Source organism: Gymnoscopelus braueri, assembly GCF_963280865.1.
Source record: "Gymnoscopelus braueri genome assembly, chromosome: 15".
Taxonomy (NCBI): domain Eukaryota; kingdom Metazoa; phylum Chordata; class Actinopteri; order Myctophiformes; family Myctophidae; genus Gymnoscopelus; species Gymnoscopelus braueri.
Window position 1 is genome coordinate 24,902,063 of NC_137620.1, and position 62,028 is coordinate 24,964,090.

The following is a 62,028-nucleotide window of genomic DNA, read 5'->3' on the forward strand; positions in this document are numbered from 1 at the left end:
TATTCAAATCCCATCTTAATAAAGTGCATTAGTTCAGTATAAGGTGCTTAATCTTTTGAGTGCCAGAGGAAACCCATCTTCCTTTAAACCTCACCCACCCTCTCCCCCGCTCAAGTGATCAATTGGTGCAGCAGGGAGCCCTTTTTTTTCGGTTCTGAGGGAGTCGAAAGAGTGGGAGGCACAGAGATTCAACGTCCTCCCACCCCGCCACCTCCCTTGCACTCCTCTCCCTGTCCCCCACACAGCCCGCCCCACCCCGCCCCCCCGCCCGGTTCCCCCAGCAGTGCACATTCGTTATCATGTTTTGTCTGATTAAAAGACAAGAAGGCCTCAGGTAGCTATTGCTGCTGCGCTGCGTCACATCAGTAATCCTCCACCATCTCCATCTCATTCAGGCTCAGACACTCGCCTGTGTTATGGAATGAGTACCCTGCAGGGAGAGAGGGAGGACAAAGAGGAGGGAGAGGAGACAGAACAAAGCGAGTGGGGAGGAGTAGGAAGATGAGAGCGTGGAGGTAAAAACGTCAGGTTACACACAAACGGGTAGAAACATATCAGAACCGTCTATATTTCCCAAATGGAAATGCATGTATTTTAAGTCAGTCTAAACAGAAGCAGGGATAAAACACATCCCGATTAGCCATGAAAAAATAACGAGCAGAGGGGAGATATCAAAAGCAGAGGCATGAAATCCCACCAATCCCCCCCTAGCAAATCAAACCCTGTACCCAACTATCTGTGATTGTCTCTGATCTGTGGCATCATAAACCTGTGATGCAGCAGATGAATGAAAGCAAACGATGATGAATGGTTCCATCATGTGCTGATGGGAGAGGCCTCCTACCTAAGATGCTGGGGTCAGAGTGCAGCATCATGGGCTGTTTCTTCTTCAGCTTTCCTCCCTGGTTGTCATAGAGACCAGCCTTGCCCATCTGTGCGGCCTGGAACATGGACTGCAGGGTGTTTGGGTTCATGCCCCGCATAGAGTCCTGGAGAACACAGAGAGGAGACAGGGGGGTGGAAAGGGTCAAAATAAATGGGAAAACAATAGGAAGAGTTTTTAACCACTAAAGCACTATTTCATAGTTTGTTGCACAAACTATAAAATAGACCAAAATAGGGCTGGCAATTCGAGCAGATTATATTTTTCTAGTTCTGTACCATACAGTAGTCACTTATACTATCAATTCAACAATGCAATTTCTAGTGGGTACCATCCAGTTAACAATGCAATATCTAGTGGGTACCAGCATCCATTCAACAATGCACTATCCAGTGAGTATTCTAATTGCCTCAGAGTCAAGTTACACAGTAGACAGGAAGTTGAGGATTTACCTGCAGTGGGAAGTTCATGTTTAGTCCAGCCACTTCCTTTGATAGCTGAATTCACAAGAAACATTGAAGAAATTAATGATTTCTAATGATTACATGGACACAATGCCATCTCAGAGGATGTTGTAGGCCATGAGATACAATCAAAGCCCACGTGCTCACACACATTTGTAATCAGCTGCTGTTGTTGATTAGTCATCGATAAGATTTTAGTTGACCACAGTTTATCAGCTTTAAATATATTGTTGGTGACTGTAGTCACTCACAATATATGGAGCAAATAAACATTATGTTGATATCCTTGCCGTCGGGCAGAAAGAAACTAGATTAATGTGTAAAGTAGCAAACATAGCCAATCTACAAGCTCACAACGGGTTGCGATGTGAGCTTGTAGATCTGCTTGAGAACCACTGTGTTATCCCAATCTGATTAGTGGCCATAATCCTAAGCATATGACTTGATGTAGGTTTTCTTGTATGTCTGGTTTTCCTTCACATGTACGTGTGGCCTAAGCCCCACCTGCTGCTGCTGTCTCTGTTGGTTGGCTTTCTGTTTGGCACGTCGCTCCAGGAACTGTTTGGCGAACTCTTTGGCTTCCACTGTGTCCCCTAGGTAGGACCGGATAAAGTCCAGCACTGCATAGGGAGACTCCACCTCCTTCAGGTACGCCACGATAGTGGCAACTTCACACACACAAAAAGTTTGAGTCAATAACAATAGTACAAGGAGAGTAACGACATGAGTCACGACAGGAAAACACACAGAGAGGGGAAAGGCTTTAAGTAATGACAGGACGTGGGTTGTACCAGATAAGCTAGCCTCCTGAGAGGAAGTGAAACAAATCTACTAGCGGGAGTTACGTTTTTGAGGATAGGATTAGGGACATCCAATTTAAATAATGGAGAACGGTTTTCTTTAAAGGACACCAGTTACTGAAGACATTTCACCTTGGATGATAACCAGTTCCTTTATAAATAAAGACTTTCTTCACATGCCACAAATCCTGAACCTAGTGAATTTACCCCCCTTTACAGAGCTGAAGAAGACAAAAGCCTGATTTATACATTGTTGCCCGCTGACACGTCGGTGGTGCAAGCTTGTAGCCTGGTTATTTTCAGTGTGCAATATTGGTGCACTACCAAATATAAATCAGTCATTAAGGGCTTGATATACTTCATTGCGCATGCTGTTGCACACCAGATAAGCAATTTTCCGTGTGCGGCACCAGCACACGCGTCTAAATCTAGCTTTAAGAGCTGTCCTACCGTCCAGAGAGGAAGAGGAGTTGTTGGCGGAGGTGTTGAGGGCGTGCAGCATCTGTTCACACCAGGTGGTGAAGCCATCCTGAGGCTTCATGCCCTGTAGCAGCTTCAACAGCTTCTCCTCCTCCTCTGTGCGCTTACGACGCATCATGTACTGTTCGCTGGACACACACACACACATGAAGTTAGTTATTTCTGCACATTACCTGTCAAGTCAAAGTGCACTTTCAGAGTTTGGATTTTGCTTCACGTCACTCCAGACAATTACATTGAGATTAGGAGGATCGACTGATCGCCAGCCCTCTAACGCTGAAGACACTCCAGACCTGATTCATAAGACTGTATTGTCTAGATTAATTAATGTTGGCTGTGTTGGTGTGCGATATGTTTTCTAATGATTACATGGACACAATGCCATCTCAGAGGATGTTGTAGGCCATGAGATACACAGGTCCCACATCAATAAATACTGGTGTGGGGCCCATCTTCTGCCCTATTCTAACTCTTTCTGTAACGGCGAGTTGATTCTGATTCTATCTGCCCCTTGTATAGAACTTGCTGCCCCGACTCCACAAATAAAAGATACTATGGAATAAAAAAAACAAGTTGTTCATCAAATATTTAGAAACCAAAGGCATTCAAGTTTAACAAAACAGTTACCTGAGAGAGGGGCTGCTGCGACTGTTCTTCATGCCCATGTTATTGTTGCTGTTACCGCGCATGGTGACCTGGTTCTTCACCGCCTCGTCCCACATGCCCATGCCCCCGGATGAGCCCCCGCTGCCACTCTTACCCTCCAGGCCCCCAGGCCCTCCCCACATGCCCACACCGTCCGCCCACTGGCTCCCCATGGAGGAACCCCCCATCGACATGCCAGCGTGCTGCAGAGAGAGAACAGAGACATCAGGACAGTTACAATAGTGTTCCAAACAACTGGACATGAACACATGTTAAGGAGGAGAAGGAAAGAAGGGGGAAAAAGCCAGAAGCTTATGTCATTCATTCATGTAAATGCCATATCGGGGGCTCTGATCATTAGCGGGATTAGTCCGTTTCCAAATCCGCCAAACATAATAGGCATTACCATAAAGAAAATTACAACAGCGTGAACTGTTACGATGTCTCCATTTTCCTCGCTTCATAATAAAGTTCAAAACAGCATAACAGACAGGGTCTCATGAAACAAAGACTATGATTGATCACATGAAATAGTGACAGTTTTAAGTTTGTTGGTGATTTGCCTCAACTTGTTTCTATACAGAGTACAGTATTCAAGTGGTTTTGGGCCACAACAATGGAGAGAACAATGTCCTCCATCAGTAGGTTACTCACGCGCTCTCTCTGCTGCTGTGCTCTCTGCTGCTGCTTTAGGAGCCTCTCGGCCTCCTGCATCTCCAGCAGGGCCAGAGCCGGGGGCTTTCCTGACTTGGGGATGCCGGAAGAAGGAGACCCGCTCCAGCCTGAGCCACTGGCTCCGGGCCCCTGCTGTTGGGGGGCCTGCTGGAGCAACTTCATGATCAAATCCTGCTGCTGACGACACTAAAAGAAAGGATCACACAACTTAATTAATTATGAAGAACCAAAATATAAGCCTTTTCTTGTTTTTTTGTCTCAATCAGGGTTTTCTTCTCTCCCCGGTTCATTTTTCTTCTTCTTTTATTAGGTATGATTGATTTGCATATTTAGGTTTGATTTATCAATCGAAAAAGTAGTCAACAGAATAATCGCTAAGAACATAACAGACAGTTGCAGCCTTAAAGAGATAGTTCACCCCCAAAATGACTTTTTTTCTATCGATTAGTCACCCCATGGAGACTTGAATTTATGGTGATTTTTTGTTTGATTTTTTGTTTTTTGTCGCATTCCTAAGCCAATAATTTGATGACCGGTAGTGGTTTCGGTAGGAGACACAAAGAGTCTCCTTTGTATCAAAAAAAATATCCATGAATTCAAGTCTCCATGGGGTGACAAAATCGAGTTTTAGGGGTGAACTATAGCTTTAAACAGAATGCAGGCTGACAAGCCGACATGACTCCTAAAGGTTCTTTCCTCCTCTCACCTGCTTGCGTCTGAACAGCTCCTCGTCATCCCTTCTCTTCTGCTCCTCCAGCAGCCTCCTCTTCTCCTCCCTCCGCTTACGCTGCTCCTCTTCCTCACGCTTCGCCCTGAGTTCAGCGTCTCGTCTTTCTTGCTGGAGCTGGAAGAGGTCAGGGCAGTGTCAAGTGGGGTCCAGGTCACGGACAGACAGCGGGGTAAAAATTTTCTTCTGACGTCCAAACACGAGTTCTAAGAACCCTCCTCAGAGATGTACTCGACTAGGGCAGGGCAATATATCGGATATTGTCTGGGATTTTTAATACCGTAATATCGTGATATGGCACAAGTGTTGCCATTTCCTGGTTTTAATCATTTAAGCCCGATTTCATACTTTCAAACATAGTTGTAGTATAATAGTATAATAGTGAAAATAGCCAATCTACAAGCTCACAACGTTGTGAGTTTGTACTCCCCGACTATTTTCACTGCTTTGGAAATGAAAAAATAAATACATCATTTTATCCTCAGAATACGATATTATCGTTACAATATCGACAGTGGTATTTAGGAAAAGATATCGTGATATACCCGGGGACAACTAACTGCATTTTCTACAGTATTAGCTTCTTTACATATTGTTTATCCTTGATTACATTTTCAAGTCATCCAACTCACACCCTTTATTCAATTTCTTGGCAGTGCAGCCAAATATGTACACTAAGTCACAAAATACCAAGTTAACCTCATGACAGACAAACAAAAAGTATGTGTTTAGCTTTGATTCAACCATCTAAGTAAAATATACTTTGTTTCTGATACCATCAATGAGCACTAGTGCTCTAATGACTTATTTATTTCTCTCCATGTACAATAGACCATGTACTGAATATGTAAATGACATCTGAAAATGTACAAATGTGTAGCAGGAACGCATAACATTCTAAATGTGTTCGCATGTGTTAGCATTCGGCCTCCAGGGGGCGACTGAGCTCACCTTTTGAAGCTGTTCGAGAGTTGGACCCTGAGTAGACGAATTCATTGTTAAGTCCCAAAGATTGGCTTCACCGCCTACAGCAGAAAAGAAAAGGGCGGGGTTGTCACTATTTGTCAGGGACAATAGTGTGTGTGTGTGTGTGTGTGTGTGTGTGTGTGTGTGTGCGTGTGTGTGTACATATTTGTGTACGCATTACTATACTTGTGAGGGCCAAATGTCCCCACAAGTATAGTAGAAGTTATGAAATGAACATCGTTGAGGATAATCTTCCCAGTCCTCAGAAGAGAAATGGTTGTTTTATGGTTTAAAACATTTTTTTAGATTAAGGCTTAGGAAAGGGTTCAAGTTGGGATTAGGGTCAGGATTAGGAATTTAGAGGTTATGTTTAGGAGTGGGGATGGAGTTAATACTTAGTTGTGAGCTGGTGTCATTGCATCGAAAATAGCGACTCTACAACTCTGCGGGACGTTGTGAGCTTGTAGATATTTTCGATGTTAGGGTTAATAATGGCAAAGAATTGTAAAAAAGTTACACAAATGTGTGTGCGTGTTACGGCCAATGCTGTACCTGATGGCTGTGAAGCTGAGGTATGCATGTCCCACATGGACCCTGTATCTGGCACTGACATCGACCTGTTCATCGAAGGCATTATACCCTGCTCACTGCACCTGAAACGCACCATCACAACCAAATGACTTCACATCAAAAAACCACGACCAATATCAACACACGCCAAATTACACTGCACAGTACAGAGGGTTTCAGGCTGTAAATGGCAACACTGCTGAATCTACAGGCTGTGGATCAAAACTATACATGTGCACTATACAATACTGTACAAGAACGGATTCAGATCAGATAGACAGCTGTTAAGTTGTTAACCAGCCAGCATGAAAAATGTCCTTAAAGGAGGAGTTCACCCAAAAAATTACTTATTTTCTATCAATTACACACCCCATGAAGCCTTGATTTCATGGATTTATTTTTTGTTTTTGTGGCATTCCTAAGACAATAATTTGATGACCGTGTGTATTTCCGGTAGGAGACACAAATAATCTACTTTGTGTCTCCTACCGGATACATTAGCCGGTAGGACACGGGAATCAAATTATTGGCTTAGGAATGCGACAAAAACAAAAAAGAATCCATGGATTCAAGACTTCATAGGGTGTGCAATTGATAGAAAATAAGTAATTTTTTGGGTGAACTCCTCCTTTAAGCCTTTTTGCTTCAATTGTATTTTTTATTTGCTAGTGGTGTTGAGCTGACAGGATGTTGACAAAGGTTGTCATAAGTCTCCTTGCTAGAATCATCCATAAACTGAAGAGGATGGCCGTGCACGCACCCACACACGCACGCACGCACACACACCTGTTAATGAGCTGGAATAGCTGCTGCTGTTGGAGCTGCTGATAGATGGCGGCAGCTGCTTGCTCCTGTTGCTTCTGCTTGAGGCGATCCTGGTCACCCTGCAGAGAGGAGGACAGACACAGAGCCACATGGTTCAATACACAGTCAGACACACAGGACTTCATTCCATTTAAACAGCAACGTGAAAGAGCAGGGTGGTTAGCAAATGCTTTGGCTTTAGTAGTACTTAAAACCAAGTCTCTGTCCACATTTCCACTGGTACGGTTTTGGTCCGCAGATTATCCCTGTTCAATAAATGTCCATGTCAAGTATTGTTCTTGAACATCTGAACATGAACACTAAATGCACTGAGAAAAAAAATACTAATCCACCCCCCCCCACACGTTGGCTGAGCTCCGACTCACAGTTCCAGCGGAGCGGTCCCGGGCGGGCGGTGGGCACGGTGGCTGTCTCATCAGCAGGGGCGGCGGAGAGGGCCCCGGGGCGAAGGGCACGCGGCCCCACATCTTGATGACATCGCCCAGGGGCTGGAAGCCCTCATCACAGCCCCTCTTCACCAGTAGGGTCATGGTGAAGTAGCCTGCCTGGAACCACTCGCACATCTCCACTGTGGTGAACGGACCTGGAGCACGGGGAGGAAGAGACACTTTTAGTGTTCCAATGTTGGGTATGTCAAAATAGGCAAACATTCTGCCAAAAAGGAAAAAAAGAAAATCAAGTTAAAAAGTGCCCCGTCTTAGCTCAGCAGTAGAAATTTCTGCTGGCGCGGGAGACCCAGGTTCAAACCCCAGGTTGAGAGCTTTATTTGAATCTAAATGTGTGTGTGTGTGTGTGTGGGAATACCCTGGATCTCCCCCTGGGGGTCCTTGTAGAACCACTTCATGGCGGCCTCATGTGACAGGGGCAGTGCAGCAGCTGTATTCCTGCTCTCCTGCTGATGCTGAAGGGCCTGGGTGAAGCACTCCTCCTCCAGAGAGGTGTCCTGCAGTGACGCCACCATCTTCTCTGCCTCCTGCACGGCACACAGGGGGACAATGTATTCAGTTGCTGGGAAAATGTTTCTACTATATATATATATATAACATTTTTAAAATGATTTTTTTAAATATATTTAAGATATATTTTGGAATCGCCGTTTCTGCTAAGCAGTGAGCTAGATAGGCTTAAACTAATTTGATCTATAGTAGGAATTATTTACACCACTGCAAAGACGAAATGGAGAAATGGGGAGGCGAGACTCCGCATTATTTTCTTAACATTTTCAGCGCTTCCAATGCATAAGACTGATAGGTGGTAGCGTTTGAAAATTGTGAGAGCCAACAGTGTGTCTGGGAGAGACTATACTTCAACTAATAGCAAAAAGATGATGGAGAATATATATATATGCTCCTCCTACCTGCTGGAGGTGCTTCATGCCCTCATCATCCTCGGTGTCTCCTCCGGATAGAGGGAGGAGCGGAGCAGCAGAGGAAGGAGGAGGTGGCGGCAGGCTGGAGGAGGTGGTGTTGTTGGGGCTCGACCGGGCCTTGGAGTAGCCTACTGGACCCATATCTGACACAACATAAACAATCCTTAGGAAAACAAGGCAAAGTACTTTGGGCAGGAGTCCCTCACTTGAGACAGAGAGGGAACATATGGAGCTGACTGAACATAGATTAGATAGAACACAGATTTACAGCAATGTCAGAATAGAGGAATTGAAGTTTTGTTTGGGCAGCCATAGCTGAATGGGTAGAGAAACACACTGTCTGGGAAACACACAGTCCCGGGTTCGCATCCCGGCCCCGGCTATGTGTCGAAGTGCCCCTGAACAAGACACTTAACCCCTAGAAAAGTGGTTCCCAAACTTTTAAGCTTGAGGCCCAAAAGTGAAATTTGATGTCTCCCAGGGACCCAAACTAGTGAAAACAGCCAATCTAAAACGTGTTGTGAGCTTGTAGATCTGCTATTTTCACTACTTCTTAAAAGCATTTTTTAACCTCTAATTAATGGATTAAAAAAATATATAATTATTTATCTAGAGCACATTATGCACCATTTGATAGGACACAGCAGAAGATCCTATTTGGTTCAATTCAGTTGCTTGACTAAGTTAATAATTATACATTTTATTTTAGATTCTCAGGGTATTCAAATGCACTTCGTATGAATAAAAAAATATTGCTTTGATTCATCCGTAAAATAAATGCATTTCCTTATATTGAACACTAGAGGGAATATTGCATCTATTACATCACACAAAACTATGTGGGAAGGAGCCTTTAAGGGATATTTCACTTTCAAACATGTTTGGAGTCCTTTTAACGTCTACTCAGGCTTTTGTGAGCACCAATTTACGTTGCTTGATTCAGTATTTAGATATTTGATATTAATTTTATCTGACCCTTCCTATACAAACCCATTGTAACTTCAAACTCCATTTTAACCATGAATAATTCATCAAAAATACCCATCCATGGTTCTGGTGACTGATATTGTCCTTCTAATGCGTGAGGGGGAATATCAAATATCTAAATACTGAATCAAGCAGCTTAAAAACTGTCTGGGGTGCTCACAAAAGCCTGAATAGACGTTAAAATGACAGACATGTTTGAAAGTGAAATATCCCATTAACTCTTTGACTGCCCCGGACGGGAATTCCCGTCCGATGGCTCTATGGCTATCATGGCCAATGACGGAAAGACGAAAATATGAAGAAAAAAAAAATATTATTATTATTATCTTTTTTTTTGTTGATTTTTTCTGAATTTTTTGGTATTTTTTTGGGGGGGTTTATCTCAAAGGAACTAGGAGATAACGCTATCCAAAAAATTGCTGCTCCATTCACTTCAATGTTAAAAAACAAACAGAGGAAAAATGCACCTTTTTCCTGGCAATGGGACAACACATTCTGAAATAAGTCTGGCAGTGAAAGAGTTAAGGGCGGTCTCTATATGCCAGGTTTAAGCTCACAGAACAGGGACCTTAATCACCCAGAATTGGAAATGGTGCATGCACTGTACCTTCACTTGGCATGCTGCTGGCCTTGGCAGGGTGGCTGTTGGTCAGCTGGGGGTTGTCGACCACCATGCCAGCGGTGCTGGGCTGGGTCTCTGTGGCCATGAAAGGAGCAGAGAGGGCCGGAGGAGCGGAGGAAGAGAAGGAAGAGAAGGAGGGGGGAGATGCTGCCTTTGCCTCGCGATCACCCACACCAGAGGCAGCTTCTTCACGCTCTGTCGGGGGGAGGAATGAAACATGGTGGAGACCATAAACAAACTGGTGTCCAATTTGCTAATTTCCCCCTCCATGCTTGCTCTTGTTTTGAGCGTTGCTTGCGATGTTGGATATAAAATGGAGAAAAAAAACAATCTTATCTGGATTGCACGACTATTCTAAATATTAGGCCAATGCACATCTTCAGGGGGTGATTTGGGTATATATAATAACGTAATAGGGATTCTTGTTTTAATATTCTCTGGTGGTGATGATCATGTTCTTTCTGTGGTAGTCCCATCATTCTGAATCAGAACCATTTTATTGCTAATATGTATGTTAGACATACAGGGACAGTTTTTTTTTGTCAATGTGCGAGAACATGAAACAGTGCAATATAAATTTAAAGACGAACGTGCAAACCGCATATGGTACAGTCAGTGCGACAAATATGCTGTGTAGTCTCCATGGAGAAATGCTTGGACTCTTTTCTTGTGCCGCTTAAACCTCCATGTTCTCCTTCATTATTTGTAATTTGTTTACAAAACTTTGTATCCTATTATGTGCATTTGTATATTTTGTGTAACATTGTTGTTCTTCTTGTATTTTTTGTTCTGTATGCTGTGCAGCACTTTGGTCAACCTCTGTGCTTTATAAATACAATTGACTTGACTTAATTAATATACAGTACTGGTACAACAGTACAATATATGGGTGCTGGTTATTTTGGTTTATGGTTTAAGGTATCGAATCAGTTTAGGATACGTGATATGGAAAACAATCACAAAACGTGTATGAAAACCCAATCTCCGTCACAAACAAATAGAGGCGTTCTGAAAGACGACGATGTGTCTTTTCTCACCCGTGTCTTTGTCTCCTCCTCCATTATAACTTCTCTCTGCGTCAGCATAGCTCTCCTCCTCTTCCTCCTCCTCGATCCCCTGGAAGTCCAGCTCCTCCTCCAGGATCATATCTTGGCCACCCTTCTGAAAGGGGGGGAAAAGGGACACAAGTAGTGGAGAAAGACAACCATTAAGATGGATATTCATGAAGGCATACATACTGCGTATATAAGACTTTATTAAATCAGCTGTTAAAATCAACAAATGTCTCATAACCACAACACGAAAAGGTCCAGGCGCATACCACATGTAGGCTCTAATTCGAATGCCGATCCTGACAACCTTTTCTGCGTGTCACTCCCTGTCTCTCTCTCTCACCCTTTCCTGTCATTCTCTACTAATATTACTATCAATAAATGCAGAAAAGAAAGTGCAAAGTGACGCACTGTGAGATTGTACATCTGCTATTTTTGAGAACCACTGTTCTAAGCCACTATTCTAAATCCTAAGATTTTTCGGAAAAACTTCTAAAATATAAAATGACACAAGATGCTTTCCCGGTTTTAATGGATCAAGCTTCAACACACTCACTGTGATGCACATGAAGGCTCCTGAGGAGTCAAAGGTGCCCATCTCGCCGTCCCCATCATCCGTACACCACTCGGGCAAACCGCTCCTGTCGTCCCCGTCCAGTCCTTCGCTTGCAGCACGCCTGCGGCCGCCACCGTGCCCGTCCGCGTCCCGGAAGTCAAAGTCAAACTTCCTGCGGCGGCTCATCTCTGGGCCAGTGTTGTCCCGCCAGCCAGCTGAGCGAGGACCACCATCTGGAAGACGAGAGACATGATGGATTAGTTTATTTTATATCAATTAATTACTCTACACACAGGAAAATTGTTTAGATGTAACCACATAGTAGCTTGGTCATGCTAGGCTTTTATGGTGTTGGACATAAGTTCTAGTCAACATCTCGGATGGACGGTAGGACGAATGGAATGCAAAATTATAATCCCCTGCCCGGAGGCTAAATCCTTCAAAAACACTAACAGTTGAATAGCTCTTGGGTTCCTCTGGTACTTATACGTGTATGCCGATGCAGAATCTCATCATTGTACAGTAACAGAACAGAGATGCATTTCTCCTAGGTCAGTGGTTCCCAAACCTTTTAGCTCGAGACACAAAAGACAGATTTGATGTCTCCCCGGGACCCAAACTAGTGAAAATAGCTGATCTACAAGCTCACTGTTGTGAGCTTGTAGATCTGTCATTTTCACTACTCCTTAAAAGTATTTTTTTCCCCCTTTAATTAATATATTTAAAATAATAATAATAGAATTCTTTTGAAAAACCTTTGAATTTGTTTTTAACTGAAAGATTTTGAATTTTGGGGATTTTTTTTGAAAATCTTTCGAAATAATAATTAAAAACAAAATGTAGGAAACAAAAAATAAAGGGGTATTTACTCGCGACCCATAAAAATTAGTCTGCGACTCACATATGAGTCCCGACCCCGAGTTTGGGAAACAGTGTCCTAGGTGACTTGTGTCTAACCCGTACCATCCCTGCGGACGACTCCGGCCAGTCTCCAGCTACTGCCCGGCTCACCACCACCACCGCCACCACCACCCTCCTCTTCCTCCTGCTGCTCCTCTCGGAGGGTGCGCCAGTTGTCGCTGTCTGCGCGCGTGTACTCCTTCCTCCCGGGAACAGCGGGAACTGCAGGCTCAACCTCAAAGGTTCCGGGGCGCCCCGGCACCTCTCGGCGCAGCGGCTTCTCAAATCGACGCTCGCCCCTGGAGCAAATGGAGAAATAACTTTTATTTATTTTTCCAAGAGTGACTTGGTGGTGCATGTTACATTGCAATGGCAATGCTCCCATGGTGACAATTAGGATATCGAAATCATAATTACAACTTCATCATGAATATGCGTGCAAATCATGCAAAGTATATCTTTGCAGGGTATTGTAAGATGTGATTGAAGTACTACAGCTAGGTGTTGGTCTATGACTATGTAATACTCAAATACCGCAGTAATAGTGTATCTCAGACAATTGCGTATCTCAGACAAATTAATTAAAAGTAAAAAAAAAACAACAGTTAATTCTGTTTTAGATTTTTACCAGCACGGCTGGTGTAGTTATCACCTTTTGTGGTGTTTATGTCTGCGGACCAATTTTGTCACAGCGATAGCGTCACAACCTTGCAAGATGTAGTTCAGATCATAATGAAGGCCATGATTGAAAGATGGCTTCGGTCTGAGCAAGCCAGAAGTAGCTAGTAGCTACTACATTCATTTTCATTAGCAATGCTACAACATGCTAACAATCTGTGTTGGACATTTCTCAGTAACCATGCAAGTATGTGAGGTCCTCACATAAATAAGAAGCCTTAAACAAGTATCCCCATCAGCATAACATAATAATGGCAAGAGAAAACAAAAGCGTATAATACGGCATAAATAAGGCAAAGCCATTTTCTGCAGAAAACACTTGTATATACTAAATCAGAAAACACTTTTATAGCAGCAATAGTAATAGCACAGCACCTAGTATTTGTATACAAAAGCAGCAGTAGTCACAGAAGTAGGTAGTCACGTCAACATAACAAATGTGACTTGGTCTGGAGGTTAGGTCCGCAAGTCGGCCGTTGTGAAACAGCAGTAACAAGCAAAATAAGTTTGATTTGTTTTGGGGGTGATTTCCGTTTTTTGCCATATTAACACAGTTCAAATGCTGAAGAAGGTTTTCATTCCAACAGATAGCCGTTTTAGAGTCATTAAATGGTTAAAATTATATTTCAAACAAGGCTTGCTTTGTGTGTGTTTCTGTGCATCTTTTGGGGTGGAGAGTACCTTAAACATGCAGGCCCAACATTTGCATGAAAGGTGTCGATTGGTTCAATGGCCGTATTGTCTCTGGTTTCACCCTCCTGAGCACCGCCCATCTTCACAAGCATGTGTCTGTGTTTACATGTCGGAGCACGGTATGGAGAATGCAGTTACTGTAGCTGAACAAACTTTCAGTAACTTTCTGCGTATAGCGAAAGTTGCTCTGATCTGCTCAGCAGAAAGGATTATTCATTCATTGTTTTCCTCCTTGTGGAAAGCCTGGTGACGCGAGGTTAGTGCTTGATTCATAACTTTGTTGTGTTTGTATCGTTGTGTCGGTTCATTAACTAAAAGCCTGAAGGATTCGTCAGCCCATTACTGCTTAACGCACATGAACGTCTGTCTTGCATGACGGCGACGTCACACACAGCGTCCTTGAATGTTGCAATGTGTCTGTGTCTGTCACGTCCAACAGTAGCAGTATTAACAGCATTATGATTTTGTCCATTGCTTAGAAAGAACGATCAGAAGGCTAAAAATACAGGGTAACAGTCATGTGGTTAAATAACTATTACGTTTGTTTGTTTTCTAGTCTAGGCCACTAGTGCTCAAAAGAACAACAATGAATGGCCGGACCCTTAAAAAGGTATATAACTCTGGGAGTGAATAAACGTAACCAAATGGACCAATGGTCAATTTGATTACGGTATATTTACACACTCTCAGTGTTATTATACTGCATAATCAGCATGACATAGGCCAAATCATGCCGATTATGTTATCGTTCTCAAAATAACCAAATGGACCCTTGGGTCTTTAACTCTGAGAGTGTATAAATGTAAACTTTGGATAAAATATAAATGGACCCGTAATGGTCCATTTGGTTACATTTATACATTCTCAGAGTTACTAGGTTATGGGGGTCCGTGGTTTGAGAACCACTGGTCTCTAAGGGCCTAGAGGCCACATCATTTTCACAAAATACTATTTTGTGAAATGTATGTGTTGCTTCAAGTTCCTATAGAGTTGACAGGTGACAATGGGCGAGTGGTTAGAGGTGTGGTTAGTGGTTGAATAAATTATCCATTGTTAACGCCTATTAACAGGCCTGAATATGTGAAATCTTTGGAAGACGTTTGCTTTGACTATCCTGGCTTCTTCAAATATTTTCAGATTTCGATAAATGAAACATTTGAAACTTTACATTCTGTGCATAATCTGTAAAAAGCTGAAAAGTTACCATGGCCCCCTTGTGGCCCAAAGCATTGCATTCAGTCACAAATGTGCAAGATACCTTGTATCTATATACTAGACATCAGCAGAACAACAATTTACCTGTATTTTTTATACTATAGCAGTGGTAGTAACATCAACAGTTTATGTATGCATTGTTCAATAGTGGGTTGATATACACTATACAGGATTAACCATTTGACCAGTAATACGGTTAAACCATTAAAAGCATGTTTATTTAAGTTACCTTTTTAATCAAATAAAAAAATAGTATAGATCCATAATAACCTACGTAAATCACCTACTTATGGTCACAACAACCCACAGTTTGTAGAGTATATAGAGAGCAGAGAGATGCCTAAAGGAGTTGGTTGACTTACCTGTCATCCCAGCTCTGACTGCGGTGAATCTCTCGGACACTGCGGCCAAAGCCCACCTCTGCCTCTTCAATACTTCTTTGGTAGAATCCACCTTCTCCACGGCCTCGACCTTGGCACAAAAACAGACATAGACACAAAGGGACACACTCCATTATTTTCCCAAGCCATTTCCTCGGCTGTCCAGAAGAGGATGTTGAGTGTTTACATTGGCCATTTATATGCCAACAGCGTCGTGTGTACAAGGTGAACTCATGTGTGCAGCAATCTTACACAGGTGTGGACTGACAAAAGGACAACTATTTGGGCAGGCCAAGAGGAAGTGTGGTCCGTCAAGATGGCAGAAGACGAAGGGGAAATAAACATTACAAAGGACGGCTTGAATAAACTGTTTTGCTTTCTCTGGATCACGTCCATTGTAGCTTGAGCTCAAGTCTTTGTGCTGCGGTTTGACTGGTGTTAATGTGGGTTCTGGTGGTAAAGTGTTTATTGTGAGTACATATCCAATGCATAGCGGGTGGTGTGGCGTATTTAGTTGTGTTTTTGTTGATGTCGTTTAGTGTAACATTTTATTTTGTATAGATATTGTTTTATATTTTTATTGAAGCCTTGGTGGAGATTTAGTTTTTACCTCGACCTCCTCGCGTGGCCCCTCGTCCTCGGACCACTCCAGCCGGGGCGGCCCCTCCCACTCCTTTTCCCATGAGCCTCAGCACTGCCACACTGTTCACAGACATGGAGAAGTTCCTCTGCACAGCGAGAGAGAGCGAGACAGGGCAAAACACAGAATGGAAAGAGCAAAATGGAGGAATGTTAAGAATGTGAGCTCACTGTTTGTCACACAGCAGCAGAATAGATCTCTTTGAACAAGAGCATATGTGAGTGAAATGGGAAGAGATGGAATGTGTGAACCGCTGTTAGAGTGTGTTCACCGCAGAGAGAAGAGCCATTAGAGCAGGGGTGTCTAACTGGCGGCCCATATACAAAGGTGTTCAATCTGGCCCGCCGGATGATTTTGAGGAAAAGAAAAAAAATACTACCATTTATCTATGTAGCCGCTTTGATGCCACCGTGACCCTCACCGCTCGCGGCTCCCACTGTCTGTACCTGACTCTCAACACAGTTCTCCTACTGTCTGTACCTGACTCACAGTTCTCACTGTCTGTACCTGACTCTCAACACAGTTCTCACCGTCTGTACCTGACTCTTAACTCAGTTCCTGACTCTCAACAGAGTTCTCACTGTCTGTACCTGACTCTCAACACAGTTCTCCTACTGTCTATACCCGACTCTCAAAACAGTTCTCGCCGTCTGTACCTGACTCTTAACTCAGTTCCTGACTCTCCACAGAGTTCTCACTGTCTGTACCTGACTCTCAACAGTTCTCACCGTCTGTACCTGACTATTAACTCAGTTCCTGACTCTCAACAGAGTTCTCACTGTCTGTACCTGACTCTCAACACAGTTCTCCTACTGTCTATACCCGACTCTCAAAACAGTTCTCTCCGTCTGTACCTGACTCTTAACTCAGTTCCTGACTCTCCACAGAGTTCTCACTGTCTGTACCTGACTCTCAACAGTTATCACCGTCTGTACCTGACTCTTAACTCAGTTCCTGACTCTCCACAGAGTTCTCACTGTCTGTACCTGACTCTCAACACAGTTCTCACCATCTGTACCTGACTCTTAACTCAGTTCCTGACTCTCCACAGAGTTCTCACTGTCTGTACCTGACTCTCAACACAGTTCTCTCCGTCTGTACCTGACTCTTAACTCAGTTCCTGACTCTCAACAGAGTTCTCACTGTCTGTACCTGACTCAACACAGTTCTCGCTGGGGAGCTAGTTGTGTAAACAGCAGAACGATAGGTAGCCGTTACCTAAAATCTAAACTGAGCTAGCAGGCAACACATTGAAATGACATGAAAATAAATAACAACTGCACAGAAACTGGTCTCTGATGTTGACAGGCTGGTTTAAGTCAAGAGATGTCAGGTGTCTGGAAGCAGCAAGTGAAAAATGTGTGACACAGTTCAAAGTACTGCGACATGTAAGCAAAATGCATTACAATGTGTCTAATTTAGTTTCTTATGAAGAATAAGAAACATTTGTTAAGTGAAACATACCAGGGACAGTATTCTACATTTCTGTCTGCCAACGTTCAATTTCAAATGGTTTATAAATGGAAAGGGTGGGGATCTCAAAACAAAAACATCATGTTTTTCATCTCTAATCACATATTTCTTGTAGTATACGACTGTAATACCGATCATAAAAGTAACCACCTTCATAATAAACCAAATCCATAAAACGAGACACTGTAGTTATTGCAGAAAGTGAGACAGCAGGCTGAAAAAACAAAGGCAGCAACAACTGTGGGAGTCCGTGTGTGCATTCACGCGCTTCAATCCGTCCGCTTGTGCACAACGGGTCCGAAAAAAGTCAAATTTTGCCTCATTTTGACCAGTTTGATACCCGTGTGATTCTACAAATGTCTTCTAAATCCAAACAGTTTTCTGTTGCTATATCAGTGGTTCTCAAACTCTTCTGTTGCTATATCAGTGGTGCTAAAACTTTTTCATGTGACGGACCCCCAAAATGATATGTGTTTTGCCATTTTGTATAAATTATACAATGTGGGGTGGTTGTACTTTGTCTCCCTGCTCTTCTATTGAGACATTTAGATCATGTCAAAGATCATGTCTCATCTAGACACAGGATCTGACACCAATTTTGACCTGATTGGGTCAAGATTCAATTTATCCCCTGAGCAAGCAGGCTATAAATCAGCACTTAGGCAGGAAACCAGGTTCAAATGCAGGGTAGTCAGGCTCAGTCACACAGAGATCTAGGAGATCACATGATCGCAAGATTTACTCCTCCATTCACTTCCTGGTTAACGTATTTGGGAAAACGAGTTAAGTGTGTGCACCACAGAGAGAGAGTGTGAGAGAGAGAGAGAGAGAGAAAAGTGTCTGACCTGCTCCTCCTCAGTGAGAGGCACCAGTGCCAGGGGCTGCATGGGCTCATCTTGCAGAATAGCAGCAAACTCCTTATCCTGCATGTCCTCTGGGACCTGAACACACCAAAGGACATGTTAACAACCGTGTAAACCTGGGGGAAATTCAGTAGGTCACAGATTCACCTTTCGCACACAATAACAATCGGGAGAGATTTCTCAGTCCTGCGAAAACAAAGACATCCCCTAGGCACACACTCAAAGAGATGCTTCAGGTGTTTAAGAAACCCATCTGATTTACTTCAGACAAGTCGTTATTTCTATTCAAAAACACTTATATGAACTAGAAGTGAAACGATCACTTGAATAACCGACCATCAAAAAAATTACATTTTTGTAATCAAGTAGTCAGTTATGTGATTACTGATGTAAACATTTCTAATATGTGATGTGAATGCTCGTCTTGGTTCCATATTCAGAAATTAAACATTATGATTTTGACTGCTAGGTAAACATATATTAGCAATTCCAACATGTCCTTTTGGGTTCAGCTTAACTCATTCACTGCCAGAATTATTTCTGGCCGCGTTTGCCCACTGCCAGAGATTTTTCATTGAAAAAAAAAAAAGTACTCAGGAGCCGAGATACAGAATTTTTAAGTTTTAAGTTAACAAGGAAGTGGATAGGAGTTTAGATCTTCGAAAAATCATATCTCCTTAGTCTTTGGGTCAAAAAAAAAAAATCTTGGCAGAATTGGTAATTGGATATAATTACGTTTTTTACGTTCTAGGCAGGGAATGAGTTAACCTGCGATACCATCATTTTGTATGTACCGCCATTTTATGGTCCAATTATTATTAATCTCATTGATCAACCTAATAAAACCCCACCAAATAATCGACAGATTAAACAATACTAGTTGAAGCCATAACATATGTAATGTTCACGTAAGATCTATGAAAATCTATGAAAAACTGAACTTTCTATAGTGGACAACATTATGAGATTGAAACGTGGTATTCACACCCTGCTATTATCAAACACTCCACAGTGGTGATAAATAACCTAATCTGAACTATCCCTTTAAATCAAAGATTAGCAGAGAGATGTCTCCTCCTCCTCACCTTGTTGTCTTTGATATAAAGTGCTAACATCTCCTCTCGGCCGTAGCGATACTCGGCCAGCTTGTACTTTGGCATGGCGGGGGAAGGAGGGGGGGAAGTCACAGTCCCCCCACTGGACAGTGCACGGAGCCTGTGGAGATATCAAGGCAGTTGAACATCAACCCATGTTTCTTTACAGTCAATATGGATACAAATAATCAAGGAGACAAACCATACAGCCTTCTTGAGTTCATAAGTATATTCCTAAGTGGAATATAAGCTTTTTTTCTTTATGTCATTGCCACTTTTTCCATTAAACGAAACAAAAAATATACAAATAAAAATGTAAGCCAGTGTTTTGCCATGTCAAAACACCACACAAAGGACATGAACAAAGACAATGGTGGGGCAACAATGTTTCACAAAGAGACACTATGCAGCAATCGAGAAAATGTGTGCCCTTTTTCAGTCCCTCGACTTGAGATAAACCAAAATAGAGAGAATCTCGGATATAAATACCTGGGGGGGAGAATTCACCTCTATGCACGGCATATAGATATAGGGGCTATTGTTTAAGGTTGATAAGAATTCCTTTTTATCTGACTAGGAGGGGGGGAAAGAAATGGCACCAAATCAGCACTTCAAAAACCACTATGAATGTTCTGTAAGGAATCAACCATCCTCCCACGCAGGTTCCTCGGAAACCACTTGGCTAAAAACAGACGACACATTAGCCTTCCAATATCAAGATTTCATTTTAAGATGCCATTACTAGCAGGACCGCTTCCAAGGTCTGCAGCTTAACAATGGCTCTATTCACATGCCTCCGCACAGTGTGTCACACTGAGTAATGGCACCACATCAAAACCATATGTAGCTCCGAGGGGGGGGGGGGGGGGGGGGTGAGAGGTAGAGGTAATATTGAGACGGAGGGCAAGAATGCAACGGGGGAAAAAAGAGAAAAGAGAGGAGGGAGATCAACATGCCTGTGACTTGTAATAAAGGCAGCCAAACGGGTTCGATACAAGAAGAGCCAAGATATGACGGACTCTCAGCCAAATATCATACTTTTAGATCATTTGTGACTCAAGCATTTATTTCATATTTTCTTCTTCTTGTGGTTTATTATTAATGTCAACATAAACACATTTGTCTCTTCTAAATTGACTCGTGCCAGAATAACTTTGATGCAGACTTGGAGCATGTTCTAGCCAGTTGTCTGCACCCACAAGTACTGTACCATGCATCCAGGACAACAGAGGAAACAAGTCCACGAGGCTAGAGGGAGAGTGGCTGCAGATGTGTAAAGGGAAGAATATTTTGCATGGCTGGCACTGCACCAAGAATGCATACAGCAGTCACAGGCCATTAGAGCTGGAGAGCCTGCAAACCAGAGACTACGCCTCCCATTAAGCTCTACACAAACACTCACTGATGATGGGGCAGTTGGGTTGGGGAGGAAGAGGACATGAGAGGACGAGAATTGAGAATTTCTGTTAGCATTATCATAACTGAAGAGCAGTGACCATTTCCAGTTTGAGTGACTTGGGAATTGAGTTTCTGAAAAACATTGTGAATGTAGTTCACTCCTAGATTGTGGTCCCCAAATCCCCAAATCCAACTGGGGTTGAGGTAAAAAAGAAGTTTACATATTAGTGAATCCCATGCTGATGTGAACGCAGTGATGATTTCAGCCAGGATTTCATTAAAGATGCAGTGATTGCATGATTTTGGCATTTTGTCTGTTTTTCTTTTATCTAAGGACTCTTTCATTAATTCTCTACCCGATGTGGTTAAGATGTACTGTAAAACGATATATTTCCCATGTATTTTAATTTTCCTATTGTAAGGTGCAAGCTTCAAGGCAAACAAATAGTAACAAACTGGACTCTTGATATATCCGGAGCGTGTACCTCCCATTACATTGACTGAATATCGAATTGCATCACTCCAAATAATTATAATTGTGTCATGCAAATAATCGCGTGGCGCCCAATGTGAATGCATCTCAACAACCAGGAAATGTGAAAGTAGTCAAGAGAATATGAAACTGCTTGATAATCTATGTAATCCACACACATTAAAAGCTATTTTCCCCCACTAATGTCTTAGTTAATTGTTGTGATCAGCTTTTACAAACTCTGTCGGGGGCATACACACACCCCATTGCTCAGATGGATCAGCCCCCCCTCTCCCTCACATAGTTTGCGTGACTTGTCACGGTGTCAACTTCAAGATGCCAAGTGCTCAGAGCATCCGTGAATGGTTTGATTGACAAATATGAGACTTGTTCTGCACAAATGTCAGCCAATATTGCACTTTCTGATCTCTCCCTAGCGTGATTTGGCTTGACTTTTGTTTAAAATGTCCAGAAGAAAAGTGCATTTGAGGCAAATTAACAAGGAAAGACAGCAAAGATACCAGCACGGTAAAACGTTTAAAAGTGGAAGAAGGTAGAACAAATGTCGGGCTGTCACTTATGACGATACAGAAAGCGCTGGCATGTTGGTGCAGCAGTGATCAGAAACATCTCCGCTAGGTTGTGCCAATAATCAAACTATCTCCATGCTACAGAGCACCTTTCCTACATCCACAAGGCACATACTGACTGACTGGGTGTACTAACTCGAATTCACAGACCAGCAAATAGTTCTACCAGAACAATTATTTGCACTCGCACAAATGCTCCCAATTATATTTCAAGGTCACACCCATTACATTTCGGGAGCATTTGTCACCAAAATGGTCATTTACAAGCCATGAAAAACAAAACAACAGGATATAATGTAATACCAAAGGATCATTATCGTGGTTACTTCATGGCCACAACTGCAAAGCAGGCTCATCGTGTTCTCTTAAAGGCTTTGTACAAAGCTAACTGTATAAATCCAACTGTAGTAACCTCACCAGTCCTTACTGAGATGAACTAAGTGTTTAATCTGTTGTTTTCAAGTTAACAGTGATTTCTTCCTGAAATTGAACATGGTTTACAAGTACAACATGAAAAATAAAGGAAGACCGCGTTCACATTCCACCTGACCACTTAAGTGTCAGTGTCTCCACCAAGCACCTCTTTCTTTAGATTGCAAATCTCAAAGGATTTGGGCAACTAATAGCCGGAATTCCCTAATAGCCTAGGTGTCAGAAAATCTTCCTGTTGAGACTCAGAATATCGTTGTTGTCGGGCAGAAACCTCTCATCTCCATATTCTAACTTTCAGGCATGCAAACAGCCCCGAGGTGAAAAAGGTGACAACATGTTGTTTTCTTTCAGGTGTCACACAATTGCCCTATTTGGGTTCAAAAAGGTGACTGTAGCTGAAAAGTGACACTTTTGCATGTCTGAACTTTGTGTTTTTTTGTAAATTGATGCCCTACTTGATTATTTTACAGCATCACAAAAGTAGCAGATCTGCAAGCTCTATTTTTGAATTTGAATCCTGAAAAGTAACAGTTTTGAACATATGAGGTTTCCACCCAACAGAGACGATATACAATAGTACATGTGATACAATACCATATACCTTTCCCATCAAAACAAAGACAAACCAGGGCTACAAACACTGGTGTTTAGTGGACGCATGTCTCCACCCTCCTCGATGACATGCTTGTAGAATGGTTGTTTTGTTGTTGGCTTCCAATGCTTTGGTTTCCCTAATAACATTTTTGCTCTTGGTTTCCTTCACAAGATCGTTAATATGTGTAAACCAAGTCACGGTTCAGAAAAATGCCCATAAAGGCTTTTAGGAAGCTTTCTTTTGATGAAACAAAGGTTGAAATATTGCCTGTATTGATTTTTCTTCTTTTTTTTGTCTGCATGGTATCGGGTCCAGGCTAGATAAATGCTGACTTGCACATTACTTTGACACATAATGGGGCTCATGCAGCAAATTTCTCTTAAATTTCTCTTATTTTCTGAGAGAAAGAATGAGAGAAGTCAACTCCGGATGCACCAAATGCTCTTAACATCCAAATCTGCTCTTAACAAGGTGCAATGATGATTCCCACTTAATCTTAAATTGGAGGTGCATGGATGTTTGTTTATTAGCATACTTAACGTTCTTACCTATATATATATATATATATAACAATGTTACAGTATGTATATACAATACAGTATTGGTAGAATCCGCTTTGTGTTAAAAGAGTGACTTTGAGAGTCGCTTCTTCATGCAATCTAAGTCAATGAGAAGACTATTTTTGGAATATTATTTTCTAATCAACAGAGCAACTATTGAAGATCTTTTGCCAATATCTGGCATTAGAAAAGATATGTCCTTGTTTTCAGTTCAACACTTTACCAGGTTGGAAGATATACAGTATGTGTATGCAATTGTGCATTAAATAGATTAGTTTTTCTTCAAATTTGGCATGACATTCAGTGCGAAGGGGTATAATCATTTGCAGAGATTTTTGAGGTGCCAAACATTACTTAAATGTAAAGTTAGGCCATGAGTCACAAATACATTCTATACATATGGTCTGAGGTATGAATTCTTCTCACAGTAAGTTAAATTGAAACTTAAATGCACTAAATTTGTATTTAGATCATGGCAAGTTACATCATCGAAAACCATACTTCAAACTCAGCGAGTGTGTCGCTGACGACCCGAGGAAGTGCCATGCTGCTGTGTTGGTCGGACAGGCGGTTGTCCAGAATTTATGTCATAGTCAGGGGTGCACATAACTTTTTTGGTCTAGTTGAAAAAAGGACGCTTCACCGGTGCGTTTCAATGTTGTAGCGCCTAAATTCAGCCGTTTTTTTTTCTTCTCGCCGTTTGGTGCCCTCCCCAAGGTTGGTGCCCTGTGCTGCGCTGCTTTTATCCGCCAGATTGGGACGTTCACGGCATATTTTTGCACCATCACGGTGCGTTCATCATCGGTGACGAGTGCCTGCAACACAGCCAGCAGCTTGCTGCTTGCGAGTCGCGCGACTGACTGTGTCAGGATTCGAGGCCACAATCACGTGCACTGCAGCATGCGCCTCCTCCCCATGGGTGTGTATTGTGTTCCTCCCCATGGGTGTGTATTGTGTATGGGCGTGCATCACCGTGCATGTGTGAGTGTGGCTTCAGGAAGTAAATTCCTAGCCTCGATCTCCAGGCTTTTAGTTTTTAGTTTTGCTAAAAAATAAAAGCTTGGAAATTCCTGTCCCAGCTGTTGGTACATAGTGCTACTGACATCATAGACTGACCTGGACTCCATATTTGGGCATGCCTGACACAGATCTACATGCATGGGCATAAAAGGGACACAGACAGACAGATACAGAAATCTCCATATATGGGCATAAAAGGGACACAAATAGACGGGTATTGCATAACCGGGTGGGACATGCATTTCCAACTTGCATCTTTCTCGACTAGTTTGTGATAAGCTGCAACCAGCTCTCTGTATGTGAACATTTCGGACAGACAGACCTACTAAAAATATAAATGCTTGAGGGACCAATAACTAGGCTGCAAAAATTGCAAATCAGTCATGTGTGTATTGTAACTAAATGGATATGACAAATCAATATACCAAACAAGTCAGCTGTGTGGCATTGCATCCAGATATTGTTCTACGGGCTCTGCCTGATGACCATCATTCAGGTGGTTTGTCTTTGTCTAAATATCAGTGCAAAACGTGAAATCAGAAAAAAGAAAAAAAAAAAAATATATATATATATATATATATATATATATATTGTTTCCTTCACCTACTGAGGCTACACCAACAATCAACACAAAAAAACATTTATGAACATACAAACAGCAAGCCTTTCTCTAATCATCTGCTTATCTTGTCACATACTAAACATGAATGGCGTTCTCAATTAAATTAGTAGCTAGCCATCTTAACATGACTTAGATGCTTTCCATTTGCTCACAAATACAACTCTTTCACTGATGGAACTGCCTGACTGTTTTGACACGGGAAAATGGATGCCAAAAAACAATAATAGAAGCCAGGTTTTGGTGCAATGTATTGTGGAAGCAATTTCTATAACCTTTAACCAATAGTCCATTGAACCATAAGGTCTGGTAGAAATATTCATATCTGAAATCATCCCAACAACATTCAGGAGACAGAATGAATGAGAAGAGAGCCAACCTCTAAAACAGAAAAGATATGTCTATGTTTTCAGTTAACCACTTCACTAGGTTGGAAGATATACATGTATGCAATTGTGCATTGAATAGAAAAGGTTTCCAGATTTTGCATGACATTCAGTGCAAAGGTGTATATCATTTGTAGAGATTTTTGAGGTGACGGACATTTCTTCTTAAATGCAAAGTTAAGCTGTGAGTCACAAATTAAGTCTGTACACATGGTTTGAGGTATGAATTCTTCTCACAGTAAGCATGCAAAAAAAACTATATCACGATTAAAAACCTGGTCACTGTCCTTTAACAGATATAGGAATTTGTGGTAAATTGAAGTTGTTATGGAAACCATATTATGGGGGGCGCCAATAGCCGAGTGGTTAAGGCGCATACCACATGGGCTCTGATGCCTGACAGCGAGTCCCGGGTTCGATTCCCGAGCCCAGTGGACCGTTGCTGCATGTCACTCCCCGACCCTCTCTCCCTGTTTCCTGTCAATCTTCACTGTGGTGTGGACTATAAATAAAAGGCATATACATATATATTTACCATTCTGGGCCGAAGTTAAGAGTCTCAGCAGTCATATTCCTCACGTCCTCGAAGAACTGAGTATCTGAGGACAAAATAATATATATATATATATTTTTTTGGACAAATAGTTCATGTAGAGAACAGCACTTGAGCGTGTTAAATGTACAGATTTAGATATACATGGTGCCATTAAACAGTCACACATTATGGATACCGTCAAACATGTGTGCAACCGTCAGGAAGCACACACACCTCTTAGCTGTCTTACCCTGTCCAGATGATCGGAGCAGGCTGGACTGGACTGGACCAGGCTAGGGCTGGCTGGCTTTAGTTAGGCTTAGGTGACTAGAAGGCTGAGTGGTGCTTTAGCTGTGGTCACAGCGCTCCCCAAACACACAGACACAAAGAAAATAGCTGCCAGTTTCAGGTGCTTGAGGAATACCAGGTTATCGGGTCCTACTCGGTAAAGCAGGGGATTGAGGATTGTTCGTTTTGGAGAATGGAAGCTCCTGCTACTCACAGCCAAAAAAGGGTTGTCAAAAATAAAACAAACTCAAAAAACCTTGGAATTGAACGATGAAACGAAATAAAACTCTCGATAGTAGTAATAATGATTTTCTTTTTGACAACAGCAGTTATATATATATATTTTATATATATGTATCACATTGAAGTTAAAAATATGAACTGATTCATCAAAAAAGTTAACGCAGGAACAAAATAACAGCCAAACAGCAAAACAGGCTGCTGGAACAGCTGCCAAGAGCAGACGCGACTCTCACTCCTCCACTCTCTTCTCCCTCCCTCTGTGCCTCGTTCTCTCGCTCAGGATGAAATGTGGATTGACGGAGACCCTTTAGGTAACTCCTCTATTTCCTGCCCTCCTCCTTTTGCACCACTGTGGAAAAAAGAAAACAACAGACTAAGGTTTAAAGATAAGAAGTGTGTATTTAATCAAATAACTACCTAGTGGGACACACTTTCACTCACTGCTTGGCAGCCTGCCCATGTATTCACAGCCAAGACAGTGTAATTTGATTTACTCTTATTTTGGTTTGACACGCTACTTTCAAGGCTGCTTTCCTTGAGACTCTCTGTTATGGTACTGGTTATGGTTTTAGAATGTATTTGTTTCAGCACGTCGAGCTAATTGAAAAACACTGCTGTGTTCCTTCGTGGAATAAATATGCTCATGGGAGATTTCCCAAAGAGAAATCCAGGGGGTCGACTCATTTGAAGTGGCAAGAAAGCACCTGCAAATGGCATGGCCACTAAAGCAATATCCAGCCAAATGAGTTATACGTTGGTGGTAAACATCTGAGCTTGTATTACCCTTTGTACTATGCACAATGTAATCCATTTAGGAAGTGAACCATGCACAACTTCAACAATAACTTATTGGAGAGCTAACATATTTATTTTTACATATTTGAATAAGGGATAGCACCTGAACTTAACTAAGAGATGGGCACTAAAGAGGCAACATGCTTCTTCATTGTTACACCCAGAACTTATACAGTAGAAGCTAGATGAAGCCAATGTTATGGTCTTATTACTAGATTAGGAGCCTACAAGGTCTGTAACCAACTGCTTAATAAGCTTGTTTTGGCTAGATATGACATACCTGAAAACAAAAAAACTAAACAAAACAAAAAAAACATTCAAATTTGAATTCACAAATTCATATCTTGATTAACAACTTGACTTTCTTTTGACAAAAGGGGTATGCTGGATTTAAGGCAACCCTTTCCCCCTAATATATATTAAACTCATGTGCACACTGCAAAGTGCACACACTTATCACACTCAAACACACCCTTAACAATGTCATTTCAGTTCAAATACACTTGTATAAACTAGAGGTGAAGCAGTTCAAAAACTGAATATTTTTTTTGTAATAGAATGACTTTAGGAAAGTATCATGTAAATTTTGTTTCCGACTGTGATGATTACTTCAACAAAATGTGAATACTTGTTTTTGTTCCATATTAAATGGAAAGGTTATGTTTCTGATGCAGGGTAGGGCGAGTGGTCTGCATGTCTTTAAGCATAACCATAACACACTGTGTTGGTGGGTTGAGGCTATTAATAAATGATAAATTGTTGGCATTATACAGTGGCTGTTTTAACTTTTCATTCATATTTCGACAACAGGGCAAACACATTTCTATGCCTTGTTTGGGTTCAGTTAACTTGTGATGTGATACCATCATTTTGTTACCTTATATTTTGTTACCTTACATTCTAAATTAACCACACATTAAATAATCATTGACAGATTAATCAGTATGAAAATAAGTAGTTGCAGTCCTACAGCATCTTATTCCGAGTTTCTTTTTAACTTCAGGAAAAATGTGCACCCATATATATAGCACAAACTTTGTAGGCCTGTTGTTATTATGGTACATAGGCTATACCAAATCAGGATATCTAGAGGCTACTAAGTGAGGACATGAGGGGCACAGATTTCCTGCAGCACTAGTTAAATCAATAAACATCCCAGGTTATCTGGACATTTTCAAATGTTTTAGTTAAAATGTTGGGCCCTGTGCTTTGAAAACTAAAAACTAAAACCTACCGATGGAATCAAAATCTATTTTTCGGAGACTGAGGCCGCAATGAATAGTAAGCACACGGGCTGTAGGGGCCGTGAAGGAGGGAAGGAGGCTACAGTACTACTAGCGCTTCAACACAGGCTACAAGTTAGCCAACATCAACTGGCCCGTTGGCTGCACACTTAAAGCAGCCAAGTGTCAACGCCGATGGCCGCAGGCATGGAACATGGACTTTTGCGGTCATAAATCGAACATAACGGCGAACGATACGGTCCAGCAGATCATATTTCGGGTTGCATAACATTAGCTGGTAGCTACCATGCATACGGTGTTCTTCACTAACAGCCCGAGAGAGAGAAGGCCTCGGTTCTAATATGACGGTCTGTTATGGCGGAGGACTGGAGGGGGGCGGAGTGATGGGACGAAAACACCACGGATGGGACCGTGATGTCATAAACAAAACTTAGCCTTCACTCATCTCGATATATTTTAACCACTTAAACCCTATGTTAGCCCCATAATGTAACCGGAGTCCCTCAGGGCTCAATACTAGTATATTTTCTGTTATTGTGGGGAAAGCTTTCGCTGAAAACAGCCGATCGACAAGCTCACAATGCTAATAATATTAATTACAATTACAATAATAACAATAATCCCCCCAAGAGGCAGCCTGTGTGTTAAACACATGCCATGGACACTGTCACGCGTCATTGTGCAGCTTTTACATACACACAGAGATACAGGTAAATGGATGTTTAGAACTTTAGGAAAAGGAACCTTGCACAAAGCACCTTAGGCACCCAAAGTGCGCTGGAGTGGACCCACCACATATAAACTATGTTGTCTTTACTGCTATTCCCTTTTTCTGTTATTGATTATATCTGTTTGTTAATTATTGCTGCCACAACAATGTCTGAGAAACTAGAACAAATAAATTTACTCTTATATGCTCTCCTACAATAATTATTATTACTTACTTATGAACAGAAATTGGCCTTGTAGTTTGGCTATTTTTACAATATTTATCTGTGGAACTGAGTCAAACTCAATCAATGTAAAGCCTACAATGCTTGTCAGTGTGGGGGGTCCCCGGTTCAAATATGAGGCGTCACTCACAATGTGAATGGATTTTTATGAAACAAAAACTTTGCAGATAGAAAGACGATCATTCAAGCTTTACCTACAGCTGCAATGCTGGTGGTGAGTTTAACGTCGTTTAATACAATCAGATAGAACTTTCCTGTTTGGATTGTATGGGCTGTCAAGGGGTTGGTATTGCAACTCTAGATTTCCAGATATGAAAAATAGGATCTAAGAGTTGCTGGCGGCTAGCCCCACGATGACGCTTAGTTGTGACGTCACTAACGACACCTTGGGTATGGTTATCGCAGCCGTCTGGCCTGCTCCGCTCTACCAATGTGCGGAGCGGACGGGACGTCCACCTCTACCTACCATGTTGCTATTCGCTAGCTTTAGGCAATGTAAACAACGCGTCTACGACAAACTACGCCAAAAAAAACGGCTGCTCTTACAATTCACATTCGGCACAAAAAAAAAAACACTTTGCACGCGTGCTGTTGTGCACCCGCGTGCGTGGCGTGCGCGTCTTGACCGCGACAAGTGACGGTGTGTACGTTAGCCGTGTGCTAGCCAGCTAGCTAGCTGCAAAAAAAAGAACAGGAACCAACGGGCTCCTTCTTACCTTCTGTGTGGTTTTTATGGTCAGCCCCGCACGGTGTGTTTACAGCCTCTTTAGATCCTAATGCATTGGTCTCTCATGTAAACAACGTTCTCATTCGACTAGAATCGTACTTTGTCCACACAAAGTCGTGCGGTTTTTTTTGTGTGTTATTTGTGTTTATTTATTTAATGTCCTCCCCTCTCTCTTTCGCTCTCCTCCTTCGTTCGGTCGCTGCTGCTGCGTATCAGTGTTCTGGTCTGCCTCTGTGTGCTCCTCTCTACTGCTCCCTCCCCTCCGTGCGTTGTTTGTGTTTCAGAAACATGGCCGTTCGTGTGCGCACCACGTGACTTCACCAGCGAACAGATCTACAAGCCAACGGACAAAATTCAAGCCCGTTCAAATTAGTTTGTAGATCTGCGCGGGGGTATAGGCGACACCATCGTACGTCGAGGTGTACATTATTTTAGCAGGCATCGCATCAGTGCGAACGTTAAGCTCGACCTGAACAGTTTGGACCACGGGTTTGGACATGCAACTCATCCTCGCGAGACCAAACTGTGTGATCGCTAGATTCGCTACACTACAATCAAATACATATCCGATCATATTTGTCCGGGAGGTGTCACTCACAATGTGAAATTATGTCACAACTAGAAAATGTGCTCCTCGGAGCACAAGTCTCCGCCAGCAGACTATAGCAATTATATTATCATAGCAATAACTAATGAGATACAGTAGAGTAAAAGATATATACTGTAGTTAAATAAAAAGGTGTATGTTAAAGAAATATTTATTTAAAAAAAAATGTCTTTCATTATTTAAATACTCTGACCAGTTCCTTTTTTTCCTTTCGATGTTCTCTTCAGACTCTTCTACTTTTTCTTCCAGAGATTGTAGCAATCTTTGCTGTGTCATATTGTAAGCATTCATGGCTAGTCTTCGTCTTTTGTCATTTAGCGATTTTTTGTCTCTGATTAATTTCATTCTTTCTTTGTGATTCTTAGCTCTGTTTAATTGAAGCAATGCTCTGTTTACATTGAAGCAATCTATCATATGGGAGTCGTCATAATTGACTGGTTTGTTCAAATACTTGTCTGTCTTCTTCATCTTCATTGTCTTGAACAGTTTCAGCAGTTGATTGGTGTGTTTGATCAGCTTTGGCCTTCTGCGCCTTTGTTTGACCAATGTCAGGTGTTCTCAGAGGGACACACACACGCACGGACGGACGGACGGGTGATTTGGACTAGAAGATACTGTTCCAATCAAGACTGATTGATCCTGTCTTACCTCGCTTCAAAAACGTAAACGGTTTTTTGAAGTGACACACCTATTTATAGAATTGTATTTCGTCATGCATTCCTCTAGCCAATCAAAGGCATTGGTGTCAACATATTAATACGTATTAAGATTTCGGTCTTGTTGTGGGATCAATTCAACTCTAGTCCTCTTCTGTGTTACTGTTGTAGATGAGTATGCTTTCTTAGCTTTGGCCTTCTGCGCCTTTGCTTGACCAATGTCAGGTGTTCTCAAAGGGACACACACACGCACGGACGGGTGATTTGGACTAGAAGATACTGTTCCAATCAAGACTGATTGATCCTGTCTTACCTCGCTTCAAAAACGTAAACGGCTTTTTGAAGTGACACACCTTTTTATTATAGGATTGTATTTCGTCATGCGTCCCTCTAGCCAATCAGAGACATTGATGTCAACATATTGACACGTATTAAGAGTTCGGCTTTGTTGTGGGATCATTTCAACTCTAGTCCTCTTCTACGTTACAATTGTAGATGAGTATGCTTTCTTAGCTTTGGCCTTCTGCGCCTTTGCTTGACCAATGTTAGGTGTTCTCAGAGGGAAACACACACGCACAGACGGGTGACTTGGACTTACTGAAGGTACTGTTCCAATCAAGTCTGATTGATCCTGTTTTACCTCACTTCAAAAAGTAGAGGCTTTTTGAAGTGACACACCTATTTATAGAATTTTATTTCGTCACGCGTCCCTCTAGCCAATCAGAGGCATTGGTGTCAACAAATTGACACGTGTCACGTGGAGCTTGCCCAATGTTAGCTTGGCTAACAATGTTTGCTCACACAAAGCGAAAACATATTCTCCACCTTCGGCGGAGACAATTATGTATGTGTCTGTCTGTCTATTATGAATTCCATTCATTCGTATGTATGGGCCATACATGCCATGATTGTCCACATCGGTTACATAGTTTACGTAGAGCTCGACCATTCCCCCCAAAACTGCTCCATGTTTTAGATATCGTGTTTGTGCTTATGAGCTAAAAGCAATCGGATTTGATTGCACATCAGTGAACTGGATGCAATCCCATCTGGAGGGGAGAGAACAGGTGGTGGATCTGAACGGACCCCCCCCCCCATGATTTAGTTTGTTATTTAGATAACAAACTAAATCATTACATGGGTAAAACTTAATCCATTCTCTTTGGGTCCAAAATAAACCATTGCAAGCAGGCCTGGAATTTCGTAATTTTAGGGGCAAGGCCACTTGGCCTTTGGTGTTGTAAATTTTTTGAGGGCACAAAGGCCAAATGCCAGGGCAGGAAGGCAATCAAATAAAACAAGATTTTAGTCTATTGAAAGAATTAATTGAATTTAAGATGATTTTAAATTTGATATGTAGACTATCTGCAGTGAAATACATAAGTAATGGTATTTATACAATCTGATCCATGCTCAGCCCTGCACCAAAGTTACTGGATTGGTTTAAAGATGGGGATGGGATGGGGAGTTGAGAATTCAGAATCTCAACGAAAGACACTGGTGTCTCAGCCTGATCTCCAGAGAATACCGTAACATTGCACGGAACGAGTGCACTTCATTCCGTGGATAGTCGCCTCGGAACTCCCAAATTGCGTGCATATGTACGGCGAGTCCCACGGTGGGCGTAACCAGTCGCAACACGGAAAAACCCGGAAGCAGAGCAGTCCGCACAATAAAATTTACGATTCTGTGCCTATCGGTACATAACTCAAACAGCGCTGAGTAGGCACAGGCGAATGTCACACCGTTCAGGACGGCAACTCGGTCGCCTTAGCTCCCTCGGTGGTCCTTCACGGGGTAACAATTCGCCTGTGACTGCGCGCCTCCGAAATGGTTTTGTCACAAAGGCAGCGCCGTACCATATGCACGCAATTCGGGAGTTCCGAGGCGGCTATCCACGGAATGAAGTGCACTCGTTCCGTGCAATGTTACGGTAATCTCTGGAGATCGGGTTGGGTGTCTACATGACAAGAAAGAGACAGAAGAGAAAGTGGTACAGTTAGCTGGGGCATTAAGGCCACTGTGGCCTCAGGGCATGCCATTTCTTTGAGGGGCACCAGGCCAAACTGAGGGGCAACGACGGCCATGGCCTTCGTGGCCTCCCTGAAATTCCTGCCCTCGATGGCTTCACTGTAAAAGTGGGTGACAATGTTATCACAAGAAAAGAGGAAATTACCTACCTGGGTTGTATTTTAGAGGCAAATCTTTCCAGTGGAAAAAATGGCAACTAAAGTAATCAAAAAAGTCAACCATAGAACAGCATTTTTGTACAGGATCTCCTCACTGGTCAGTAGGAATACATTGAGGACTCTAGCAGGAGCACTCATCCAATGTCACCTCGACTATGCATGCACCTAATGGTACCATAATACCACAAAGGCCTTAAAAACAAGGCATCCAGACATCCCAAAACAAACTGGTCAGGTTACTGCTTGGCCTTACACCTACAACTCATCTAACATCTGCTCATTTTGCCCGGCTGGGAAGGCTCAGGGTAGAGGACAGAGTACAGCATCTTGCAATGGGCCTGGTCTACAAGATACACTACGCCACAAAGACACCCATGTACCTGTCAAACTACTTCAAAAAACGTCAAAGACGATCACAAACACAACACCAGAGGGAGCTACACAAATCACTTCAACTGGCCCCTGTAAAAAGTCCAAGCCTGTCATCAGAAAATCAAGTTCAAGTTGTCTGTCTGTCTGTCTGTCTGTCTGTCTGTCTGTCTGTCTGTCTGTCTGTCACTAAATCACAGCCACACCAGTCGGATATTGGGCTGAAATTTAGGGCGAGTCAATTTAACTCCAATATGGATCCTGGAACTTCATGTGGCAATTCTCTGATGTCAGTCAACAGTTAATCTATATATGACTCCAAATTCTGGCAAGGTTTCAGCCCAATCTGGGCTGGCATTAACATTAACTATAATTTTATAATGGGAGTCATGGATGACTCCCATTATAAAATTATAGTTAATGTTAATGTCAAGTTAATGTTTCAAAAAGTAGCCTATTCAGTGAAAACAAATTGTGGAGGTGTTGAGATAGCCATTGTGTGCACAAGAAATGTGGTGCTAATTGGTCAAGATGTTTGCAAGATTAGCTCTATCTCCAGACAGACACACAGACAGACAGAAACACAGGAGTGAGAACCAGTGGTGTAAAGTAACAAGTACATTTACTCAAGTACTGTATTTAAGTACAATTTTGATGTGTTTTACAATTTTGATGTGTTTTACTTCGCTGGAGTATTTCCAATTTTCAATGCTTTTACTTCTACTCCATTATATCTCAGTGGCAAATATTGTACTTTTTTTTTTACTCCACTACAATTATTTGAAAAACTTTAGTTACTTTTTTTTGGGATACTTTTACTAAGTAAAAAGTGTGAGTACTTTTTGCACCACTGCCTCAAAGCAAAGATGATTAATTTAGGCTCAAGTCACCCTGATGAGAGGAAGAGAGCATCTTTTTTGAAAGGTAAAAAGGCAAAATGTGGTAAAAAACGGAAATATTGTAGATTGATTGATGTACTTTATTTAGTAAGACATGAGAACAACAGTACATGGAAGTACAGATTCACAATACAAGGTCTACTAAACTGGAAGACTCATTAAGCACTGAGCTTGTTTAAGATGAGATCCCCATGCACACAAATCATGATGTAGATTACTGTAGATTACTGTAGATTACTAGCTACACCTCCACGATAACACCACATGGTGGCGCTGCAGTATGAACATTCCATAGAGCTAAAAATAAGGAATATTCTCAAGCGTTTAACTGAATACAATAGTACGACCAGGTGTCGCTTGAGTGTAAGCAACACATTCTCGTGATGGAATATAACTTGAATATTCCATTAATATAGAAAAAAAAATCATTTTATGCAATTTATATTCAATTGTTTAATTTGTTTTGGTCCTTTTCAGTGTTATGTAGTATTTCCGGGGCAACGTTTTTATTTCATCCGAGTCATTTCAACTTGTATGCAGCGTTGCCATGTCGGCTTATTATAAGGGACTTTGGGCTTATTTTTCTGTAAAGTTGCTGGTTGTGGCGGGTTGCGTTTTTTTTTGGTTTGTTTCTAAAGTGTAGTTGCTTATTTGGGCTTGCTTCCAAATGTTGTTTAAACCAGTGGTTCTCAAACATTTTCATGTCAAGGACCCCCAAATTAATACATATTTTTAAACCCAATTAATTAACCTTCTGAAAATATTTTGTGCCAGAGACCCCAATACAAGATTTTGTGGATTTGAAAATATTCCTACATGTTCAGTTTTTTCCCAAGATTTTTCTTTGAAAATAGCTGATCTACAAGCTCATAACGCGTCGTATCGTGATTCGTGACCACGTTGTGAGTTTGTACGGCTATTTAGAGTGGTCGCTTCTTTTGGGCTTGTTTTCATAGACTTGGCTGCTTATTTCTCTCTCAAAACCTGGCAACATTGCTTGTATGCCAGCGAGGATTCACACAATCTTAATATTTACACACTGAAGGTACAGTGTTGCTTAAATAACTAATATATTATGCTAACGCTATGTTTTCATTACAGTCCCGTGTCGGGAATATCATGTTTTCATTGACAGATAGACATTTATTTTTCAGGGTAGATCATGTAGCCTACGTAGTAGATATATAGATATTTGTCTCAATTTGATAAAACCATAAACCGTTGCGTAGATGTACTCTGTGCTGGTAACGTAATGGCGTACATAACATAACAATGTTATAGTGTGTGTGTGCGCGTGCGTGCGTGTGTGTGTAATGTTTTTTTCCCCCGTTGTGGGCAATATAGCCATGGTTCACATGACGCTTGTCATGGTATGACAGTCATGTTTCAGGGCTATGGGCAATATAAAATTGGCTATTTCTTTAACCAAAATGTAAAAAAAGCAAACGAAAAGGCATTTGGTTAATTGTCTGAAGCAATGTAAAATATACATGATTGGAACATACATGGTATGATCAGATCTACCCTTCAACTTCTTGGTTATGCCCATGATTGATTGATTGATTGATTGGATTGATAATGACTGGCTAGCCACAGGTTTTGTAGCAATTGCAGAAATATTGGGCCTTAAATGTTCACTTCAATCATGTATACAAATTATTTATTATTATTATTACATTTTGGTCCACAATGTTAAAGGGGGTGTGTGTGTGTGTGTGTGTGTGTGTGTGTGTGTGTGTGTGTGTGTGTGTGTGTGTGTGTGTGTGTGTGTGTGTGTGTGTGTGTGTGTGTGTGTGAAAATGTGCTCAGCAACTAAACTGTATTGTATTCCTGCTTGTGCCCCAGCTGCTGTCGCACACAAACAGACATGACAGAGCCACGCAGCCCAGCGAGCGCCTCTATACCCCAGACAGCCGTTATGCCAGCTGACACCGGCTCCCAGGCCGTGGAGATGGACCCGGTGGAGTACACTCTCCGCAAACGACTACCTCGCAAACTCCCCAAGCGACGCAACGACGTCTACGTCAACATGAAGACAGACTTCCGGGCTCAGCTGGCCCGCTGCCAGAAGCTGTTGGAAGGGGGAGGCCACAGGGAGATCTGCGTCCATGGCCTGGGCCTGGCCATCAACAGGGCCATCAACATCGCCCTGCAGCTTCAGGCCAGCAGCCAGGGGGCCCTACAGCTGGCTGCCAACACCTCCACGGTGGAGCTGGTCGATGACCTGGAGCCAGAAGACCCGGACGAGGCCGGGGAGCCCATGACTCGCACGCGCAACAACTCGGCCATTCACATCAAGGTCTTCTACCCTCAGTGAGCAGCTTTTCATCACAGCACGTGTTTTGTTTTTACACCACCATGACTGCAGAAATGACCTCTCCAATTGTACACCAATAGACACAAAGGATCTCCTTGGCAAGTTGTGTTTTTTGGGGGAAAACTCAGCTTGGTCAGGAGATGACCACATTATCTTTCTGCCCTTTGATTTTTTTTTGGCAGTGGCAGAACGGCTGTGAGAAGATAAGGACATGTTGGCATGTCTGTGAACAGTGTTATGTTCCATAGTTTGATGAACGGACAGCCACAGCTGAATGCATAAGGAGTATTGCTACGTTTGTTATTTGTAATGGTTGACTAATTGTCAATTGTAAATAGTCAGTTTAAAGTTGGTCCTTCTTCATTGCATTCTTTTGGTTTTGCATGCCCTGAATCCAGTTAAACAGAAATGGTTCATTTGTTTTAGCAATTATTAGTGAGGACCAATATAATGACAATAATGTTGAAAAGTGTTCCATTAAGTAAATGTTATTTATTTTACAATATAATGTTGCTTGTGCCAATCAGGAATCACTTCCTCCGGGTTTTCGGTTTCATTATCAGATCGTTGTTAACAAAAAAGGACTGATATTTGTGTCATACAAATAAACACACAAATATTAGTATGTTTTTTCTTCTTCGACGTCCTAAGATTAAATGTCCACTAGGGTTCAGTAGATCACAGTGTACCTTGCATGAGCGCTATATTTCTGGGGCCTTCATTGCATCCATGGACTAAACATCCCATTCCAAAGCCTAGTTTTTAACATTCTGATTTTGAGGGTATCAAGAACTGGATCTCATACTTGTGTGTGTGTGTGTGTGTGTGTGTGTGTGTGTGTGTGTGTGTGTGTGTGTGTGTGTGTGTGTGTGTGTGTGTGTGTGTGTGTGTGTGTGTGTGTGTGTGTGTGTGTGTGGTATACATACAGTGTACAGTACACATGTGCTGCAAAGCTATGTGTTTTATGTCTGTTGTCTCCATCTCCAGATGTAATTGCAAGTTACGATAAAGACGGTGTTTAATCTAGTGTCCGATCCAGTGGGTTTTCGGCTTCCAATAACTTTTGACATTGTCAAACAGTAGGTGTCCTATTGGTTGATAAATCAGACACCAGGGTCGGACTTCTCAGTGGAGTTGGGAGACCACCTCCAAAAGTTAACTTAATCATGAATTAGAACATCATAATGATACACATTTAAGGCACCTACAGAGCTGCCAGCATGTTTTTAGCAACTAAAGTCAGGGCTTGAGGTCATGTGTCTGGGGCCACAGAAAAGGCCTCATGACGCCAACTTCTCTCAACACCAATCACCAGGAAAACAAAAAAAGCCATGAGGAACAACAAACAGACATACTTCCTCTCATCTTGTTTTCATCCATCCTTTGTTTATCAAAGAATAATATTTTGTATTTAAATGCCAAATGGCACAGAGATCGGGGGGGTACAAGACAACACAAAAACAGGAACGAAAACATGTACAAACATCTCCAGTTCCACAAACAGATATAAAAAAAGACAGGAAACAACAAATGCGGATGGCAACTAGTCTGAAAGTGGTGAGTATCCAGGCCAGCAAAAGCCCCACTGCGTTGTTCGCATGACAGACTAATTGCATGACTGCTGAGGAACTAGGGAGGGGGCAGAATGAGTGTGTGAGAGAGACTAGGATTCTTGAGAATTTCTTACAATTAAGGCCTCACAGGACGTTCATCACAAGGGCCAATCAATATTGTTCCTGGCAGCCCAAGTTCAACTGCGTAGATGCTGTGGTTGAGTGCTTCAGTGACATGCATGTGAATAATCACCCTCAGCAGTTGTCACGTAAGCCCCCCCATTGACCATATTCACATGGTGGAAATTTTTACAATGTGAATGTGATCCTATGTTACATCATAGTAATGTTTTGTGTCATACTCCCAGGGTTCGATTTGTAAAAAAAAAAGATGGGGGTACATTTGTCTCCACTTAACTCATTAAAACCGGGAAAGCATCTGTGTCATTTTAGATTTTAGTGTTGGCCATTCAAAAATAGCAGATCTACAAGCTCACTGCGAGAATAATTTTTACTACTGATTTAGAAGGCATTTGTAGAATCGGATTCAGGTCTTAATGGGTTTTAAGCCCTATATATACTTCTTTGTACGACAAATAACAGAAACAGCAGATCTACAAGCGCACAATGTATGTGATTGGAACACATTGTGGGCTTGTAGTCAGATCTGCTATTTTCTTTTCTTTTTGTAATTATTATAAAATTTAGACCCATTTTGGCAAGTTTTGACAAATTCAGGCAAAATGTACCCAAAATAGCTTACCATGGTAAATGTGGTTCATATACATTTTTAATTAATTTGGTGAATTGCATTATATTATCAAACATAAATATCAACATATCAGACAGTATTTAATTCAGTCTGACCAGAAGCAGGGATAAAATAACACCCCCACTGGCCATAGAAATGAATGGAGGAATGCAGATGCATGGATTTGATCCCCATTCCTCCAAGCAAATCGACCCCTGCATGCTCCCACGAGTGCGATGTGAGAGCAAAATGTGAGAGCAAAATGTGAGAGCAAAATGTGTGAACATTCATTTACACTCCATCGCAAGACGGTGTCGCTTGCAGACAAAAACTGATTCGCCACGCAGTTGCATGGCCAGTGACACAGACACAGACACAAATTAGGCAGCTAAACCCCTTTTTAGACATATTGCTCTTATTCCATTGGAAACTGGAAGAATGCAGAGTGTAAAACTGGAACTGTACAAATTGGACATACTACGTACATAGAAATGCTTTACAAAAACAGTAGACAGTAGTGCACAAGTGGATATGATGTGTAAAAATACATTTAAAACAGTGTTAGACCAGAGCATGGCTCAGGCTAGGGGAACCTGACTAAGGCCCTAAAGAACCATGGCTATAAAAAAAAATGTAACAAACTGCAGCTTATAAGTAGAAATATAAATCTGTATAAATAGAAACAACCAATAAAAAAAATACATTAGAACACTTTCTGAAATGACCCACAAAAGAGTATTATATTTCTATGAGGCACAGTTTGAAAATGTGAAGAGTCTGTCAGATAAGGCCTCTTTTTTTTACAGTGCTGTTGGAAAAGCATGACCTGTTAAAACCCCACAGTCCTCTGGTTTCCAGATGCCATCTATAATTTCTGGGTGGTCCTTTCTGTTTAGGTTCAGTCCACTATTCAGCCAAGTGAAAAGGTTGCAAGTGTCACTCTCACTGGAAACACCGTCTCTCTCTCTCTCATACACACATACACAAACACAAATCAACACACTGACACACACACACACACACACACACACACACACACACACACACACACACACACACACACACACACACACACACACACACACACACACACACACACACACATACATACATACACTCGCACACATACATACACTCGCACGCATGCATGCGCCTACGCACGCACGCACACACACACACACAAAGTGCTGGAGAATGCCCATTGAAAAGCTATTGGACCAGTACATTCCATAGGCCTCATTTTTGGTCTGTGTGCTTCACCGTCTATATTCCAAGGTGCTATTTTCTCTTGTCCTTCCAAAGCCCAGGTGGGACTGTCCTTCTCTTCCAGCTCCAGCCTCTCCTATGAGGATAGCCTTCTGCCTCTTACTGTACGTTCCACACTGCTTTCATCAGCCAGAGGGCAGGGCCAAAAGTGTGAAATCCCTCCTCTTTGTCATGGGAAACACAAATCAGCATGGCCCAGAGCTAGGGGATAACCAATCAGCTTACGTCTTGCTGACAAGCCGGCGAGTCTGAGACAAGGCGGCGCACTTTGCCACGCAGGAAGTTGACATATACTTCAAGTACTTCTGATGCTGAGGACACCTGCCATGTGTCCTCTATCCCCGCTGCACTGGCTGGTGGTGTATACTCCTTAAAGAGAATACAAAGGAGCATGTGACATCTGACACAGTGAAGCTTACTGTACTGTACTGCAGCTGATTTAGTTTTTCTAAAAGCTTATCCATGCCATTATCTATGTAGGAGATAATGAACAGAAAGGCGGTCATTATTGAGAACCCAACAGGGTAACGCAGGACCCAGATGCAAAATTATTAATGTACTGTAGTAGTAATTGACTCCAGCAGTCTTGACTACAACCCTGGTCCCGTACCACTTAACCACTTTACCCCATATATACTTCGTTGGCCGGGGGCCCCCAGGGGTCTATACTTGGCCCCTTTCTTTTTTCCTCTATATACAGTACAAAATCTCTTTGCCAAATTATGTATATTATACAGCATAACAGCATATGGTGTAGGTGTGTGCATTTCTAGTTGGATGTACTGTATATAATTTCCCATGCCATTATCCGAGTTTCCGAAGTTTCCCTAGAACTCTATTTCTAGAAACTGTTCTAGGAACTGAACTATTACAAATGGCGTAAGACTGTTTGCAGTAGTGACCGTTGAACCTACATGTGGGCATTTCACAAAGCTTTAGTCTGCCATTCCATGTGGATTAGCTTGAGCCTAGTCTAACCTCATCTTCAAAGTATATCCAGATCCATTTTCCCCTTCAATTTGACTGGATCCTGTTTGACAATTGTTCTTGCGAATGGGTGGAATAATGTAGGCATTTGGCTGAAATGGTTTGGATGTGGTACTGTACCTCTCTGGGCAGGATGTTGAGGCTGCGTAGCCAATTTGTGATGCTGTTCACGTTTGTGATGCTGTTGTCTATGCGACTGCGCAGGGTCGTGCTTGTAACTGAGCGCTGTAGAGGGTTGAGTGCCTGCTGCAGCAGCCACAGACCAGACTGCACCTCCTGGGCTTGAGCCAGTGCCTGCATGGTCAGGAAAAAAACACACAGGGCAACAAATTAAGTGAGGGGACGTGATAAACGAATGGAACTTCTTTATAAATTATGAATGAATGTTGTATGTCCAAAGCCTGAAATCATGAGAATAACTGAAAATGTCACGGGTATACCCTTGACATGTGCAGGGTACAAGCTCCACTCTTTTTGATTTAAATATAGTAAGGGGAAAGATTCCAGACCAGAGTCTGTGTAATTTGGCTTCTGTGACTGTCTTACTGTACCTATTAATTATACTCTTATTTAAATGTATGGCACATTTTATATGTTCACTTACATTTTTCTTCCCCAAGACATCAATGTCAACTCTGGTATTTGGAACAGGGACAGACCCTGAAAGGCTACATTCTCCTCGACACGACCGCTGAGAGAAACAGAGATGTAGAACAAAATTAGATAGTGGTTTCTTTTCTCCACAGTGCCTTACATTTTTAGCAGTGGTAGACGAGTGGGCAACAAGACCTTTAATCTTAGCTATATGACCACAAGATGTCATAAAACTTCTTCAACAAGCAGTTGCCTCCTCCTATAGAGCAGCGGTTCTCAAACCTTTTAATTTCCAGGACCCCATGTTTGGTATGCATGATTAGCCCACGGACCCTACGGGTCCTTTTGGTTCCATTTGCACACTCTCAGAGTTACAGATCTGTAACGATCCATTTGGTTATAACTTTCAACAATTTAGCCGGGGAGCCTCTTGAACCGCTTCAAGGACCCCTGGGGATACCCGGACCCCACTTTGAGAACCACAGCTTATTATAGCATGTATGGGTCTGGCTCTCACCATGGCGATCTCTATGTCTCGTGCTTCCTTAATGAAGGAGGTTAGGACCTTCAGGTGGTTACAGATGGGAGACGGTAGGCCTGGCCGGGTCCACTCCAACACCATCAACAGCAAGGTAAACAGTCCTGCAATCACATTATATCACGCACAGTGAAAAACAAGTTGAGAAGTGAGCATGCAAAACACCATGTAGCTGAAATAGATGGTGCTGTGTTAGCTGGAACAATATTTACATTGATCTCAACACATTCAAATGCTAATAAATAAAATTAAAAAAATCATAATGGGAACATAACAAATGGGCTGGTTTCAGCCACAGAATGGGACTGCCGGCCTGGGCCGTAGCGTGACGGTCCAGGCACCCTAGGCTGAAATGCCAGCCTGACAGCGTGTCGCGGGTTCGACTCCCGTTCCCGACGACCTTTGCTGCGTATCACCCCCCCCCCATCTCTCTCCCCATTTCCTGTCAGCCTACTTTCCCTATCCCTCTCTAAAATAAAGGCATAAAAAGCCCCCCCCCCCAAAAAAAAATAATGGGACTGCCAAGCTTTGTTGATCTTTGCCTTGGTTGCAAACCTTACATATTGAAAGAATTGTGGATGCCAGTCAAACATTCATTAAACAAATGCAACCCTGGAGACACAAACCCTGCCTTTACCAGCAGCCCTCGCAGCCCTTGTCCTACAGCTCTTGATATTAACCTTGACCTTTGAACTTTTCAACCCAAACATGTAATCATCTACACAATTTGTCATGAAAATCCACCCATCCATTCTCGTTTGACTTTTTTAATCTAAAGGTTAACCACGTCGTCAGGGAAGCCTACTGTGGTCATTCCCACAAAATGTCATGAAAATCTGCCCCTCCGTTCTCAGGTTATCAAACAAACAAACACACACAGACAGACAGGACAGTAATTACACGCTAGTATTTCTATTCTGGACCATAATAGGCTACCATTCAGCGGAAATAACAGATCTATAGGATCATAAAGTGAGATTCTGTGTAGATGGAAAAAAGTGGGCCAAAAAAAAAGTGTATACAGACCCCTGGGGGACCCCGGTCAACGAAGTAGGTTTCAGTGGTTATATCTTTTCATGTATCATAATGAAGCTTGTGGTTTTGCATCTTATATCTTCATAACTATTATGATACTGTTGAGTTGATGTACTGAGGTGCAACCTGGAGACATGTTGAATTGAGTAACAATAAGGACGAAAAGTGGCTTATTGTCGGTATCAGCCGAGAATGACAGTGTCTATCCCCTTTTCAATGCTATACCAAGACCTGGGAGATGGAATTGCTGAGTCGGAGCGCAACATCTACCATCGGCACCCACGTCTTAGTCATCCAAGCCAAGCAACTCATACCCTGAGTTAGCAGTGCACATGATCGAACCCAGGACATTGTGGTCCAAAAGTGAGTGCTCTACCAACTGAGCAACCCAGACAGAGTGACAGAATAATAAACCACATATAAAGAACTAAACTTCATCATATCCATTGGCAGTGACGAATACTTCAGATCCAGTACAGTACCAAGTGTCCCAAGAACATGCCCTGCCCACAGCAATTTGTGGCAGGATATTGCAAATACTCCTATCTGTGTGTCTGTGAACAAAATAACATAAAAAAGGAAGGCTGGCTTGATTTAGTGCTCCGTACAAAAACTGCTACTAAAAGTTAGGATGGGCAAATGCAGACGACAAATTTCACATAATGTGAAAATGCACAGTGGCAAAAATACCTCAAAGGGGTGGGGACTAAATTATAAGAACATTTGTGGTTAACAACTTTTCAATCCTTCCTGGATCTTCAGATTAAAAAACGGACTGAGGGCACGCTGGCGTGCTCCCACCGCACTTTTATTTTACCTCTGGGGCTGAATCTGCCAATGCTTTGTCAATGCAAATGCGTGGATTCTTGGGAAAAATCCGCAAGACCATGAATCCACGCATTGGCAGATTCCGCCCCAGAGGTAAAATAAAAGTGCGGTGGGAGCGCGCCCTGATGGACCTTTATGTAATATGGTGGAAAGTTGCAACCTGTTAAGAATCATCAGTAGGCTGCCTTGAAAAGTGGATAAGCTTTTGGTTGAAAATATCAAAGGTCAAGGCCATAAACAAGGTCAAAATTGGCCCATAAACCGCAATGTCTCAGATTATGAGTGAGTGACAAATAAAACCCTCTTGAATCTTACATATCTCATATAATAAGAGTGTGGACAGAGATTGCATCTCCAGTGAATTTGTTAAAATGTTCACTACACCCATAAAAGCCAGAATCTTTACCCGCTTGTCTCCTGCCGCTATCAGCTATCACCTTTTAGAACACTACTGCCAAGGGCTGTTACAACCATGCTCAGTGTTTAACCGTGTCATTATTCAGTGTAATGCACAAAAATCACAGAGACAGAGTCCTTGTATGTCCATTGTGCAAACATAATAGATCATTCTTAAAGCTTAACCACATGAACCCAGGTGTCCCTATTCTGGGGGTGAATATTCTGTGAAAATAGCTGATCTACTGTACAAGCTCACAACGCTTTGCTTTGCAACACGTTGTGAGCTCGTATATCTGCGAAGACATTTGTTGTAGAGGAAGATAACAGACCTAGTATGTAGCCCTGGTGGACCCCGGTCAACTCACTATAGTTGTTTTGTGGTTGAGGTTTTTCAACTGGAAGAGGATTGGCACGGGAAAACACACACTGATATATTAATTGTTCCAGGGTAAACATACTTAATAAGAGCCAAACACAGGTTGGTGCACATGACATATCATCCACTCTACATCTATCCATCTCTTTTTCTCAGTATTCCATTTGTGGGGCATATCCACTCAAACCTGGGAATGCACCACCAGTTTGATAAATAAGGCCTGTGTACTGAGGACTGAGGAGGCTGCTGAACATCTATTTGTATGTACAGTACACAAAGCACTAAAATGACATAATAAAAATATGCCGACTCATTGCAGATATAACTTAATGGTGGTTGGCTGTCAACTGGGATCCAGTCAAATCTGCAGAATATTGAACACAAAAGGGTGCCTATTTGGATTTCTGCATTCTTATGTGTATAATCATGTGAGCTGACACTTAACTGAAAAGGACAAAATGAAACTCTACAGAAAGGCTTTTCATCAAAAGGTACAACAGCCGTTTCTCCTTTTCTACTTACTGGGCTCGTGAACTGTAAAAGGTCTGTGAATTCTATTGGATTTGTTTTTAAATGCTTGTAGCATTTACTAACACAAACCAAAGGTTTCATTTATGCCTATATGTGAAAACACAAGTTTTAGATGTCGTCAGATTTTGTTTGTGCTTGCACGCTCATCAGTTTTAGTTCCCTGGATTTCTTTGCAGTTGACGAATTCTGTTAACCGTAAACCCAATTTGTTAATGGATTTTCAGGATAATGAATTACTAGCACTTTCTTATGGGTTTTTAGGAAGATGACATGGTATCTGATACATATTGTGCATTAGCCAAGCTAACTAGTAATGATTTCATATCGCCTTGAAATCTGTACCTTGAGTACAACACTTCTTTATCTGAATATAAGTAACTAATTGGAATTATTTTCCTCATTGACCATGCAAGAATTATTCTAGTCTCTCTTGGCAGACACAGCACACTCTGAGCCCTCGAAATGACAGCAGTTCCAGTGTTGTGGGTCATTTGCTGAATGCACTCTTTCACTGCAGGCTGGATGTATGACGCAGAAGGTTGATGGAGACCACAAATGACTTTCACAGACAGACAGGTCAGATACAGGCCAGGTTAGATGTCCAGGCTCTCACTTTACCAGTGCAAAGTTAGCTAAACTGAAGCAAGATTGGATTTACTATAAAATTGTGTCCCCTTTAGCTGTTGCTGGTACATTTCCACATACCTGCAATTTGTCCTCTGAATTTACCCATTTACCCTATTAGGAGCGGTGGATGTCATTAATATGGTACCCGGGCCCCGGGAGCATTTAGGGGTTAAAGTGTCTTACTCAGACAGGAACACCTCGACACAGACTGGGCGAGATTCTGGGCTGAAACAGCGACCTTCAGTTTCCTTTCAGTATCTACCCACTCAGCTATGGTGGACCAGTAATGAGTATACTGCATAATGTGGTGAATATCTAAAATGAAAATGCTGTTGCTACTTTGGATCAAAGCAACCAAATCATGGCAACCACTCACTGTATATTACATAGTTTCCCATTACAGCTCTTGGCAGCAGTAATTCATCTTTACTCCAGCTTATCTGCACGTTTACCGAATCACTGTGATACTGCTTTCAAGTAGTGATGTCCCTTCCCACGTCATGTCTTCCTCAGCAAATTTGATAAGGGATCTTTTAAGAGGTCACCGGGATAATCGGCTTAACCCCCTTGGCCGACCACACACATCATGTATAGGGGACACTCGATAGCACATACACAGTAAAGTCTGTAGAGTTTAGAGGCAATTTTTACTCTCCGGTTTACATCAACAATCCGGGTTGTGTTGTGTATGTAGGATGAGTCAGTTTGTTTGGCATCGTATATCTGCCTCATATTACAGCTTCTTATATAATCCCTCTGTGTTGTCCCGATACACAGGCTGATAATTGTTCTATAAGCATCTTTCTAAGAAATCGGGAGGCCAAGCTTTCATTATGAAAGCATGGCCTCCTGATTTCTTAGAACCAGTACTGATTATCCACGCCAGGCCGTAATGCCCAGGGGTGGAAGATTATGTTTTCACCCCTGCAGGTGTGTGTTTGTCTGTGTACAGCAAATCTCGGACACCGCCACACAGATCACGTGCACTCCCAGTAGGCTATGGAAGAACCTCCACCACAAATTCTTCAAATAAGCCTCATGGTGGTGCTGCAAGAGGCCGCTTCGCATTTTAGCCTATAACACTTGAACTGTAGTTCCTACAATTCCTTTGCTCATGACACAACTACCCATATTCCACCTGATTATATTTTCTTCAAAACACACGTTTTGCTACTTCTCCTACAGATTTTGTCCAAAACTCACACAAATTGGTAAACATTATCTCTTGAGTCATGTGAGATTTGTCATATTCCAATCCAATTGGCTGCGAGTGGCTTCCAAAGTTTGCAGGAGGGACCTGTTTTTTTCCACAAAAAAAGCCACAAATCATGAATGCAGCATCTGATCTACCCCAAATTTGAATCATACATTGAGACAATGCAGAGCCACCCATAGGGGAACCACAAATCCACAAATGACCGTCAAACTGGGTTTTGATACTCTATATCCTTAACAAATGTGTGGGCTGGGACTTTTTCTTACAAAATATGCATCTCCAAAACCATGTTCACTTGGGCACATAGAGTGCACCACAAACGAACAGTTGCGACAGCTGTCGTACAAACTCCTTGTGTCCTGATGGCTGCACCCCACGACTGACACAAGGCAAACAGGCCTGGCGGAGATCTGCGAACTTTTCTAGTTATACCTGGCAAGTCACCAGGTGACCCAGCACACAGGCAGAATGTCTCTCAAACGTAACCCATACTGTGTAGACACGTGGCACATGCATGCATGCTGCTGCTAAGGATATTTGTATGCACTGCAGAAACCCTTAAAATCAACAATGTGATCTCAAGTAGAAGCACTGAGTGGTCTTAATATAACCTCGACCCCATTCCAGTTGTGTATTGTGTGTATGTGTGTGTGTGTGTGTGTGTGTGTGTGTGTGTGTGTGTGTGTGTGTGTGTGTGTGTGTGTGTGTGTGTGTGTGTGTGTGTGTGTGTGTGTGTGTGTGTGTGTGTGTGTGTGTGTGTGTGTGTGTGTATGTGTGTGAGAGAGAGTGTGTGTGTGAGTGTGTACTGTCGTGCATGCTTGCTGCGTGTGTGCATGCGTACGCACGCATGTGTGTGTGTGTGTGCATGCGTACGCATGCACGCATGTGTGTGTGTGTGTGTGTGTGTGTGTGTGTGTGTGTGTGTGTGTGTGTGTGTGCGGGGTGGATAGTAGCCTCATCAATGGTTTATTTTCTGCAGGCCCTGGTATTTGTATTTGTCCAAAATACATGCTGATCACTTTGTTTAACAAGTGACTCAGCTTGAGCATTACTATGGTCTTTTTCACCTCCACCGTGGCCTACGTGAGCATGAATGGATACCAACGTGCCGACGCGGCACATGCCGTCCCTACCCAGCGTTTAATATTTGCAGTTCAGGATTGCGGCCAAAGTGAAAGGTAATAGGCCGATTGCCAGCGTCAGGTTGCCAACACTTTGTTGCAATTTAAATCTATTCTGGGAAAGCTAGTAACCTAGAAACTGGCAAGCTTCACACTGCCTACTGCCACTGAGATAACTCAGAAAGGTCAACAGGTGCTCCCAAGAGATGATTCAATGCCCACTCATTATTCATAACAATTCTTGGCAACCAAACATCAAGATGACAAATCACATGCAGTGCTGGCTTAATGCAAGGACATTAAATGCTGCAGCACTGGGCACCAACCTTGGGGGGGGGGGACCAAACGGCAGGGCAAAAGTGAAAGAAGACTCTACTACCGTAGAAAGACCGGCGGAATATTGAAACTGGCTGCTGAAGAACCGGTAAAACATTGAAACCCTCCTGCAGACAAAACGGTCCGGGTGGGGGGGAGTTGTAGCACTGGGCACCACGAAGGGTTAATCCAGCCCTGGACACATGAGGTCAGCAATTTGAAGCAACCCGCATGGGAGGTACGTATACTGTGGCATAAATCAGTGTTCACCCTTTCTAATTAGTGTTTATAATTAGCCAATTGTGTGCTTCCAATTTTGTGGCAACAGTTTGCGGAAGGATGTTTCCTGTTTGAGAATGACAATCCTCCTGTGCCCCCCATACAGGGATGGTTTGTTGATATCAGTAAGGAAGAACTTGACTGGCCTGCACAGAGCCCTGACCTTAACCCTATCAAGAGCATTAATGAGGTCAGACACTGAATGTTGGGAGATTAGACCTGGCTAGCACTTGGTATTCCAATCCAAAGGTGTTTGATAGGGTTTCACTTTCAGAGTTAAATTACAGTACAGACTTTGCTGCATATATGCTGAAATATAATAATAATAATAATAATAATAATAATAATAATAATAATAATAATAATAATAATAATAATAATAATAATAATAGTGGGTGCAAACACTAATGAAATAGATAGATCAGCTACATCAACAGGAAGGTGCACTGTCCTGAATGACCAGAAATCAGATTACACATGTGTGACATCATTTCCTGCTGACCCTGATTGGAGAAACCACATCAGCCTCTAAAAACATCCTTGCTCTTTTCTGCTGTGTCACAACTTGTGGCATGTCATAATATAAATTATTCATGTGTGCTGAAGATGCAGATTCAGCTTTCACATTCTCTACTCCCACTTTTCTGGCTGCTGTGTCATGCTAGAAAATAATGTGTGAAAAACACTAATAGTCAGGGGATATTTCAAAAATCTGGGAATAAATTCCTTACCAAGAAATGTCTTCACCAATGTGTTTGTAAAGGTGTCTAGTAACACATCTCACAAAGACTGAAATGCAGTTTCCATAGGGGAATTTTTGACAGCTGCATGCTGAAAGTTGGGGTACCCACCATAACCTTATGCGGGGATTTAAAAAAAAAATTAATTCTGTTTTAAGTAGACATGTGAGGGGTCAAACTAGGGTGTTTTTATGATTCTGAATCCATTGCAAGCATTTGTTTTGCACCAAAACCACTCCTTGGGCTAAAAACGGCCATAGCTAACCTTTTCCAGGTAATTTTGTTGTGTAAAAAGCCCATTGAGATTGGGCCGTTTATAGCCCAAGGAGTGGTTTTGGTGCAAAAAAAATGCTTACAATGGATTCAGAATCATAAAAACACCCTAGTTTGACCCCTCACATGCTACTTAAAACAGAATTAAATTTATTTTTTTTCCCCCCGCATAAGGTTATGGTGGGTACCCCAACTTTCAGCAGCTGTTAAAAATTCCCCTAGGGAAACTGCATTTCAGTCTTTGTGATAGGCCTATGTGTTACTAGACACCTTTACAAACACATTGGTGAAGATCTTTCTTGGTTAGGAATTTATTCCTAGATATGACATTATTCTGATAATATTCCCTGACTATAATTATTTTCTGGTGTTAATAGAGGCAGAAAAACCATCATCTGCAAAAATAGCTGTTTAGAATACCTTGTTCAATTATTAGACTTGATGGTGACTTCACGTGCTGACTTCATGCCAAATGAATAGCATGACTGCTGACCTACAATGACTGGTCTATAGGCTACTCTATACAAATAAAACAGTGAAACCCCTACAGAATGTGACAGCCAGCTCAGACTAAAGTTTAAAGTTCCTGCCTCACACTGCAATATTCTAGCCCAAATTATGCTGTCGCAAACCTATATGCCTGAGCAACAGGGGCTAGAAAACTATACAGAAACCTTCACTCCATTGATAAAGTCCATTGATAAAGTTTACAGCCTACACAAGAACGCATGCAGGTCAACGTTTTAGCAGAAAGGTTTAGGCTTAATTCTCCAGTGACAATTAAAATGACAATGAAATAATCTAAATAGACACATTGCAAACGGAGAAACTAAAAGTCAATTAAGTAATAACATTCTATAAGAACATAATAGACAACATTTAAGCTGTACTTCATTTACTTCTTCCCAAATGAACGGATGCAAACTAGCCTATAATAAAATAAACGAAAACTCTTACCTCTACCCGTTTTCTGCAACATTCGCAAAGAGGTGCCACATCTTTTAAACACAAATGATACAAGTGCACAAACGTCACAGCGCAATCAAACGGCATCTGGTCAAATCCAACACACACACCCGAGAGCCTTATCCACGAACCACGGAGTGCAGATATCCCTCAACAGGCTATTGCAAAGTCCGCAAAAAGCCACTGTGCTGCCTGCCTACCGGCGAGAATAATGAACGATCTGGCTTTGCATCAGCAAAGCGCGTCAGCTACAGCCTTTCTTACGTCCCCTGCTGCTGAGGTAATAAGCGATAACGCCACAGCAGCACATGGATGTGGAGGGCGCACCTTTTACGCGAGAGAGGGCGAGATCCAAACCCGCTTTTACGCACCACCAGGAGCGATAGATCAGCTAAAACACCAACTCCCCTGCAGTGTCGTGACTCGTGCGCGTAAAGCATCTATAGATTATAGTCAACTCAAGTACTGAGCAGAAACATAGGAAGGCATCGCAAAAACTCACTGGACAACTCCATATCGGAATCCGCATAGTCCCTCACTGGGTCCTCACTGGTTTCTCCCATAGACCCATCTGATCTATTGGCCATTAATTGCAAACCAAGCTCTTTTATGGATTTCTGATCCGGTAGTAGGTGTTTCTTCCAATGTCGTTTTTTTCCATTAATGACTTTGAAAATCCTGGGTTGCATTGTCCTGTGATGATTATCTACTACTTCCCCTGTTATGGAAAAAAAAAGTTTTTCATTCATTGTTATCCAAATAACCATGTTTTCAAAACAATGGAAAGTAAATAATGTCTCAAAACAGCCACGCAGTGACTTCCCATCCACTGTTTTTTATGGAGGATCACCTGAAGCCTTCCCCTTTGGTAGATATTCAAAAATGATAGTGTAAATAACACACGTCTACTATAAAATATGCCAACTATTCCAGAATGTCATATCATATCACTGTCAATTGCTGTCTGTCTGTCTGTCTGTCTGTCTGTCTGTCTGTCTGTCTGTCTGTCTGTCTGTCTGTCTGTCTGTCTGTCTGTCTGTCCAACCATTTCACACATCATCTTAAAAAAGAAATTAAATATTAAAGTTATGACATGAAGGCCTGCTGCATAAATGTAACTTACATAGAATTGCACTTGACATTCTCCATGCATGTAGGCTAGTCTGCTGGGATCCAGTAAATGAACTATATGATGTCAGTTCAGTTAATATATTTCACGTTTTAACCAGGACATAGTTGGCTTAGTGCCAAATGGACTAGTGGAAGAGAAGACAAATATTTATCTACAAGAAAAAGAAAAGAAAAAAGAAAAACTGACAAAACTTGTATAATAGGTCTATGAAACTTAAAGGACCACTTCACCCATTTTCAATCTATCTTCATATAATTAGTACTCACAAATTCTCATTTTAATATGGAGAAACATTTTGGTCTACTTGGTCTGTGTCTCAGAGGAGAGCTGTGGACAGTTCAGAAACCTGCCTATCAGTGATATCATCGATGGAGAATCGAAGTGCATAGAAACTGCAGGCTTTCTATTCTGGGAAAGTTAGAAATAGAAGCCATTGTTCTCACATTAATATTATATATTTTTTTTAATGAAATCGTACTGATGATGTCACTGGTAGGCAGGTTTCTGAACTGTCCACAGTCCTCCTCTGAGACACAGAAATATCTTATAATGAACAGTAGTGAGGACCATTTATATGAAGAAGATGAAAATTGGTGAAGTGGTCATTTAAGCATACAAACAAATGTATAAGCATGAAACAAAAACAAAGATAACCCCATGCAACAAGTTGAAAGCAGATTATATATAAATCTCACCGATAGAGTACAGAAAACAATAGGGGTGGCAAAAATAGGTTATCACTTAAGCCCCATTTCCAAAATATATATGTAGATCCACTATTCTCTCTATTTTGGGGTGGAAAAAATACAAAATGTCTGCCTATAGTGACATGCCCAAAATAGGGATGCCCGGTTGAAAGTGGTAAATAAATGTATAGTTTAGAGTTTAGACAACGTAACATGTGTCACATGGCACATGTAGATGGACGGGCATGGATTGAGATGCACTCAGTGTTGATCTGAAATCAGATTCATCTGCAAAAAAAATGTCACAGTTGGGGATAATATGCATAAAACAACTGAATTTGAGGTTAAATGTGAACATTAGGTATGGCAGTTGCCATCCCCTGAGAGCCCAAATGACGCCCCTGGTCACTGAATAGACTGACCCCAACCCCAGTCCATCACAAAAATAGAAGGCATGCCCCGGGAAGGAGCAGAGACCAGTGTTGCCATGTCTACTTATTATAAGCAACTTTGGACTTTCTGTAAAGTTGCTTGTAGTTGCGGGTTGCAGTTTTTTTAAGCTTGTTTCTAAAGTGTAGTTGCTTATTTGGGCTTGCTTCCAAATGTTTTAATTATTATTTAAACCAGTGGTTCTCAAATATTTTCATGTCATAGACCCCCAAATTAATATGTAGGCTATTTGTCCCTAACCCACATCTGAAAATGTTTTGTACCAGATTTGTGTTGTTAGAATGTTTAAATGCTTAGATGCAACACGCTGTGAGCTTGTAGATCGGCTATTTTCAAATAGCCGATGTATATTGGTTTAAAGTGCTCATGTGCTCACCCTAAACCTTACCCTTTTGGGCTTGTTTTCATTGACCTTGGTTGCTTATTTCTCTCGCAGAATCTGGCAACATGGGCAGAGACACACTTTCAAGGAAACTGTTCAAGTTCAGTTAGAGGTCTGGAGTTCATCCACCATGGGCTGCAGAGGCATTCTTAGAATAGTTTCCCCTCGATATGGCGTCCTTGTAATACAATGAAAGGCATGGTAAGAGGCTATAGGAGCTGGCTCTATGCCTACTTAATTGCATATCACAAAAAACGGTGGTTCTTCTATAGTTCTTTGATGGGGTGGTTGAGGTGCTATGTGGTGTTTCTCAATTGGGGGTACTTAATACCCCTAGGGGTAATTTGGGGTACTCAAAGTGGTCATTTGGGGTACTCATATAGGGGTAATTTTTCAAATCTCTTTCTTGTCTGATATTTCTGAACAATTTCTCTCACATTCACAAAATCAGTAAATGTTGGAACTAACATACACATTAGCCATCTAGCTCGCTGCATACTTTTTGGACCTGGCCTTAGTGAGTGTTGAATATTAAAGTCCAACAACAAAAAGCTAGCATTATTTGACAAAGGTCCTATCTAGCACCATAAGGTACAGTATGTGTGCCAACAAATCCCTTGTATAGCTACTTGGCACACCTTTTGTAGTGTAGTACACAATATTATGCCCCCCCCCTCATTGTGGTAATTTATCCATTTAAATGTAATCCTATTATTGCAATAGATTAGTTTCTAAAGCAGATCACCCTGGGTGGTTTGTGGCACGTGTTAAAGGATGTCAAACAGATAGTATCGCCTAAACCTTTTATGGTCCATGTCCTCACTTTGCCTTTTGGGACCAGAGTAAAGGAACTATGCTGAACTTTCCTGGAAGTCCCTGCATGTGTTGTGAGAGGGGGGTGGTCTTCCATGGCGTACGCAGTGGTTTTACGTCAGACAGGAAATGATGATATGTTAGGATGTACATTATCAGGTTTCAGCTCGGGATGCCAAGTGACACATATTGAATTACTAGAACAAATACAAATGCTAAAAAAAGGATCGCTATAGACATTTTAAACACAATGGGTTCACGTGCTTACTGTATTTAGAATGTATGGTGAGCCTGAGTACAGGGAGTACACGCACACATGGATGTGACCACAGAGCACACACATTCCAACACACTATAGAGAAGCTGATAACAAGGGGGCAATGCAGGGCAAGTTCTAGAATACAGGTTTCCAAAGTGGGGGTCAATTGGAAAGGAGAGGAATTCACTGGAAAGAACGAAACAAACAAACCAAAAATATGTATATTAGATTTAAATTCAAAATTCAATTTATAATTTTATTGTGCCAGTTTAAACACTTTCAACCTGGTGACCCTATTTTTGGCATGTCATTATTGTCATTTTTTTGCGTTGCATTATTGTCTCCGCCAGGCTGAAGGCGAGATTATGTTTTCGCCCCTGTCAGTCTATCCATTTGTGTGTGTGTGTGTGTGTGTGTGTGTGTGTGTGTGTGTGTGCGTGCGTGCGTGCGTGCGTGCGTGCGTGCGTGCGTGCGTGCGTGCGTGCGTGCGTGCGTGCGTGCGTGCGTGCGTGTGTGTGAGCAGGTAATCTCCGGCACCGTTGGACAGATCGGCATGACCAAAGTTTGCGGGCCCTGGGTAGGCAACCTGGCCTGGCGGAGAACTGTGCTCCAAGGAGCACACAAAGCAATAGGGGGGGGGGGGGGGGGGGGGGCACAGCCAGAGTGTGTTCCTATTTGGGGGTCCTTGGCATGGAAAGGTTTGCAAACCCACTTTTCTGTTAAACCCATTAAAATGGGCAACTTCAAACTTGCCGCATGAATCACAGAGGAGTCGAGGGAGATCGGTGCCCGGCGTGAATTTTGTCAGATTGGCCATATATGGGCATATTGGTATTCTGGTATGCCCATATATGGGCATATATTCTGATGACATCACAGGTCTCCATATATGGGCATAAAAGGGAAACAGACAGTCAGACAGACGTGTACAACAGCTACTCTGACAATGGGTATAACGGGTATTCCATAACCGGTGGAGCATGCACGCATTTCCAACTTTAAGTTTCATTAAGCACCGGTCTAGTATGTTAAATTAGATGTCACATCCCAACTGCATGTCATCCAGCTTCAGTGTTCAAATACAGTCATGCATCTCAACCACATAAGCAGTCAAAAATGATCATGTTATTTTACATATTAATCTTGAAAACATGTGTAATAAAAAAGTGGCTTGAAGGGAAACTATGACTACGAGAAACTAATTAAAAAGCTAAGAAACCTAACTTAACTCACTGAAACTATTTCTGTCAGTCTCAGTAACTAAGGATTAAATAATTGACATTGCATATGTATCAATTATATGTATCAATTTCCAGTGCAAGGTGGATGTCCCCTTGAAAAACCTTGTTCAACAAACCCTGCACTGCACTGGCTGTATATGGCCACTGCGGCGCTGTGCTGTTGTTTGTTCAAAGCCGCCGGGCTGTTTGCTTATGTCTGAGCCAATATGAGACCAAGTACGTGCAGCGAGCCATGCATCGTGGTCAGGGTCGGTTGTGGGGGGCAGGAGTGTCTCGTCACTCTGACTCCTTGGCTGGAATGGGAGGCTGGTGTTCCCGAATTCGGGATGACTAAAAATGGGAGGGGGGATATAAAGACAGGGATGAACCCAAGGACTCCCCCCTCCACCCCACCCCACACACCCACAACTATGATTAATAAACAAAGACAGGCAGGAGTCAAGAGTTGCAAACAGACAGGAGAGGGAGAGTTCACGTCATAGTAAACAGAGAGCACTGAGGTGTGTGTATCTGTGTGTGTGTGTGTGTGTGTGTGTGTGTGTGTGTGTGTGTGTGTGTGTGTGTGTGTGTGTGTGTGTGTGTGTGTGTGTGTGTGTGTGTGTGTGTGTGTGTGTGTGTGTGTGTGTGTGTGTGTTGAGCTTTCTTGTCCAGTTTTGTGGGCCAGCAGCCAGCCAGGTCTGCTCCTCTGGCGCGACACAAGACAGGAAGCTGACATAAAAGAATAGGGGGACCGGCGGTGTGGGACACAGGAGCCAGGGCAGTAGCCGGCTGCCGAGCTCGGAAATCATTGTTTCAGAACACACAGGCGTCTGAAGAGGAGAGGATAATCGTTTGACTTGGCGGGGGTTCGTCGTCCCACGGTGACGTTTGTCACGGGGAGTGACGAACAGCTGGCAAATGGTCAGAGCCAGCCCTGTCTGTGACGTCCCTCTCTGCTGTAACTCCAGGTCACTCACGTATGATTAAGATCCGGCTGAAGGGGCGACCGGCATAACTGTCAAATTCAGAATACAGTCATATAGGAACAAAAATGATATGAAATGATTGATAATATTATGAATTTTCCATTATTCGTATTATATTATAATAACAATTTCATAATCAAACAGTAATATAAATTGTATTACCATTACATTACATTACGAATATGCACGTTCTCCGTATCTGTAGGATACCAGGACTACCTTTACATTTTTGATACGATGGGGGCAGAGAAACATTCTCTCCGCCCTTTATCAACTCTTGGCAAAGTGCACCTGAGCAAGTTTCTTTCCCCATGTATGTAGAATTTCCCCTGTTGCCAAGCGGCCTTGAGCAGTATTTACTTGTCTGTTTGCCCTGGCCTCACCTCCTGTCATCTACTGTAGCTTACCCCTCACACCTCTGCTCTCTTCTGGATGGCCTGTCTGCTATTTCCAGGCTTGGCTGCCTCTGGCCTTTGGCTGTATGCCCTAAAAGTCTGCACACTGCAAACCTTCATATTCATATCCAGCTCTACCTCTGCCCTAGATTTAATGAATTACTATACATTGTAGTATAGCGGAAATAGCTGATCTACAAGCTCACAACGCATCGCAATGCAACATGTTCTGAGCTGGTAGGAAAAAAAAAGAAAAAGTGCTCCTCGGAGCACAGGTCTCCGCCAGGTCAGGTAGGTTATTGTGGCCTCCTGGTGGCTCTATAGTAGGCCAATGTGAAAAGGGTGCCATTTCTTTTTAGGCCTTTCAATCGGACACTGCATTCATGATTTGAGCCATTTTGTTCCAAAAATGTGCTTTGCTAAATTAGACCTGCTGGTGGCGCTATAACAGTCCAATGTGAAAAGGGTGGCATTTCTTCCTCGGCCTAGTGGGAATGTGCGTGCAAAATGTCATGGAAATTGCACGCTGCGTTGATGATTTGAGGCATTTTGTTCAAAATGAACCAATCCTGCAAACTTTGGAAGCCAATCTTAGCCAATCAGGATGGATTATGGAAAATCGGACAGATCCGTGTTGATCACATGACTATAGAGATGCTGGGTACCGATTTGCGTGAGGTTCGTACAAAATCTGTAGGAGTGATATCCAAAAATGTGTTTTGCACAAATCGGCCTCCTGGTGGCGCTATAACAGGCCAATCTAAAAAAATTGTGGCAGTAGTAGGTAGTAGGTCACAAAGGCAGTCTGTCAAGATAAATATGCACCCTCTGAAAAACAAATAGCATACAGTCACAAATAAATAACTACACTGGGACATGTTGAGCAACATGGCAGATGAAAACATTCTATTTACTACTACAGGAAAAAAAATAACATCCCCATGTGCTGCCTATAAAATCCTAGTTAGAGTTTAATTTAAAGCTTGAAAGTTGCCATTCTTTCTCTAGTCTTTATCATTTCACTGTAGTAGCCAACACATCAGTAATACAAGGCTAATTGTTATAACCTGGTTGTTCTAGCTGCCTCCTACATCAAGCACCTGTCAAGCTAAAATAACAGGAAAAGACTAATTCGCAGATTTTCAAACTGGAACACGTGTTGCGCATTAGCCCTGGTGTGAGGTATCGTCTGTTCCCTCAGCCATATGTTCCCTCAGTTTAGGGTTAGTGCTAGGTTTGAGGGAACATAGGGCTGTGAGGACCATGCGCTCCCTGCTGAGTTGCGCACCATGTCGCGCACCTAAGTATAAAATCAGGCTTGATGCAGAACCAGCATCTTCCTAATCTAACCTACCGTGTCACCTCCAACTACAGCACCTGTCTTACTCAATAAAATGTCACTCTTCTCTCAACTGCCTGCACTGTGTGAGATGTTCTGGGAGACATACGGTACTACTCACTGTCTGTGCGGCATATAAATATCTGGCTAATTAAACCAAACAAGTTACTTGTCAGTGTAAATGTACTGTGTACAGTGTAATAGAAGCTGTGTCTGCCCTGGTCTCACCCTGTGGTACTGTTATGTTAATTGAGTCCACAGTGTCGTGAGAGGTTGAGAGGGATGGTGAGACTCGTGCTCCAGAGGTCTGATAAGGCCTGTCAGCAAGCACAGACATCCTGATCTGCTACTTGACAGGCTGAACACTGTGTACTGTATCTTCCTGTGCCGCTAGCAACCACTTACAGTACAACCTTTTGTACTCCTGTGCCTACACCCCCAATATGACACCCTGGTATTCCTCCACTGATCCTTGTTGTTTGATATACTAACTAGAAAAAGTGCTCCTCGGACCACAGGTCTCTGCCAGGTCAGGAAGGTTATTGTGGGCCAGCAATGGAATATGAAGAATCGGACAGATCTGGATCACATGACTATAGAGATAATGTGTACCGATTTGTGTGATGTTTGGACAAAATCTGTAGGAGTAATATTTAAAAAAGGTTTTGCAAAAATCAGCCTCCTAGTGGCGCTATAATAGGGAAAATAATAGGGCTATAATATGTCAAAAGGGTGGCATTTGTTCCTCAACATAGTGTGAATGTGCATGCAAAGTTTCACCACAATCGGACGCTGCATTCATGACTTAATTTAGTTCATTTTGTTCAAAACGGGCCACTACTCTAAACTTTAGATGTCAATCTTAGCCAATCAGGATGGGATATGAAAAATAAAACAGATCCGTCTTGATCACATGACTATAGAGATAATTTGTACTGATTTGCGTGAAATTTTGATAAATCTGAAGGAGTGATATAAAAAATAAGTCTTACCTAGGTTTTACATAAGTCGGCCTCCTGGTGGCGCTGTAAAAGGCAGATGTGAAAAATGCAGGGCAAAGGGTTTTCCTTGGCCTCTAGGGAGTGCGCATACAAAGTTTTAAGCAGATATGTGCAGTTATAGGTAAAAACGGGAATCGGCCTGTTATAGCGCCACCAAGTGGCATTTCTTTCTCTGCCTAATGGGAGTGTGCGTGCAAAATTCCACAGAAATTGCACGCTGCGTTCATTATTTGAGGCACTTTGTTCAAACCGCTGGACTTATCAGCACCAAAGGTCTTGTGCACAATGCCAGTTGGCCACAGAATTACTTGCACAATGTTTTTTCGACATATGTTTTATACTTTTGGAAATATTTAACTTAACTAACTGAAAGTCAAAGGGGCTCAGATCAGGCTGAAACCTTGCCTAAATTTGGTGTCATATGCCATAAATATGTCAGAGATGACTAACGTCATAGATGACTGACCTCACAAGCTGGCCATATGAAGTCCGAGATCCACATTGGAACCACACGATTCTCATGTGCATGGATCCACATTATTATTTTAATTAATCTTTCTTAATTTCTTTTAGGTACAGTTGATTTCCCCTGATTCAACCCAGCATAATAGAATGGCTTTCTGAGGATTTTGAATCTGTGGGATAGCATGCTGTTGGATTACAATAAAAGTAATGATCCAGATCATGTCAGGCAATATAACAACACAGGGTTTGCTGCTATGTGGAAAGCAGCAGACCTTTTTTTTTATGAGATTCATGAAATCGGAACACTTGCACCACTGACCCTGAGCTGCCAGTCTGCCGCCCATATGAACTGTCCCATTTCCTGTGACGGGAAAAGACGATAGGGACTTAAAGTATAATTATAAGAGCTGTATAGCTCCACCAAACATGCTTAGGCCCATGTTTATTCTAACATGCTTGTTTTCCTTTTGTTTCACAATGGGATACAATTCTCCCTGGGATATTTTAGGTCTCATTGCAAGTTGCAGGGCTCCTGGCTCTTAGGGGGAAGTTAGCCTACTCATGTGTATTGTATGGACATGGTCATTTTCACAACTACTGAGGCCTATCAAAAGAGAAAATGCCATGCTAGTTATGACACAATGAAAGCAGCTGCTCTAATTCCCATACATACTGAACTTTAAATAGGATTTGCAATGAGTTAATGTCAAGAACATTTACAAAGCATGCATCTAATGCACAAATTCAGTTAAACATGGTTTATATGAATGCTAATTAATACAATTGGGACCGCAGACCAGCATTCACTTCTTTCTGCTATACCAGGAGTTAACAAACCTTTACATGCCAAGGACCCCCAAATAGCCACAACCTCAAAAACATTTCAGATTACAATAATGACATGCCCAAAATAGGGATGGCAAACATCTTATGAATGTTATTTGATTTTATTTATATAATCTTTTTTAATTATTTTGTTAGATAAAATAATTGCCAGGGACCACCAGAAGAGAAGATTTATCAAGAGTATTGGTTTATAATAATAATGTATAGA

General features: G+C 42.1%; 3 protein-coding genes across 4 annotated transcripts; 1 reads left to right on the plus strand and 2 right to left on the minus strand.

Moving 5' to 3' along the window:
• Nucleotides 1-279: 279 nt before the first annotated feature.
• On the minus strand, nt 280-30,646 carry LOC308102272 (GRB10-interacting GYF protein 1-like). 2 transcript variants are annotated; one of them, XM_080451907.1, is made up of 26 exons: nt 30,404-30,646; nt 26,415-27,044; nt 26,165-26,228; nt 19,549-19,678; nt 18,446-18,541; nt 16,098-16,215; nt 15,470-15,578; nt 13,881-13,988; nt 12,585-12,820; nt 11,622-11,854; nt 11,051-11,174; nt 9,999-10,208; nt 8,393-8,547; nt 7,840-8,008; nt 7,401-7,618; nt 6,997-7,094; nt 6,193-6,293; nt 5,626-5,699; nt 4,654-4,791; nt 3,927-4,133; nt 3,255-3,475; nt 2,598-2,755; nt 1,852-2,015; nt 1,336-1,380; nt 845-989; nt 280-430 (listed from the first exon to the last, which is right to left on the minus strand). In XM_080451907.1, exons 3-26 carry the CDS (start codon nt 26,197-26,199, stop codon nt 363-365), a joined length of 3,360 nt encoding a protein of 1,119 aa, XP_080308033.1. In that variant the 5' UTR covers nt 26,200-26,228; nt 26,415-27,044; nt 30,404-30,646; the 3' UTR covers nt 280-362. The 2 variants fall into 2 exon arrangements, with proteins under 2 accessions (XP_080308033.1, XP_080308034.1); XM_080451908.1 differs by lacking the exon at nt 13,881-13,988.
• Nucleotides 30,647-36,111: 5,465 nt separating this feature from the next.
• Nucleotides 36,112-38,076, plus strand: pop7 (POP7 homolog, ribonuclease P/MRP subunit). Its single transcript, XM_080451460.1, has 2 exons — nt 36,112-36,179; nt 36,980-38,076. Exon 2 carries the CDS (start codon nt 37,002-37,004, stop codon nt 37,449-37,451), a length of 450 nt encoding a protein of 149 aa, XP_080307586.1. The 5' UTR covers nt 36,112-36,179; nt 36,980-37,001; the 3' UTR covers nt 37,452-38,076.
• A 3,161-nt stretch (nt 38,077-41,237) lies between these two features.
• epoa (erythropoietin a) lies at nt 41,238-52,409 on the minus strand (the record flags this gene model as incomplete). The annotated part of the gene is made up of 5 exons (XM_080450861.1): nt 41,238-41,390; nt 42,129-42,302; nt 42,613-42,699; nt 43,120-43,244; nt 52,349-52,409. The coding sequence occupies 5 exons, from the start codon at nt 52,407-52,409 to the stop codon at nt 41,238-41,240; spliced, it is 600 nt and encodes a 199-aa protein (XP_080306987.1).
• Between the last annotated feature and the right edge of the window lie 9,619 nt (nt 52,410-62,028).

Bases quoted from the DNA above. Each gene is read 5' to 3' on its own strand.
- LOC308102272 (XM_080451907.1), bottom strand. From the start codon at position 26,199: ATGACTGCTGAGACTCTTAACTTCGGCCCAGAATG. The intron at 12,821-13,880 runs GTACTCTCCACC...CATTTGCTCCAG, and splicing joins GTTGGGCCTGCATGTTTAAG to GGGCGAGCGTCGATTTGAGA. The intron at 4,792-5,625 runs GTGAGCTCAGTC...GACCTCTTCCAG, and splicing joins CTCTCGAACAGCTTCAAAAG to CTCCAGCAAGAAAGACGAGA.
- pop7 (XM_080451460.1), top strand. From the start codon at position 37,002: ATGACAGAGCCACGCAGCCCAGCGAGCGCCTCTATACCCCAGACAGCC.